Raw genomic sequence first — 59,800 nt, 5'->3', positions numbered from 1 at the left:
CAATATGAATTTCCCAGGCTTGCTCCAGACCTGTGTCAGAGTTTCCACCCAAACATAAGAGTATGAAGGTCCAAAAGGCACATTCATTTCGTAATCAGCACCATGATACCATATGGTATCATCGGGCCAGTACGACCTTACCCTGATGATACCATAATGGTTGGTATCATTGGAGGAGTAAAGGTTAAGCCTCTAAATATTATGTGGTGAAAAATGCATTGAATTATCATTTTTTCTTGTCCGTATGGGAGTAGTAAGGGAACTTGTCAACAGATGGAGGGGATGAGAGCCAGTGGCGCTGTCCGATGGTTGTCGGACGTCGTAGTAAGGCATTTTGTTGGGCAAACTGAAGGAACATGGAAAAAAATAGGCTCCATTGATGCATACGATTTTTGTCTAATATCACCACCCGACAAAGTATCTCACTACAACATGCGACAGAAATTGCATGGACTGCAACATCCAACAAAAATCGAATGCATAAACAAGAAGAGCTTTAGACTGCAAATATGCTGCTGGAATTTTATTACTCTTCTGGCTCACTTCACCTTATTTAATGTAGCAGTGCTTACGAAGGTTTTCTTTCATCATCCTGACACATAACTGGTTTCGCACAAGTTAACATACGTTTACAATGACATTGCACTATTCTTAGATATCAAGAAGAATCCAACCAAATGGGACATATATTGAATAATATCACGAAAAAGTCAAACATAAATCTGCATTGGTGAACGTTATAAAAATTGGCAAGTGCATGCTCCCAACCTCAAATTTACTGCAACAGTAGTATTGCAATGAAATTATTGCCACACTCCGTCCTGTCTGTTTAAACTCATGAGAGATGATCATTAATCTCTCACTGAGTAAGGTTATTGTCCAATATTATGAAATAATATACTAATAATAAATACGTAAATATTTTAATATCATATTTACTCGAATCATTCAATCATAAAAGCAAATTACTTTCTTCAAGAATTGACTTTTCTCTGCCAGCCATGCTAAATTCTCACTTTCCATCTACTGATTTATACGAAGGGTGGCCAGAAAGTAATTTCCAATTAGTAGGGACATTGATTTTTTGCAAACGCCAAATGGTAATTGCTGCGAAGTTATGTTTAGGAATGTGCAGTGATGTCTGGACACATTTTTCGCCCGTTCGAAATATCGAAATAATGCGAATTTGGCAACAAAAAAAAATGCGAATTGTAGGCATTTTTAGCGATTTTTTTTAAAAGAAATATCCTAAAACAATGAAAAATTCCATGAAATCCAACATCCTTGTCTTTTCTAGACCATGTTTGTGTACAAAGAACATTCAAGTTTTCCAACATTTTACTCAAGAGTAAACTATAGAGTTATACGTACGTGAAATGATTCCGACAGGCACATTAAATCATTTATTTCCCACGATTTTTTCAACTTCTATCAAAACCATTTGCATCACAGAGCAAAGTGGCAGGGTTCTAACACGAGATCGAGTGCTTATCTACCGTCACACGGGAGCCACATCTTCGTATTTGTCGCACGAGATATGTTTTGAATTACCAAGCTAAGTGCGTACTATCGGCATTTGTCGAGTGAGTAATAATGGAGCTGAGTCGTTAGGGCATCTGACTACTATGCTAGAGACTCGGGGTCGTTCCCCTGCGGGGGAGAACCGGGATGTTTTCCACCTATTCAAACTGCTCTGGCACCCACTCAGCATCATACAAAGCTGGTACCTTGAGGAAACTTTGAGGGATAAAGGCAGCCAGGAGTATGGTGCTGATCACGTCATCCCCACCTTCAGCCGTGATCAAGAAAGTGTGGGGCCCTAACTCCACACCAAAATTTCATTATTTAAAATCCTTACCTTAAAATTAATAAAGGGGTATGGAAAATAACTTTCCCAAAATAACTTTCAAGATATCAAACTCTCACGAAGAGGCATAAGCCATGTGACTTACAATTTGAAACAGTAGTTTAAAAACACCATGAAGGTATAATTTCAGATATTTGCCAGAAAATGCGCTAAAATGAAAATTTGAATTTTGGGAAAAATTTTCGGCATAATCACCACCGTTGTTCTGGCATGTGTCGCAGCATGGCACTAAATTTTGTATGCCCATGGTATATGTGTCTGACAGCAAAGACTGGAACTATCTCTACCGCAATGTAGCTGTCAAATCCTTGCCTTGCCAGAAACCTCTTCAGTTAAACAAAGAGATGAAAGTAGGTACATTCAAGGCCAGGGCTGTACAGGGAGTGGTCCAAGATCTCTCACCTGAAGTGATGCAAAGGGCCCGTGTGTACTCAGCTCTATGGGGTTGTGCACATTCGATTGGCCTTCCGTGAATTGTCTGCACCATCGTCTGACCATCCTATCACTCACGACGTCCGGTCTGCACAACTCACACGATTTCTCTGTGCCAAATTCTGAGCATGCAATGTAGGCTACATCGCAGTCGGTAGGAGACATTATGAGAGCTGCAATCTTTAACCTAGAACTGTCCTAAACCGGCTACATTGCAACTGTACCAGATTACAGCTACATGCCACTTCTTCCTGCCTGTATGTGTGTGTGTTGCTCTCCGACCACTAGTGCTGCGTATAGGCACCATTGGAGCTTTTTCAGGATGCCCCTCGTATATGAACTTTCAGAAGCTTTTATTATTAGAGTGTTCCTGTTTTAATGTGTTGGTTAGCTAAATCAGGTACCTATACAATGCAATTCTATAAATTCCTTGCATTAAATTTCTACATACCCTTTTCGTCAGCATTAATGGTATAACTGCATGTTGTCAGTTTCACAGCACTTCACTTGGATATACTGTACTGAAGCAGAAACCCCATCGATAATGTAAGGAAATATGACACTTTCTTTTGTTCGATTCAATTGTTTCACTTATATGAAAGAGTGAAGTTGTTTGCTGTACAGAGAAGAGAGAGATGTAGCTTTATGCATTGAAAAATGAGTCCGCACTCATGGTTCTTGCAAGCAGAGGGTTCCAAACCTCAGTGGAAATATCAACATATAATACCGAGAATGTATAAGGAGACTGATAAATTACAAATTGTATTTCTTAATCAATCACTCTTATCTCATTTAGTCGTAACTTTACAAATAAGCAAGTATTTTATTTTAAACTTACTGCATATGACAAAATTCCATAATCCTTCCTTAGCTTGTGAATTGTAATAATTTTCCAAATTCACTATTTTGCAGTTTGAATTCAAGTCATAGAGAATAGAGAAATTAAGTCAATTTAATAGAAGATAATATTCGTACTTAGCAAAACAATATGTGGATCTGTATGAGTTTATTATTTCCATTTGCAAAAAACATCGATTTAGTTTAGTTTGTAATTGTCAGGGAAAAATGTAAATTTTGTCCTGGAAAACCTGGAAAAGTCAGGGAATTTCATTTCTGCTTGTTTGTAGCCACCCTGTAATATGAGTGGCTCTGGTGATAGCATATCTGCTTCACGTGTTGAAGGTTCTGCCTTCGATTCTCAATTGTTCTTGCCTTTCCTCTTAAGTCGAGTTTCCGTAATTTCTAATCCAACAGAGTTCTGTGGAAACTATTCTTATTTACTTTCAATGTGTCATATCTCGCATATTTTAAACACAAAATGTTCTCATTATTGAGCCTTGGTTCCACAAATGGCCAGAGCCACCGTGCATGTACTTTCTGGACAAATAGCATAAGAGGTGGCACATTTTTTACTCATTTTAGTTAACAATCGTACATAAAGGTTGGTTCAAATCCGGGAACTTTTCTAACGGTGGAAGCGGCCCCGGTGCCTACCCAGCGTCGAATAACATGGGTACCTGGGGGAAACCCTGGGGGGTAAAGGCAGTCAGGGGCGTGATGCTGATCACATCACCCCCACTCACGACCGGATCAAGAAAGTGTGGGGCTTTACACACCTTCATGGCGTGGTGCTATGCACAGGGGAACAGTTTACTTTTTTTTTTTACCTTTTTTACGTAAAGGTTGGTGATTTTTACAATCGTTGTGTGTGTGATGGTATTAAGAGTCTTTGAGGATCACAGAACAGGTTGTGTGTGGATGAGTAGATTCTAGGCATGTTATCCTTATGGGGGGAAAAAATGCAGAGAGACATGACTGGAAAATGTTTGGATAGCAAACAAGTGGGGGGTGACTTGCTTTACTCTTTAAAAAAAACTCTTTTTTTCTCCAGATTTTGGACTAGGCTAATGTGACATTACCCCTTCATACTTGACACCATGTGATATTTGTTTACAAGGTACCAAATTTATCTTTGAAATTTGGGAAATATTTATTTTCACCTTCTCAGCAGTCACTGATGAATGTGAGCAATAATGCACAGGAATTGCTATTTTCTTCAGCTTTGTATGGTTATATTTTTGTACTTGCTAGCGTTAGTTCCAATATCTCTCACCAAGAGGTCATGTTAATGTTTTTTATATACCTTTGTATGTACAAAAATAAAATAAAATAGTAACAACACATTCGCTACAACTGATTTGCATAAATAGAGCTTTGAACTGATACCCATATCAATGCCAATACTCTTACAGATTTGAAAATTGTAACAATTAAAAGTTGTTCAAAACGTTAATGTTATTGTGTAAATATTCCACTCAAATTATATCGCCCGCTGAGAATGTAAATGTTCTTTCTCCATTATTTCAGGAGAGACTTTTAAAATTTGACATGATATATTTATCGGACCTTTGTCACAATTGCACTGAAAGTTTGAATTATTACAAAGGCTGGTATAGTGAAGCCTCCCTACAAAGAAAGAGTTCATTTATGCTGTAATTAATAATTGAAATTGCAGATAGAACAACTGCACACAACATTATTGAAAATTCAAGTTTGTTTTGGGTCAATCCATATGAAGTCATACAACATGGTTGCTTGACCATTTTTAAAAAGTTTATTTTTTGTGTGGTGTCAGCCTCATATGTTGACAGTTCAGAACCACTGTTATTTTATTGTTATTATCACCAATTTGAAGATGGCGGGCATTTTTTTATCATGCTGCACGTCATTTTCTCCATTCGTAAGCATCAGCGGCAACTTTTTTATCTCAGCTCTGGTAAGTCCTACGACAATGAGACAAAATCTGTGATGTTAAGCACATTATAGGCTACAATTATATTTCTGTGTAATTTTCTAAATATTATTCCTTCATAATAAATTTTAAGGTCAAAATTGTGTATTTTAATCGCTCAAAATGACATTTTCAAACATTTTTTTTTTGGGGGGGGGAAGGCAGTTTGTTTGACACTTGATTTTTTTTTGTGCAAGTACCTGTGTACCAATAGAATATGTCAAAATTATTTGAAGCTTGCGACTTTAATAATTTTTTTTCTACAGGGTCATAAACCTGCACCATTTGTTAAAAAATTCCAAGTTCAGGGTTAAATATCTCTGGTAGACAGTTGTTTAAAAATCTGAAATTTGTACACAATACAGTACTCCATGATATGTAACTTCAGTAAAAATTTTGAGTTTGAGATTCAATTGGTTTAAGAGATACAAAACTCGTGAAAAATTCAATATTTTGCATTAAATATGGTATGCCTAATTTCATTTCTTATTAACATTTTGTGTTAAAATTTTGTAAACTGTAATTTGGAATGTCAATGAACAACATTACAATCCTGAAATGTGTCTGCAATAAAGTATATATACGAGGGTATGCTGAAAAGTACAGCTTCCTACATTTTTATTTTCTTTGTTACCTTGTAAACGCATTTTGGATTTTGAGCAACCATACATTGCACTTATAAGACTTTCCCTCTTCTCAATTGAAGGTTTCAAACTTCTATCGCCAGGGGGTGCTGAACTATAGCGAGGAAAATGGCAGCATGTAACCATGCAATGTTGGTTGATCGCCTGAAGTAGCTTGCCGTGATCGAGTTTCTAACCGCAGAAAATGTGCTAGAAATTCACATTCATCTGAGACTGAAGGCATTTTATGGGGATGAATGCGTAGACATCAGTACTGTGCGATCTTGGGCTGTTCATGCTCGTAAAGAAAATCCAAGCTGAACACGATTCCGATGTCCTCCATCAGTTGCAGTTCACGGCCTTTCATTCCATTCTCTCACATAGCTGATAAACTCAAGATCGCACAGTACTGATGTCTACACATTCATCCCCATAAAATGCCTTCAGTCTCAGATGAATGTGAATTTGTAGCACATTTTCTGCGGTTAGAAACTCGATCACGGCAAGCTACTTCAGGCGATCAACCGACATTGCATGGTTACATGCTGCCATTTTCCTCACTATAGTTCAGCACCCCCTGGCGATAGAAGTTTGAAACCTTCAATTGAGAAGCGGGAAAGTCTTATAAGTGCAATGTATGGTTGCTCAAAATCCAAAATGCGTTTACAAGGTAACAAAGAAAATAAAAACGTAGGAAGCTTTACTTTTCAGTATACCCTCGTATATATTCTTTATTGCAGACACATTTCAGGATTGTAATGTTGTTCATTGACATTGCAAATTACAGTTTGCAAAATTTTAACACAAAATGTTAATAAGAAATGAAATTAGACATACCATATTTAATGCAAAATATTGAATTTTTCACGAGTTTTGTATCTCTTAAATCAATTGAATCTCAAACTCAAAATTTTTACTGAAGTTACATATCATGGAGTACTGTATTGTGTACAAATTTCAGATTTTTAAACAACTGTCTACCAGAGATATTTAACCCTGAACTTGGAATTTTTTAACAAATAGTACAGGTTTATGACCCTGTAGAAAAAAAAAATATTATAGTCTCAAGCTTCAAATAATTTTGACATATTCTATTGGTACACAGGTACTTGCACAAAAAAAATCAAGTGTCAAACAAACTGCCATTCCCCCCCAAAAAAAATGTTTGAAAATGTCATTATGAGCGATTAAAATACACAATTTTGACCTTAAAATTTATTATGAAGAATAATATCTACAAAATTACACAGAAATATAATTGTAGCCTATAATGTGCTTAACATCACAGATTTTGTCTCATTGTCGTAGGACTTACCAGAGCTGAGATAAAAATGTTGCCGCTGATGCTTACGAATGGAGAAAATGACATGCAGCATGATAAAAAAATGTCCGCCATCTTCAAATCGGTGATAATAAAAATAAAATAAGAGTGGTTCTGAACTGTCAACATATGAGGCTGACACCACACAAAATATAAACTTTTTAAAAATGGTCAAGCAACCATGTTGTATGACTTCATATGGATTGACCCTTTTGTGTTTTAAGTCCACTTTTATGCACAGATAGGCTAATTGGGACTGGACCTAAAGTTTAAAGTTCTATGTATCTACTAGTGATTACCACAAAATGCAGATAACAGATTTCAACTTATCTGATATCCATTTTGGATGCAACAGATGATCTGAATATCCAAACTGAACATATTTGTGGAAAATACATATAACGAAATACAAAAATTTGAAATATGTGGATAGCCAATAAAACAGATAAATGATAAAAACTGTCTGGCTAATGCACACATTTGAATATCTGAATAATCTCGATAAAAAATTATCTGATATTGGATAAAATTTTATCTGGAGTTGGCCATCCCTGGTATCGCAAGTGGTTTATGTCATACTGAGATGGTGCTTGTGGTTGGTTGAGGAAATGTAAGGTTGTTGGAGTTTGCAATCTCGTGGCTGCTTCCAAATTCTGTATATGAACCAAAAAGACTCAATATACCAATATTGATTGGTTGTATGTATGTATGGGGACAGCAGAGATGAAACAATTGCATCCTAAATAGACCACAGCCAAAATATCTCTCATTTGTTTAGAATTTGAGATAGAACATTTACATTCTCAATGGATGATATGCACCAATTTGCTTTAAAATATTCTTGAATTATTAAAATATTATATTACCTGGTATGTAAAGATGTCACATACTTGTGATGTGATGAAGCAGAAATTTACCAATTCACTTGCAAGTTCGGAAACTTCAAAAGACTCTCTCAGCCCCCTATAATTGACGCCAGGGCCCAGTACCGGGCCGTGGCCCATCAGTTGGGAAACACTGCTCTAGGGAGGGTCAGGAAGTTCTGGGAAAGTTACTTTTTCTGGAAAAACCAACCTTTTTTGTAATAGTGCCCAAAAAGCAGATTTTTGAGCAAAGAAAAAAGGACAAGCAACAAACTAAATTTTTCACGGACAAACTATACTTCAATTTGTTATATATTTTAAAAACTTACATTTTGCGAGTATCTAGGTAACTCCTGCGACGTTTCGGGATGCAACTGCTCCCTTCCTCATGCTGTTCACATTTAGGTTATGTATATATCATAACCTTGTCGACCTCTCCATAGGTACAGAATATAGGATTGGTAAAAGGTGTGTGGTTAAAAAACAATAAAAATCTAAAACCCATTACACGTGCACGTCATACTACCATGCTGTTTCCCCGATTAGAAACTGCTCCTTGGAATGTTAAAACTTTAAAACTGTGAATAGCCACGGCTCGCGTGTGCTGCAATTGCAATGTTCCAAAGTTTCCTCGTAGAGCGCGAGGTCGGGTGCCTCCCATTTCTTTCTCTTCTATCCCCCCCCACTCCTCCTCCATTCCAGTTCAAGTCAAGACCAGCGAGAATTCCTCTTCCATTTGAGCTTGGTGTGCTACTTCCGGGGTTACGTTAAATCCTATTTTTACGTATTCCTTCCCATTCCACTTCTTGAACATCTTCCCCCACATCTCATCGATATTCCCATCGTCCCTGTTTAATTTATTCTCTCTTCCCTTACATATATACGACCCTTCATATACATTCCTTCTTATAGGTTTTTCCTCTTCCCTAAGCACTTTCCGTTTGGTGATTACATGGCCTTCGTCAAGGATATGTTCGGAGAGCCCCGTCTTGGAAACCCCCTCCCTTATATCCCTGTCGTGCTCTTCCCACCAAACATTCATGCTTCTTCCTGTTTGGCCCACATATTCCTTGCTGCATTGGCAAACTATTCCCTACACACCCTTCATCCCTCCCTCGTTTATTTCTTCCTCTTTTCTATCTTTTTTATACCCCGTGAAATTCTTTTCTATAGTTTTTGGAGCTCGCATCCCACACCTTACACCATACCCTCTTACAAGTCTTTCGATTTTCTCCAATATTCTGGGAAAGTACAGGATGCCTATACATTTAAATTTCCCCTCTTCATCTCTAACTACTTCTTCTTTTCCTTTTCCACCTTTCTTCGGTTTATTCCTTTCCAATTCTTTTCCATATGTGACCTTAGCTTTACTTAAATTCCCCTTTAACTACTTTTCTCTGTATCCGTTCCTCTTACCTATTCTCATTATCAATTCGATTTCTTTACGCAAATCAGCTTGGTTGTTACATAATCTGTGAGCCCGCAGGAAGAAGTTTTGAAATACGTAATTCTTTGTCCTGTTGGCATAGGCCGATTCTTTGTTGATTATCGGGAGATCTATATATCAACAAAGAATCGGCCCATGCCAACAGGACAAAGAATAGTATTTCAAAACTTCTTCCTGCAGGCTCACAGATTATGTAACAACCAAGCTGATTTGCGTAAAGAAATCAAATGAGAATAGGAAAGAGGAACGGATACAGAGAAAAGTAGTTAAAGGGGAATTTAAGTAAAGCTAAGGTCACATATGGAAAAGAATTGGAAAGGAATAAACCGAAGAAAGGTGGAAAAGGAAAAGAAGAAGTAGTTAGAGATGAAGAGGGGAAATTTAAATGTATAGGCATCCTGTACTTTCCCAGAATATTGGAGAAAATCGAAAGACTTGTAAGAGGGTATGGTGTAAGGTGTGGGATGCGAGCTCCAAAAACTATAGAAAAGAATTTCACGGGGTATAAAAAAGATAGAAAAGAGGAAGAAATAAACGAGGGAGGGATGAAGGGTGTGTAGGGAATAGTTTGCCAATGCAGCAAGGAATATGTGGGCCAAACAGGAAGAAGCAAGAATGTTCGGTGGGAAGAGCACGACAGGGATATAAGGGAGGGGGTTTCCAAGACGGGGCTCTCCGAACATATCCTTGACGAAGGCCATGTAATCGCCACTCACTTGGAATTCCTCAAATTCCGGGAATTACACGTGAATTATTGGTTCCGGAAATTATGCGTGAATTATTGGCTCTGGAAATTATTCATGAATTTTGGCAAAACATGAAATAAGGTACAAGTGGATGTTTTCTCTATTCCAATTTTTTCTCCGTAGTCGTGAAAAATTGCAACTTTTATTAATCCAAATCCCATTAAATTTAGACATGTTTATAAATGCCCTGAGGCAAGTTTCTCTCAGTTTAGGTATTTTTTTAAGAAGAAAAAGGAAGCTACATGGAAAATAAAACTAAATTTTCTCAATCCGTTTACTTTGTTAGTGTCTTTTACAGAACAATCTATCTGATAGACGGAAGATTATTACAAACTCTTTAAATTGTCAATATTTTCGTGTGTGGAAGGGAGGGAAAGAGTCTGTAATACAGAGTGTCCGAAAAGTCACGCAACCCGGTGTTTACGACCGTATAACGGAATAGCGAAACGGAATGAGAAGAAACGCTTTCTGCCAAGAGAATACCCTGTATATTGGGAAAATTTAGAGAGAAACATATGTAAGAACATGCATGTTTTAATAACAAATAAGCAAAGTGTTGCCAAAGGCGGGAAAAAAATATTTGCAAATCGTGTATATTGATGCACAGAACTCATTGATGTAAATTATTGCAACATTTCACAATACCAACGAACAATTTGGATGGCCATCTAATGAATTTGACAGAAAAAGAACTTTGACGAAGTTTCAAAAACATTGCAGAAGGGAATAAATGGGCTGTTCCAAAAATCAATATTTTCACAATATTACGCAGGACACTGGCAACACTGTTGCTGTCACGTGTCACTAACAGATGTGTTTCACCTCAGGCTATCACACTAAGGCACTTTTAACGACAAAGGAGAAAGTTGGTTATTCTCGAACATATGCAATAAATTACATACACCTTGCAACCCTGAAATGTGGGTACAGAAGAAAGTGTATTATTTGTTATATTTTCTGTGCCTTAGGTGGTTGCTGTTTGCCGCGAACGGCATAAGCTGACGTCGTCGTGTGTGTGTTTTTAAAATGCCATATTCTACACAGGAAAGAGTGTTTATTGTTGAAGAATATATCCGAACATCATCATATTCTTGCGTAAGAGAAGCATTTAGGGATACCCACATTTCAGGGTTGCAAGGTGTATGTAATTTATTGCATATGTTCGAGAATAACCAACTTTCTCCTTTTGTCGTTAAAAGTGCCTTAGTGTGATAGCCTGAGGTGAAACACATCTGTTAGTGACACGTGACAGCAACAGTGTTGCCAGTGTCCTGCGTAATATTGTGAAAATATTGATTTTTGGAACAGCCCATTTATTCCCTTCTGCAATGTTTTTGAAACTTCGTCAAAGTTCTTTTTCTGTCAAATTCATTAGATGGCCATCCAAATTGTTCGTTGGTATTGTGAAATGTTGCAATAATTTACATCAATGAGTTCTGTGCATCAATATACACGATTTGCAAATATTTTTTTCCCGCCTTTGGCAACACTTTGCTTATTTGTTATTAAAACATGCATGTTCTTACATATGTTTCTCTCTAAATTTTCCCAATATACAGGGTATTCTCTTGGCAGAAAGCGTTTCTTCTCATTCCGTTTCGCTATTCCGTTATACGGTCGTAAACACCGGGTTGCGTGACTTTTCGGACACTCTGTACATAAGGTTGGAATAAAGAAAACATCTGCTTGTATCCTTGAAGTTTTGGAAAGTTCACCTTGGAAACCAGGAATTATCCTAGTGACCACCATGAATCTTTTTGCATTATCCACACTCAAACTGCACCTTGTGTCTGTGAGGATAATTTCATGTGCTGAAAATTATCTTTGAACAGAAATATAGTAGTGCAAATCTGAATGCTGAAACATTTCTTCGCAAGGTGTGAATGCCAAGAAGGACCAAACTGACACGAGAGTGGGAAAGGCCACACAGATCAGATGTTTTTGCACTTGAGACTGTGCAGGCAGTAGAGACAATTGGGTGCCAAAACAGAATGGGGAGGAAGGGGGGCAAGGACAGTTTACTTTGTTAGTAGGCAAAACTTAGAATTAAGAGTCTATAGTGCAGTGCTAAAAAGTATGGGGGAACTCTCCTCTTTCTGATGTCACTGTTACCTGCACATAAGTGACCTCAGAATTTTTTTGTTTTGTTTAATGCTTTGATAAAGATCGTATACTTGGAGGGAGGGAAATCAACAGAAAACATGTTTCAAACATGCCAGTCATTGAATTATTTCACCACCAAACCTAGTAAATACCTCTGAGATATATATATATATAAATCCTGTAAAACCTAAAAAATATATAAAAACCTAAAAAAAGGTTTAATTTAGGTGCATAAACCCAAAATAGGTTCTGACAAGCAAAATAGGTTATTTTAGGCACTATAAAAGTTCGTCAGTTTTTTAATGAAACGCTGATATACCTTATTTCTTATTTACCTGCAAAGGAAAAAATAGAAAAACCTAAAATCCGTCGTCTAGTTATAAAGAGTTGTTCAAAGTAGTGGCCAACTGCATTCACACATTCCCGGCATATTTGTTCTGTTTGCAAGTTGTTTTCTTGCCATTGTTAACCTGGCAGGATGCATGCTGGGTAAAAAAGTACCCAGAAGAAAATTGTTAAGTCCAAATTTTAATTGATTCAAAGCATGTAAATAATATCTTCAATGATTTACCTAATTTTATCAAGTTTCAACATTTTTTGATTTTGAAATTCCACATTTCCAGGTTTTCCAGTACAAAAATGTAATTTGGGGTTCACCAGCAGCGATAACAGAAAATGCTTTCGTGCCAGTGGTGGTAAGCAATCAAATGATCTAAGCAGAGGGACACATCGCTTCCAGCCTCCAAATTTGAAGGCTGACGGATGGGCACCATGGTCAAGTTAGTTTGCGCAGCAATCTTCATTAACAAATATACTGAAGTGGAAATATTCTGATTAATTGGAATTGTTCGGTGTCCAAAATGGAATATGCCAAAGAAAATCAGCACTTACCACATTAATTTAATCATATGGAACAGAGGAAACAAAGATTCCATTAGATTGTTTGTCAACTAATTGAACTAATACCCTCTACAATTATGCCATAATTTAGATACAGTAAAACCTCGTTAATCCGGACTAATTGAGGGGATAAGTTGACCAGTTTAACTGAAATAACCTAAAAGAACGGTAGAAAGTCCATTAATACTCCGTTTATAGCAACAAAACAAGTTTATTATGGTGTATTTAAAGGGTAGGAAACTTTATTTTTTTTTGCCTGTCCAGATTAAGCGAAGTCCGGCTTAACGAGGTTTTACTGTACTAATATTGAATTTCAAGGGTATATATTAATTAATGTACAAAGTTAAAGAAATGAGAAAGCTATTGACAAATAAAATTGTTGGGATGAGGGCATCGGCTTTTAAAAAATTGAATTTACCATGCTGCAGGCTCACAAAGATTGTGAACCACTGCCATAGAGGACCAGTAAGGTGGATGTAATGAATTACTCCCTCTGTCCCATAATTATAGTCCAGTATGCCAAAATGGTGACTTTTTATTTATGTTCTTTTGGATACTTGATCGGCAAATTTGTACCGATCCTTGAGTAATAACGTTTTATGACTCATTCCCATGATTAATTTTCTTCTTCTGTATATACCAATGTCACAGTTTGCCTATCGGACAATTATTATGGGACAACATACAAAATGTATCGAACAATAATTATGGGCCAGAGGGAGTATTTTCATGTAGTTTACGGTTATTACAAGCATAAGAAAACAGCTTTTCATTGTGACGTTTCAGAAAACATGCTCCCTTCATCAGACATTTATTTTTATTTTGACTAAAGACAGTTATAACTAGAGCCCGGAAGTTTGGCAAAATGCCTCTTTTTATCTACTGCATATATTGATAAAAAAATTTCCGGATATACGTTTCTTATGTTGTTTCAAATGTTTTGGAAGCCTTTTCATTTTGCCTATTTGGGACCCCACTGCCTATTTTTAATTATAATGCCTTTTTTTGCCTTTTTCAATGAAATTTGACAATTTTTTTTAAAAAAAATTATATATAAATTATTTTTCTCCCAAAAAACGTTGTTGGCATTTATTTTTCTTCAGTTTATTATGTGAATAATTTTCGCCTTATGTAAGTAATATTGAACTCACACATGTTGCAACATTGCTGAAGGAGAAAAGTGTGAGAAAAAAGTATTTCATGCTGAATCAGGATATTACCTTTCAGTTAACATTTCTTGTGCATGATTGACTGCTGAAGTGGACAGGTTGATTTCAAACACAAAGAAGATATTTTTGAAATCTCCCTCTCGAATCCGAAAATTTCAGGAAGTTGCGATTGAGCTTAGTTTACCTCCGCAACCAGTCTTGACCAGATGGGGAACCTGGATATCAGCAGCTAACAACCTTGAAAAAATCAGTGAGGTGATCGATGCTCTTCCAGAAAATGAAGCAGCTTCAATTCGTGAAGTGAAAAAACTCCTGTGCTATTCAAGTTTATTTTTGCACATTATGGTGCATTGCCAGAGACAATTACAATTATAGCATCCATGAAAATCTTCGAGGAATCTATGCAGCAAATGATGGAAGTGCCAGGAGAAAAGGGGTGAGCTGTTGCGGAAAAGTGCAAACGGGTAGTGAGTGCAAATGAGGACCTGAAACAATTCGAAAACAATTTGTGATATTCTAAAAGGTGAAAATGCTATTACCGAAATGATTTCAGCTACATTAGCTTATTTTATGTATGCTCCAATAACTTCTGTCGAAGTAGAAAGATCATTTTCTATTATGAAAAACATTCTCTCTGACAGACGACTATCAATGAATGTTGAGAACTTAAAAAGCACCTTGTAGTTATGTGCAATCAAGACTGAGAAAATTGAAATGCTCTTCCCAATTTAGATTTTAACATTTTGCCAGAAATTATAGATAAAAGTAAGCGACTTCCAAATGTGCCCTTTTTCAGTTTATTTTGCCTTTTTTTCATTTTTAGTGCCTATTTTCTTCATTATAAATGCCTTTCTGCCTGCCTATTTTAACGAAAATAAATGCCTGAACTTCCAGGCTCTAGTTATAACAATGGTTAGCAATTCTTTAAACAAAAAGAATCCATTATATAATGGATGTTGTCAATGTTACATTGTTGTAATATAGCAACCTAACTGTGAAAAGAAGCAGTCAGAGAAAATTTTTTGATCACATTATTTTTTATTTAAAATTATGAATCCCAAATATCATCAGGTAATTAAATGTCTGATTAAGGGAGCGTGTGTTCTCCTGAAACATCACAACGAAAAACTGTTTTCTTATGCTTGTAATAACCGTAAACTACAAGAAAATAATTCCACAATGCAAGCAATGCTTACATACAAGAAAAACTGCATGTAATGGTTCACTAAAAGAGAAAAGTAATCCAAGAATGTTCATTAATTTATTAAATTAATATGTACAAAAATTAATGAATCCCCTTTTAAAAATTGACACTTATCACTGAAAATGGAATCTTACAAATGGAATTACTATGAATTGTCTTGAAACAGTCTAACATTCTCAGCCTGAGAGTTGGTAAGGAAAACCTTTCCTGTCAGTCCATCAGGAAAGCTCTTGACACACACATCCACCACTCGAAGTTCAAAGTTCCTCTTTGAGATCGTCCAGTTCCACGTCGGACAAATCAATGTCCTCTTCTGGAGGGAGCTCCTTGTCCTTGCCGTCCCAGGGTTCAGTTTCGTGGACCTTCGGAAGAGAAGCCCCTTTCACGGGAGCAGTTGAGCCTCGGCCGAATGACAAGTCCCTGAAGTACAAAGTAAAAATCACTTTCAACATTCACAGATATGAAGTGTACGAATACAGCAATTACAAGTCAAAAAACAATACCAATTTTTTTTTCACATTTTTCTGCCAAATACAGGGAACCTCGATTTTACATTCTTCAGGGGACCAAGCCGGAAAAACTTAAAAGGCTGGAAAATTTAAAATCTGAGAATCAGGGTTGCACTGTATGCCTACAATCATACATCTATTGTGATTTTAACACGTTAACTGCCACATGAGTTGTATTTAACTCATGCTAGTTTTACACCCAGGACCTCGTGAAGTGTATTTCACTCGCATGCCTCTTTACCTTCGGAGACTCGTGGTTCGCAATCAACTCATGCAACCATTAAATAACATACATGTTACATGAAGAGTGGTCCCATGGACAAAATTTTACACATGGTTCATGAAAATCTTATGTAGTGATGCTGTTATTGTTACAATTAATTCAAACAATTTAAAAACTGTGGATCAAATGAATAGATGTACATTACCTTATTTTATATTAGTTTTGCCTTTAAATTTCACTTAAATCTGACAAGTAAACGAAAAAAAAATTCACTCAGGAACTGTTCTCAAGTTTTTCCGATTGTGTGTTTAGTCTTTAATTTGCTGGCCAGATATCGAACGATATCAATACCATAGTATATGGCAGTAATACTCAGAAAAAAAAATGCTGAGAGTCAAATATAACTGACGTGGCATGCAGCGTTGATTGATTCTAGAACCGTGAGAGTCTCATATGACTCGTGCACATAAAATAAATAAAAATAACAATTTTTCATGTAATCAAGAAACATATTGCTTTCAACGCTTTTATTATACAGGGTAATTCCAAATGAATGGTGCAACTTTACATAGTTATTACGACGTTAGTATTTAATTCATAATTGGGAAAAGAGACACACGGTAGTATATAAATACGGAGAAACTAGTACTCACTTTTATCTGCGAAGCTGTTTTTCCTTTTTCGGTTAATTTCAGTGGCCACTGCCACCATCCTCATTGGAATTTGCTGTACAGCGGATAAAAGTGAGTACTAGTTTCTCTGTATTTATTAGCATTTAAGATAGAAAATTAGACAAGGCATCAATATAAAGAAAAACTCTGGAAGTTTTATTCCCACTTAGCGGGCTTATTCTGCTTAGACGATGCTCCACCAGGATCGCCAGTGTCGCAAAATGGCTAATGACCAGTAGAAGGTGTATTGTGTGCTGAAGCTATCGATAACTGATTCAATCACAATGGTGCAAAGATATTTCCGCATGCTTTTTGGTAGCAATGCCTATGCTTCACCCTTTCGAAAGACTTGCCAAAGTTACAACTGCGAATTGTTAGGGCCTTTGAAACCATTGACAATGACTTGCTGTCTTGTGCAGAGCAAGTACTTTATTATCGTTTGGACCTTTTCCATGGTTCCCATGTTGATTCTTTATAATCTGAGTCATGTGAGTAAAACTTCCAGAGTTCTTCTTTATATTGATGCCTTGTCTGGTTTTCTATCATAAATAGTAACGCCCTAATAACTGTGTAAAGTTGCACCATTCATTTTAAATTACCCTGTATTCTCATAATAAAACATCATGGCCCCAGGGGAATTTTTTTTCCTTCCATTGTGACAGTCCAAATGTATTTTAAATTGTAGGTCAAATAACCAATGCCTGTTTATGAGACTTTGACATGTTCTTCATTGTTTCGCAAAGCAGTTGGGTGCAAGTTTTCAGTTTTTCTATCATACCACACAAACAGATAGGAAATTATTATTACTTCTCGTGATTTTTAGGAAGTTATTATCCATTATTTCTCATGTGACAAATATTGATGTTATGGCTCCCATGTGGTGGTAGGTGCCCACTCGATCTCCTGTCAGAACCCTGCAACTTTGTTGTGAGATGCAAAGTGTTCCGATAGAAGAGAAAAATCATGGCAAACATCCAATTGGTGAAAGTTTTTTTTTAAGCCTAAAACGCAAGAATGTTGGGTTTCATGGTATTTTTCATTGTTTATGCAGAAAATACATTGAAATGCAAGAAAAGGCCACAATTTGAGTTATTTCGAATTGGCAAAAATGTGTTCAGAACATGTCACTGCACATTCAGAAGCACTGTTTTGCAGAAATGAATATATTTTTCAATGTTATCATGTATGCAAAAAAAGATCCCTAATAAAAATTAATGAGTAGAGAGCAAAGTTTTAGGTAAAAATGTGCTAGGAGTGCCAACCATATGGCTGCAATGTAATGCCAAGAATTATTACTTCCCATAAAAATCAATAATTGTACTTTTAGTGCATAAACATTTATTTCTAGGGAAATATGTCACATTTTTAAAAAACAAGGATTGGGTTAAAAGGTACATTTGGAAAATTTTAATCCGACCATTGTTTCTTAAAAATGTGATGCAGCATGTAGGATAATCTAGTGCCATGAGAAGCCTAAAGGGGACTGTAGGAACCCCAAAATATTGCTCAAATAACAAAATACTTGCTAACACGTAAATAAGCAATTTTTAGATGTTTTTTAAAATAAATTTTTAAGGAAAACTTTTTAGAAAGCATTGTTCAGTTTACCACAAGTGAGTAATTCACACCTGTGCTATTATGATTTGTGCAATTGAAAGGAAACTGAACTCTCTATCAGGGACACGCATGCAAGTGCTTAGACGCAAATTCCGAAATCTGTTTGAAAAAACCCAGGGCACCACAAACTGTGAAGTTACTCAGCTCCTGGCCAAATTACTAGATGCACCTCGAAATTTTATGCAAAATTTTAATTATCATCTAATTTTTTGTTATTCTCTATTTCTTTTATTTATATTTTATTACATGAAATATTACATTGATTACATGTGAACCTTAACAAAAAGCAACAATTACTTGATACATTAATAGTTACAAATATAATTTCTTAGTGTGTCTTGAATATTAGCTATATAATGACTGGAAGTCAATTTTAATATTTGGTTGAGCCACCTTTGGTCTTTATCAGTGCTTGCATTCGTCTTGGCATACTATAAATGCATGCTTGTACTGTCTCTTTCATATGAGGATTCCACACTTGAATTATTTTTTCAATTAGGCCAATTCTCGTCGTAATTGTTTGCTTTGCCACTTCTTTTTTCATTAGGTACCAAACATTTTCAATTGGGTTCATATCTGGAGTGTTTCCCGGCCAGGGCAAAAGACATTTTCACTCTGTAGAAACTGTTTTATTGATTTTGCGGTATGGCATGAATATGAACTGTTCTCCATTTGGGAACCATTCTCTTACTTGAGGTAGCAACTTTCTTCTAAGCACTTCCCTATACTGTTCTTGCCTCATTGTTCCTTGAACCAAATACAGACGTCCTGTACCTTTGCCACTAATGATTGACCAAATCGTAACTTTTATCGGATGTTTGACAGTCTGCACAACACAATCAGGATTGTATTTTTCACCTGGACATCTTCTCACAAACTGAGATTTATTCCCCAAGATTTCAAACGTGCACTCGTCACTAAAGCAAACAGATCTCCAAAAGTTCAAATCTTTTTCTTTGAGAGCTTTTGCCCAACGAAAACGTTTACGAAATCATAGCAGGGGTTAATTTTGGCTTCTTAGCAGGTCTGAGTGCCTTCAGGTTCATATCAGAGAGCCTACGCCTTACTGTTCTTTCAGAGGCACGAACACCACTCTTTTCAAGTTTATCTTTAAGTTCCTTTGTACTCGCAAATCTATTCGTGAGGCAAATGTTCTTCAAACAACGTAAGGATCTTGGAGTAAAAATTGTTTTACGTCCACATCTGTCCTTCCTTTGTGGCTCACACTGTCCACCATATTCAATTTTGTTCTTTATTCGCCTCACCGATGCTTCAGACACATCAGATCGTCGAGAAATCTCACGATTAGAGAATATTTTTGTCTTTATTAGTGCCTTAATTTCAGCCATCTTTCTTGGTGTCCAGTCACTTTTTTTTTACCCATGACTCCCTAATGTTAATAATTAAATTTAAAAAAAAAGAATACTGACAGTGTACAAAAACAATATCACTGCAAAATTTAGCACAAATACGATTCACTATTCGCAAGACGTCCTCCTCTCAACTCAGCTTGAATTGAACTGTGGCATGTTCGTTCAACAACAAAGACATTTGGTGTTGGCAGTATTGTTTGTAACAACAATACCTCCTCTTTTCATATTGTTCATTACAATAATGAAAGTTCAGCCACAAAGAACCCTATTGCAACATTTTAAATGTGAATAGTAAGTGAACTGTTAAATTTGTCCACTGTGTCGAAATACATTAGTATGTATTATTATTACTATTACAATTATTGTTATCAATGTTGTGCAAGAAAGTGCATTTGTACGTATTACTCGTATTTGCCAGGGTTCAAATAACATACAGGAAATTTTTTCAGATAACTAATGGTGAATTTTGTATAATTTTCCCCTTCAAAACTATTATTTTCAAAAAAAATTGAGATGCGTCTAATAATATGGCCAGGGGCTGTAGATGGAAATATGCACGTTCGATTACGTGTGATGTGGAAAGGTTGCTTTTGCAATACAAGTCATTGTTCAGAGATAATTAGTGTGCATTTTTAAATGACAATTTGGAAATGTGACTTTTAGCCACAAATTTCCACTGTTTAGTTTTTAGCACCTTAGAATCCGCTGCCAAGTAAGGACATGCTTTGTCCAAATGGGAAAATCAAACCTTTTCAATCATATTTTTTACATTACCTTAGAAATTCGTGAATGCCATCCTCGCTAAACGATCCTTTGAAGATGGAGTACTTCATCTTCTTCGTGTTCATCACAGCCATCGCAGGGTACCCGAAACCACCGATGTCCAACACTTCCTCCAATTCTGGCTGGGAGCCTGCTTCGGCCCAACCCCAGCTGAAATAAAGAAAATTGCCATCATGGAAATCAAGGCTTTGATCATGTAAACTGCTATTTGTGAGACATCAGTGTTATAGAGATTAATCGAAATATCATGCACATTGGCAGATGTTCATGTAAATCATACCAAGGTTCTGGTTCGGAAAACTGCCAATCATAGGCATCCACAGACCCTCTGATTAGGGGAGGAGGGACAAAAAAGCCTGATCTCACTGTTTTTTTTGTATTGATGTGTATATAGTGTGTCCTGACCTGCCAAAAATCACTCCATCAGAAAAATTCCAACTTTCCTGGAACCAATTATCTCTGCCCCTTCCCCTCCTTTATTTCCCCTCTCTGTGGTTAAGAGATTAATTTACATATAAACATAGATTTGCACAGCAGATACATAATTTATTCATTTCCAACAATGATGGTGATCATATCCTCTTAATGCCCTGTCTACCAAGAAAACTAAACTGTACTTGCCCACTAGTTTTGGCACCCAATCACAGCTGCCGATTTTCAATGTAAGGGGAATTTATTCTGAAAATATATACAGGTAACAGGTAACAGGAATAAAGTGTGTGGTAAGAAATTTGGTAGAGAACGATGTTGGATAGTTCAATTACATAGTGTAATAATAATGTGCCCTCTCCCCCTCGATAGTTGCTTTGGACTTGAAAATACTTATTTTTTCCTTAAAAGCATAATATTGTTTAATAATGGTGATAAGATTCTCTACACTAAATTTCTAAATAAGAATATTAGGGGGGGGGGAGGCAACTTATTAAGATGTACTTTAATCACACGTGTGTAAACTTTTACCAAATGTTATTTGAAAAGAAGAAGATCATCAGCAAATGATTTCCAATTCTAAAGGACTGCTTTGGTTGGAGTGCAGTCCATATCACCATATTATTTGAGTTATTTACACAGCATTGAATTAGTTTTCAAACGTAAGTATTTATGACGAAACAGTTTTTACATTAAAATGTGTACATTTCCAGGTACACTGATTCCTAATCGATATAGTGTAAGAATGCTAATTGAGAAATTTTGGGAGACGGGATCGGTAAAGGACTGTGAGCAAAGTGGTAGACCGTGAGTACTCGAAGAAAAAATGCAAGACATATCAGCTGCTATGTTGGCCCAACAGAAAAACATCGGTGTTGCAACTGAAGAAGTTCAGTCTCATCCCACATAAAGTGAGAGCGGTTCAAAAGTTATTGGCCACAGACTGGAAAGTGAATTCAATACTGTGAATGGTTTCAACAGTTTCTAGCGGACAATTATGATGATATTTTGGACTGATTTCTATACTGATGAGGCATGGTTTTATTTATCAGGGTACGTGCACGCTTATGGTCTGCCAACAACCAGCATGCCGTACATGAAATTCCTCTACATGACCAGAACATTGGGGTGTGGACTGTAATATCCAGAAGAATAGTCGGCTCAATATTCAGAAGCAATAAATTCAGCTCGTTATTGTGAAATCACTCACCAATTCATGGGAGAGCTAACAGAAGACTAAATTAATAACGAGATGATGCGACCACATATACAGCTAGGCAGTCCATGAAGTTACTGAAAGAGGTTTTCGGGCATTGATTCATTTCTAAGGGCTTGTGGCAACTTTGTTCTTCAGACTTAAGCCTGCCCGATTTTTACTTCTGCGCTTATGCAAAAAGTAATGTTTATCAAGGAAACCCCCACAGCCTCCAGGAACTTCAAATTGCTATTCGTGATTTCACCAAGAACATTCTCCATGAATAACTTGCGAGACTCTTCAAGAATAAGAAAAAAACGTGTGCAGACATGTCTGGATGTTCATGGGAACCATTTGCAAGAACTACTGTAAGGTAAGTCGATGTTATGTATTGTTGTACTAGTGCAGGACAGGTGTATAGTTACTTTTCGAACGCACTGTATAAGGAATTGTAAGCATGAGTGCATTTATGTCAGTATCATCAGAATAGGCACTGCTTCTAAAAAACTACTACAGAAGAGAATTGATTTCCTCCCTATGTTGCAAGTGGAAGCAGTTTTTCAAGTTGATTATTAAGCTACATGCAATGTTCGAAATATATGATAAAAATTTTCAGATTCCCATGCATTACTTACGGAGGTAAAAACCATAACTAAAAACAAATGGCTAATCAAATTAGAGTGTCAACTTTTCTGATGACAAATAAAATCTTCAACCTCTTCCCTTTCCATTCACGTGTTTTTCTACACCATTGGAAGTTTGATATTTCAAAAAGAACAAGTAAAATAATATATTAGTGTAATGCTACGTCCAGTTTCCCCCACCCCTACACACACAATGCAGTGGACAGGCCTCTTAATTCTCCAGCTTGCCACGGGGAAACAGGGAAAGATCGGTTTGGGAGAAGCCACTTAGAACCTTGTGTTTGGCCTTCATGCCTCATGCTGTAAATTCTCAAATACTCACCCCCACATTTTCTTCTTGAACTCTTCACCCTCCTTCTTCAGTATGCCCAAATATTGGTTGCGACACTGAGACTGGCAATCCAAGATATGGGGAAGAACGGAAATTACACACAGGGGATGTTCTTCGCATGCGTCCTTCAGGACAGTTGGCGATGTTAACTGAAATGAAAGAGCTACTTAGTTATACCTTGGCACATTTATTGATACATAAAGTCATTTTCATGGAACATCAGTTGCGTACAATATAGGGAATGGGTAGACAAAACAAAATACAATTTAGGCACCAGCCGCTTTTTCTCAGGAGTCAGCATTTTTGCCCTCAAATACCGAGTAAGAAAGACACGAATCAAACTAAGATAAGGTAAGAAGTGTGATCTTAAAAGCAAATAATTTTTATCCACCCACCCCGCAAGGCTGTTCTTCCAAAATGTTACAACAAAAATTGTACTTTTATGCCTTGTAACAACCGTAAGGTACAAGAGAAATAATTCTATAATGCAAGCAATATGTACATACACAAGAAATATAAAAACATATTGTTTTTAAAAAATGTCGACTCGACCAGGCCTTGTGTCCGGGCCTCTGGCATACCGTGCCATTGCTCTACCAACTGAGCTACCAAGCTAACCATGTTTTTTCCTGATTTTTCACTCTTGCTGATTTACCTGCATGGAACTATCCATCAGGCAAAACCAGGGCTGGCTCAGTAGCTCAGGTGGTAGAGCAATGGCACAGAATGCCAAAGACCTGAGTTCGAGAATTAGTTGAACTTCACAGTTTATTTGGAATCTGTGAAAATGGATCATTCATCCATTGCCACATTTTGAGTAATGTTGTGCCATCAAATTTTGTGTAAAACTCAGCAAATCTGCTACTGTGATTTATGGGCTTGTGGGGAACATCCCTATCCAGGGCACAAGTGTTCACATGGCACAAGGCCTTGTTCGAGGGCCGAGAAGAAGTGCAAGACAAACCTCAAGAACTGACAACAACGTGGAAAGAGTAAGGACTCTTGTGAGGTCAGATCGTTAACTGACATTGAGAATGACTAGTAGTGAACTAAATTTGAATCTGTTTATACCATCCATCAGCGGCGGCTCTAAGGGGAGAGCCACCCTGCCACGGCTCTATCCTCAGAAGAAAAAGCACTTTGATTCACCAAAATATAATTAAATTGATACATTTACAAACGAGGAGATTCTAATCTCTTAAGCGTTCGAGCTTACAGCCGCAATTCCTGTGCAGCATCCCCAGCTGTTCTCTTACTTGCTCTGGGCCAGCATAGTCTAGCCGTTGCGCTGAGGCATGTGCATGAAAAAGTCTCCGCAGGGAAACCGTGAAGGAGGTGGTAGCCGTAACACAACCAGCTGTGCCCATTTTCAGCTGGCATGACGAGAGAGCTTTTGCATTGTGTTGACATAGTTGTAAACTTCAGAACAAAAAGAAGCGACTAATCCTGACAGATTTGTAATACTCGTTGGAGAAGTAATTCGCGAGAAAGATACTTTACTGCCCACTTGGCAAGAAGGAACGTAATATCTTCCCCAAATTTATATAACCATTTAGATAGATGCATCTAAAGAACCATCCAGACTTTTTTGTTATAGATTTCTTCCTTAAGAAAAAATATATCCCTTGCTCTCAAGCACACAGACACTCACGTGTTGCAACTGATGTTCACAATATTGAAGACATTTTCTGTAAAAAAGAATTGTCTAAATATCAAAGGGAATTCGCATCATAAGGGAATATTTTTACTTTAATATTTGTAAAAAATCACACGGAAAATCTATCAGTATAAGAATTTTACTTGGAGATATAATTCAACTTCTTGCATTGAATTTTAATAATTGTAGATCCACAGTTCATTTAGCAGATAATCATATTTCAGTTGTTAGTAACACCAATTATTGATGTACCGTCTGCTGTGCTGGGGTTGCAAATTATAGACAAAGCAAGGCAAGAATACTGTGTTCGACTCTGTGTCTCTAATTGTTCAGTGTTTTTAATTTTAGTGAAGGGAAAGTGTCCGATGGTGTGCGAAAGGAAGGGTAGTGAGTGAAGATAAGTCAGATTAGAGCATACACAGTTTTCCAAGGTACTATATGATATTAAATTAAAAATGAAACAACTTGGCCATTCCACGCCAGATTTAAATATCTTTTTTTTTATTATTTTTTTTTTACACCAGCCTGGGCATTGGTGTTCTGTGTGACTGTTCACTCATCCTTATCTTTGCGATTAGCCAAAGTAGTACAAATGCGAAGTAAAATGAACGAATCTTAGGAACTCTGAATTTCTGTCTCAAATTTTAGAAAACAAAATTCCATAAAAATTACCTATTTCATTAGATTTCTATGACATATGCTAGCGAAAATTTGTTGATTTCTTGATCACGTTGGCACTACCCATCATACTAGCTGTCAGTCGCCACTGCCATCACATCAAAGCCATGTGTCACCCAGCAATTTCCATCAATGAATTTTTGGCATAAACAAAGCATTCCCGTGGTTACCCGGCCATCTTATTCAACGGACCTCAGTCTCTGTGATTTCTTTCTATTCCCCAGGCTTAAAAACCACTTGAACGTCAACCATTTTGGTACTTTGGATAACATACAAAAGAAGCCTTCCAGCACTGCTACGAACAATGGAAACAACAGCTCCATCAGTGTATAGCAGCTCAAGCTGCTACACGTTCAAAGTCTCAGTTGCATGACTTTTTGGACACCCTGTGGTATAATAGCAAAAGTATTGCAATTCAAGCTAATTTCTTGCATTGGCTAAAACTTAACTTTGAGATACACAATATAAATATAAAAACTCACCTCCACTAATTCTGGTGCAGGAACATTTTCAGCTAACTTATCCATTGCCCATGTCACAATGTCACCAGACGTTCGTCCTCCATTGTAATCCTCATAGGAGCCATCCTTCTTGCCTGATCCAAAGAATTTAATGGTTGGGTAGGAATTAATATTGTATTCCCTTGCCTTAATTGTGTTGACTGTGGCATCAAGCGCTCCAAGCTTCACCTATAAAAGCAAAATACATTCAAATATCACAGCCAACATACGACTATGGACCCTTTTCTGAATTTCTGAAAAAATCTTACTATGTACTTTAGAGACCTCAAATTTTGTATACATGTAAAAAATACTAGTTTACAATATAACTTATAAAAACCTTATTTTTTTCTTTCAAGTATCAATGTTGCGAAACGAGAAAACAAGTTCTGTAGCCTAACAGGGAGTAAACAAACAATACAAAAAATGGTAGAAAGAAAATAGAATTCAAGTGGAAATGGTCATATCGAATTTTGTCTCAGCTTACATGTCAAAAATTTGCAAATCTACGAGGGGGTGCTGAAAAGTTCGTAGCCCAACCCAGAAGGAGTGCACGTAGAATTATGAAATTTTACAGTTATTCTACATACTCCCCCCGAAGTTCAATACACTTCCTTGCACGGTGCTCCAATTTTTGCAGACCTGTGAAAAAAAAATTCTGAAAGCTGTTCCACACACCACTGTTCCATAGCACTAATCACCTCCTTATGAGATCCAAAATGGCATCCTTTCAAGTGTTGTTTGAGTTTGGGGAATAGGAAATAGTCTGACGGAGCTAGATCTGGGGAATAAAGGGGTGATCTAGACATTGAAACCCTAGATCATGCAATGTCAGTTGTGTTTGCAGTGCTCGATGGACAGGGGCATTGTCCTGCAGGAACAGAATTCCTTTTTTCATTTTTCTGCGGCGTTGCACTTTCAATTTATCTTTCAATTTTGTGAGTAATGCAGAGTAATATTCTGCATTAAATGTCTGACACTTGGGCAGGTAGTCTATGAGTACGACTCCATCCTTATCCCAAAAGAATGTTGCAAACACTTTCCCAGCCGACTTCTGCCTCTTGAACTTCTTGGGGCGAGGGGAACCTGAGTGCTGCCACTCCATTGACTGTTGTTTCGTTTCAGGATCGTAGTGGTACAACCACGTTTCATCCATGGTTAATATTCGTGACAGAAATTGGTCGGCATTTCGTTCAAAATGGGCAATGACTTCCCTTGATGTCCTCACTCCTTCACGCTTTTGATCTGCTGACAGATTTTTGGGAACCCATTTTGCCGAGAGCTTGCGCATGTCTAAGTCATTACGAATTATGGTACCAACGCGTTCCCGAGAAATGCCCATAACCTCTGCCGCACGTTTTGCTGAGATTCTGCGATTTTCAAGAATAAGGTCATGAATTTCATCCACGATTTTGGTGACAGTCACTGTTTTTGGTATTCCTGCACGTGGAGCATCATCTGTTGAAAAATCGCCACGTTTAAACTGTGCCACCCACTTCTTCACCACTGCATATGATGGAGGAGAGTCCCGTACTGTTCCACTGATTTCCTCATGAATTTGCTTCGGCGACTTTCCTTGGTGGAACAAAAATTTGATGACAGCTCTGATCTCGATGTTTGTAAAATTCGCTGGCGGGGCACACATGATCACGTCAGGGGACCGAAAATCACAATAACAATTCAGTTATTAATATTAAAATTTGCATGTGTACATACCAAGATATGTTCTTTAAAACTGTAAAGTTTCATCATTCCACGTGCACTCCTTCTGGGTTGGGCTACGAACTTTTCAGCACCCCCTCGTAGTTACCAAGTTGATATCTACAATTTAGTCTATCCACTTCGTCCTTCTGATACTAATTGTCTGTGACACACTGCACAGATGACAAAATAGAAAAAGAACTCAAAATTCCAAAGGTAAGCAACACATAATAAATATAATGTATATTCATGGCATTATGAGGCAAGTGACAAAAATGGTTGAAAATACAGGGATATAAATAGTAATAAAACCAACTCTCCGACAACTGTGTTTATCTACTCACCAGATACACATGTAATAGTTTGCAACTCTGAACAGGGCAGTATATTCGCTACTGATTCATCATTAGATTGTTACTGTGGTTGTACGTGTTTTAGCCGTAATGTAACAACGTGAACCTCAGATACTTCAGTTATCAGCACAAAAGTACCACAAGGCATCTGGACACAAACCTGTAGATATCAACCTTGCAACGAGATTTGCAAATATAATTGACATGTAGCTGGGTGTAAACAGCCACACATAAGTTGTACGTAGAATAAAATTTATTGTTGTTGATATTTGACATGTAGGCTGAGACAAAATCCGATAATGACACTTTGTTTTGAATACGTTTTTTACCATTTCTCATATCGTTGGTTCACTTCCCCCTTCCCCTGACATGACTGCTGATTTTCTGGCTGGTAGGCTATGATGTTCGGTTTACTGGATGCGTTTCTCGCTTCGTTTTACAGCTAATAATGTGGTTGGTAGTTTGTCATTTTTCACAAAATTTGTGTGTTCCTTGCAACACTGCTGTTTCGCCGCAGGAAATGACGTCTCAGATACGATCAAATGTTGTGGTGTTGGGTTGCCAGCATTCAGGCGGCAAAATGGTCTTTTTTGAACGGCTGTAGCGTCGAATTGATGCACCAACGAGAAAAATGTTACTGAGAAAAGTTGTTTGTTTTGATGTACACTACACCAATCTGTGGTCCGTGGGTGCCATTAAACTGACACCCTGTATAATCAAAAAAATTCAAAAGCATTCAAAAAGAATCAACCGTTTAGCTACCTAATTTGTTTCTACAAGTACCTCAGTAATAGTTTTTCATTCTTAGCTACTTAGTTTTCACACATTTGCTAAGGAACTACATGAACAATAACGTACTTATTTATGTTTGTAAGGAAGCTATAAACAATAAACACAAAATGTATAAGAAAACTATTAAGTATTACAAAGCTTCAGAATCAAATATGTTATATTGCAATATTGTAGTAGAAATCCTTACTTTGTAAACATTGTTCCTGAAAAAATAATAAAAAATTAAAAACAATATACAAAAAATAATTATATAAAAAAAAACAATGAAATGTTTAAGCTACATACCACCAAATACGTGGGTGAGTGCCGCACTCACCACCTGACCAATCGCACGTTAAACAATTATGGGAAATAAAATATTTCTCGACAATTTGCACAGCAAATAAAATATGATTTTTAGCAAGGAAAAAAAATACAACAAACTGTTGCTAGTTAAAAAAAAAAAGTAGGGCTATTGTATAGGAATAAAACCCAGAAGTTTCTGCACATGAAACAAACACTATGGCCGCAGTGGCACCAGGATTAATTATCTAGGGGTGCTCAAAGAAATTTAGGGGGTGTGATGTGCATCCCCTCCTTTCTGGATGTCCTTGATGACATAGATGTTAAGTTTTACATTCCAAGGAAGAAGTCATGGTCATAGAATGCAAACATTCATACTACACACGCTACAGTCTTATTGGACTATGTAGTGTAATACAAAATAAATTAGAAATTTTCCGTAATTAAGCAAAATTTTCGGACCCCGCAATTTCAGTTTTCTTTCAAAGTTGCAGCACTTGTATGACATATGCTCATAGTGTAGTCCTTTTTCGTACTTCCCTCCAAATCTGGTCCAACAAGTGTCCATTGGCCCAAATCTAGAAGCGAAATTCTGGACATTGTTCCCAAGCTGGCAACACTGTCGCTTTCTATAAGGTTATTATTTTTTTTTACTCAAGAAGTATCAGTCTGATTTCAATGAGACTTTACATGGTTGTAGGAATGTACCGCCGCTACATACATTTTTTCATTCACTTCGATCTATTTAACACTAATTATTGGGAGGCAATGTATAAATTTTACCTTTGCTAAAAGCCCTGTCTTTAAGATAGAAAACAACCACAAAAAAAAAAAAAATCTGCCTATGGCAATTCGTTATTGAGATAAGATTTTTTTTCGAGGCAAGTTTGAAAAGCACATGCTTAAAAATGTGCTGGCATGAATGAGAATACAGGCATGCAAATAAACGTTAAGATGTAAATGAGAATGTAATTTCCGGAAATGACAGACGTAATAGATTTTGTGTTTCTATAATAAAAATAATCAGTGCTTTTCTCTGGCAGCACACATAGTATGTCACATTGGCATCTTCTCAAAGGTGAGAAGAAAACCAACAACATTCTATTTTAACGAAAGAAATGTGTGTTTGTCTATTTGGCTGTACGATCATTTATGAACATAGCACAATTTAGAGTAGTGCTTATGACCAACACAATAACAAACCAACTTGAAGAGTATCAAAACCTTCCTTCCCAGAAGAAAAGCAGGGCCTCCCCCTCTGGTGAAGTAGCAGCATCATTGCCTTGTAATCAAGGGGTCCCGGGTTCGATACCCGATGGAGGCACAAGTGGTTTGGATCCCACTTTCAACTGTAGGTCCAGTCCCGATTAGCCTTACTGTGCATAAAGTGGACTTAAAACACCAACTCAAACCAAACCAAACCAGAAGAAAAGCACTGAAGATGATGATAATAAATACCATTGTTATTTTAATGAGCTATTGACATTATTATTAATAGTAGAAGTAGTAGTGCAGTAAAAATCATGTTTATTCATTTGTGGTTGGCATTCTGGCTGTTGACTGAAACCTCTTTAAGCAGTGTCAACACTGAACATCCTTTTATAAAGGAAAACAAAACACTCACCTTTCCTTTCAACTCCGTAGCAGCCTTTGCCCAGTGAGGAGCCAAGTTCTTGCAGTGTCCGCACCATGGTGCGAAGAACTCAACCAGCCACATGTCTTTAGAACGGAGAACCAGTTCGTCAAAGTTTGAATCTGTCAACTCAACAACATCCTTTGGATCACCTGCTTTCTGGAAGCAAAAGGAAAATGCGAAACACAGAGATTAGTATTATCTTGCAAAATGCAAAGAAACTATGGTCAGATATATGAATGTAACGCTGTTCTGCTAGACCACATGGGGAACATGGGTTTAGTTGCCTTGCAGATGGCTTTGTCTATGAATAATTTCAGCATACTCGTTCGAAAAATTAAATTCATTTTCATACATCATGTTTTTCAGAAAACAATATACTAACTGCCTTAATTTGACAAAATGTGTAGTTCCATTACTTCCCCAATATATGTTTAGATGGTAGTAAAATATTGATTCTCTACATTACAAATCCTCCAATTTTGATCTATAAATCAATATAGAATAGTAAATATTTAATCCACCTTCCACGTGACACAGCAGATAGTGGAGAGTGTTAGGGGAAGAGGACAAGATTGGAACACCATGGTAAGAGAGGAGTGGAAGACCAGGAAAAAATGCAGAGACTTGACTTCAACGTCAAGCCAGCCAGAGGCAGCAAACTGCGAAGGATGATGAAGTTTTAATTAAAAAATTTTCTTCACAAAATGATCACTAGGGTGCAGATTTATAGGCACTAAAAACCTCTCAAATAGGCAGGGAAATAGGCACCAAAAATGACTGAAATAGGCACTTAAAAAGGTGCTATAAAATAAGAAGAGGCACCCTAAAATAAAGAGAGACATTAATAGGCATTAAACATCGTGAACTTATTTCAATTTTCTTCTTGCAGTTCTGTATTAGCATTACAGTTTATACATAAAGATACACTAACTATTCACAAACTATTAAAATGAATACTATTTTGATAGAAATTCACATTTCCGAGGAATTGTCACTTACAGTAATTCTCACAAACAAGAATTTGTGCTAATAACTGTTGCATGCATAATTGTTCAAGTGATGAAAGAACAATTTGCACCATTAAAAAAAATGATTCTCTGAAGAAATGAAATTGTGTTACCATTGTACTAACTGCTCACAAATGTTTCACAAACAATAGTTTAAATCTAATCCTCATTTGCAGGAAAGCTAAGATAACACAAATTGATTAATTTAATGCACTTGTGCCTTTTAATCAAGGGGTCCCAGGCTCCATACCCACTCGACACATATGGCACAGTGGTTCGAATCCCACTTTAAACTGTAGTAACGATTAGTCTTTCTGTGTACAAAGTGGATCTAAAACAACAAATGAAACAGTTTAAAACACTTGCATATTTTTGAGCGAGTGTATGAGCTGTTTATCTATGCATGCACATGAAATTTTAGAATAAATAATGTTGTTTGACTTAGTGTCAGTGCTCAAAGTGAGGGGGGGATGCATCCTCCCAGCTAACCCCCATGGCTTGACCAAGCATCTTCCCAGCTAACATATTTCACTTGAAGAGCTGCTTAGTGTAATTCTTTATATGCAACACAAGGCCACTAAAGTAAGTTTTCCACATAACTTAGCATTATTGTATTCAGAACTGAGGTATTGTAAGATGACAGCTCGTCAGTGTGCATTGTTCACCATTTCTTCTTCATTGGAATAACGCAAGAGGTACAAAAACATTTTCACAGGAGTCCAAAATTACGTCAGCAGCTGAATTTTGAACATGGCCATTATGTAAAACTAATTTACATGTAGTATTTTTCATGTGGGAAGAAATATTTATTTCTAAAGCAATTTAACAGTTAAACCTATTTACTTCATACAAGCTTGACAGAAAATTACTGTTCCATCAGTGGGGCCAACCTCCGTGGTGGAATGGTTAGTACAGTATGGCAACAATGACGGGCAGTAGCGGTGATTGAGTGCAAGGGCAGTTTCATTTTCTTGGTAGACAAAACGTAGCATTAAGAGGCCATAGTGAGGGGACAAAAGTGGGGGGCCCACGCCCACCCCCTAATCGCCCAGGATGGGTGTCCTTTCATCAACTTTATCATCACTCATCCTCATCATTGTGATTAGCCAAACGTGGAGAAAAGAGACGCTAAATAACAAAAATGAAATTTCCCATCAGTTTTAAAAGAAGCTTATCCAGCAATTAATTTTTTTAATTGACCCACTTCTGGCTATCTTGTGCTCTTGCATTTTGAAACACCATCTCCACAGGTAACTACCTACTTCCGTTCACATACACAATAAAGCAAATGAGTATTGACTCCTACAAGCTTTCAGGTGGGGAAAAAAAGAAGTGGTTTTGTAGTAGTCTTGTCCAAGTATGAGGTTGTCCAGTTTGCTTACCATAATTAAATGACATTTGGAATTTCCAGAGATCTGACTTCGCTTGAGACCCTCAACTCTGGCGAATACCACATTTCGGTAAGTTTAACTTCTTCTATGTAGGAAAAGTCAAAGTCACGTAATAATAATAATAAAAAAACTGAAGTAAGCAGAAATGGCACGATAGGCATTTTTAGGCATGATTAAGCAAAACCGGTGCTAACCATCAAAATAGGCATTAATAGGCACTATAAAAATGCATCTATGGACTAGAAACACCATGAAACAAACATTACACATTAAAGCCTATGTTTTACTACAATGGAATAAAAAAGGCAAATAGGCAAAAATGTGCACCGTAATGATCACCCTACCAGTTTGATTCAAGGTCAAGGAAACACCCTGTATGCAGTAAATGAGAAGGAAACAGCAGATACTGAGAAGTTTAAATTTTTGCAGCAGCAGATGGCATCTTATTATCACACAAGTTATAATTATTGAAAACTTAAGCTGCAAACAAATACTTCATGTGAAAATGAAATAAATACATTGTGAAGAAACAAAATTTGTGGCACTCTTCATAATTTGAACAATTAACCAATTATTTCCACTACATTTCCAAGTTGTAACGTAAAAATATTTCTCTTGGGTGTAGATGATTTTCATGTACTGTCAGCATACATGGGATGGAACTTTAAAAGTGGCAACACCCTTGCAGATAAGTCATGTAACAAAACAAGAAAAGTCACTTATACCTCATGTTGCGTATACACCTACCTTACCTCAAAGTAAATAGACTCTCCCTTCCAATGACACTACATGTGCAGTGACAAGAACTTGACTGATTGACTTTGTTTATTTCACTTCCCTTTCCTGCCACTTTTGAATCATGAAGATGAGGATGAGTGATGATATGGTAAAATTGATGAAGGACCCCTGGTATCACCGTGCTAACCACTCCATCATGGAGGTGGGCACAAGCTACTATGGCATTGTTGTGTTTGCCACCGTGTTTTCATAACAAGAACAGTCGAGTTGGATAAAGAATGTCTGTAAAAGGCTTGCGGAGAACCAAAGTGACATCACTGCTTCGACTGCTAACTGCTGTCAGTGTAACAAAACCTATTCCTTTCCGATACATTTTCAATGCAAAAGAACAGGAGCAAGTGGATTGATTTGTTGTTTTAAGTCCACTTTATGCACAGTAAGGCTAATCAGGACTTGACCTACAGTTTAATCGAACCCGGGACCCCTAAGTGAGTTGAGGAATGAGTCAAATATCCTGGTATTCTTCAGAATCTAGTCTTTACATTGATGTACGATACATATTATCTCTGCTTCCTAACGCTGTCACTGTAAGAAAAGTCACACCCATGTGCAATGCCGAAGCATAGGGGCTTTACTGAGTTAAAGCTTGTTAGGAAACATACATTCGGGACACTGGCTCTGGTGAAGTCACGCTTAGCCAGTCCATAGCCACTACCGGCAACCATTAAAGTTCCATCCGGTATGCATAATTTCACAGAAAATACTTCCTGCCAAAAAAAAAAACTACCCTATTTACCTCATCCCCAGATGACTTCTTCCCTCCGAGTTGTGCGTAGACTTTCGACTTGGCGGCCTTCAACCCAGCCTCCACAATGTCCTTGGCTGTCCTGCCTCCATTGTATTCTTCCGGTTTGCCTTTGGGAAACTCAAACACCTTAATAGTTGGGAAGCCTCGAACGTTGAAGCGTTGTGCCAGTTGAGCATTCTCATCGCAGTCTACGGCTCCCACTTTGACTACACCCTGGAATAGAGAGGAATCACTGATTGATTGACTCTAAGTGTGCTGTTTTTAGCTTTAATGTAGTTAAGTGCGCTAATGACCATCTCTGGGAAACCTGGATAAGAAAATGATTCTTTACTTCAACATTCAGTGGTCATTAGTGCACTTAACTACATTAAAGCTAAAAACAGCCCACTCAGAATCCCACTTAAGCAACTTATTAGAACATTCACTTCACATGTTACAAGTAAAACTTAAAAGAAAAACTGATTGTTGGAAAAGGGCATCAGATAACACTGGTCTACAAAAAAAATATTTGTGAATGTTACAAGAACAAAACAAGCTGTTTCTAGAAGTTGCTGAGCCCCTGAATGCAGATCTAATTTCAGAATTTCTCCATCGGGCTCAGATTTCCTGTAAAAATGTTTTTTTGTATTTTCCTACCTCAGCCTATGTTCTATATGTATTGGTCGAAAGGACTCGCTTTCACAAAAGTGCTACAAACGTAAAAGGAAATAAATCTGTGTCAGTATACAAAGGAATGAAGTAAATGAGTAACATGAAAGTGTACAAACATACCTAAAAATGTTTCCTTCCTGATTTCCTACGAAACTTTGCCTCAGGAACATCTCTTCGTAAGGTCCAGCATAGTCGGACAGAATTGCGGCACTCCATTTGACTTGATACCGCTTTTCCATTAGAGCAATGTCTTGGTGTAACCGTTCACCGTGTTCGTCACTAACGGCACCAAGGTTAGTTGGGAATTTAAGAGACATGTTGCATCCCATACTTTGGTATGATCTAATTAGTCCATGTACAATATCGCGATAGGGGAGACCGGGGTAATTAGAACATGGGGTTATTGGAACATGTTAATGTAGAATAATTTAAAACGAAAAGACTGGTGTAATAACATTTCATACCTATGTACCTACACTAAACCTACATGCAGAAAATTTGTTATTGGAATAACTACACAAAAGTAAGTTTTATTTGACTTTTATTATACACCTGCAAAAAATGATGTGACGCATGTTTGGTGTTTCTCTGCTTCTGCATATACTGGATGTGAATGAAAGAACCCTTGCAAAATTTTCTTCACCCCTATAATAAAACATAAGGGAACACATCTTTTCATGTGAGTTTGGTTGTCTATGGGCATTTTGCCTGGTTTTTATAAGCAAAGTTCTTATTACCCCAAAAATTTCTCCAAAGGGGTTATTAGAACATTGCGTAATTTGCTTGATTTTGCTTGGGGTAATTAGAACAGTCATGGGGTAATAAGAACATCATCTTGAAATACCATGAATATGACAATAAAAATAATACATTGTCATAACAACATTTGAAAATGGTTAGGCTAAGTTCAAAGTTCCACATTTGTGCAATATTTATAATAATTTAGTCATAACAGTTATTTTTGACTGGCAATATGAAAAACAAATATCTTCAATCATATGTGTTCTTTCAGACAAGAAAGATATGATACATTCAAATTTATAATTAAATTTATTGAAATTGTGTACATTTGCATTGGCATCAAGGTTTATATACAAAGGTCAACTCTTTAAAATTGTACAATGTATAATATAATGTCATACTTGGTATTTTGTATCAACATTCAAAAAACGGTAATTGTAATCATTAGATAAGTATATTGTGATATACATAGTAAAATAGAATCAGAGGATGACGATGTAGTCCTATTCAAACTGGAAAAGTACTACGCTGTATATTACGAGCGAAAGTGGTATGTTGGTAGAATTATTAAAATCTCTAATGGCCAGTCTAAAGCAACAATCAAGTTTCTGGAGGAAAAAGAAACTGGCAAGTTCGATTGGCCACGAAGACCTGATGTTGAGGAAATTGATAGGAAGTTTATATTTTACGGACCTTTGGAGTTAAATGGAATCGGTCCATTTACCCTTCCATTGTATGACATCATTAAGAGCAAGTATGAAGCTTTCAAAAAAGAAATCAAACATTCAAATCAGTAGATCTACTGGTGCCAAACTGACAAATGTTAATATGGGTCAAGTGTTCTTTGGTGTAGCTTTTGTCATGTAGCCTATATTTTATGGTTTCATATATAATTGTTTTTTGAGACTGATAAGCTTAATTTCTGTATATATTAGTTTTTCACGACAGTTAAACCTGTTAGTGTAAGTTATCTTAAGTGTTTTTAGAAGTATTAGCACTACTTGTTACAAATTGGAGTAAGTTTTCCTCCAAAAAAGATGCTTTTTTGTACTTTTTCTAATTGATATACTAGATTGTACATGTAACTATTAGAAGTTTTTTCTTTACTACATTGTAGAATGGCCTGTAACCTTTCAAATAAATCATAGAACACTGATTTTCATTCACACATGTTTGCTTCACAGCTGGGAAATTGAACTTTATGAAAAAAGACGTTAACTTGGGATTTTATTTAAACAAGCATTGATAACTCCAGAAGAAGTAGAGCTATTGTGTTCAAATTTGCAGGATAAATGAGACATTTATATATGATGTTCTTATTACCCCAACAGCAATCTAAAGCTATTCAGTTGAAATTTCTAACTTATGTTCCATTAACCCCAAATGGGGTAATTGGAACAATTTTATGGTGTCATGACAATTTTTTTTTTTTGGACGAGTATTTGCAATGCAGGTATGGTCATTATTTTTTTCAAAAATATACAAAAGATGTTCTTTGAAATGGTAGAAATTTTTAAAAAATCCATCAGTAACTTTCTGAGTAATTTACAGTGGAACTTCTACAGGCTGTTTCCTGTTCTAATTACCCCGGTCTCCCCTACTTCTCTGCTTTATGGTTGCCTAAAAAGTTTTTACATACACTTGAAGAGACAACCATGCCATTTTTTCAACATCTGTTAATTGTTGAATGACTTTCGTCATTCATCAATTCCCTTATTTGAGGCCCTACAAACATTCCTTCTTTAATTTTGGCATCGCTGATTCTTGGGAATTTCTGTTGCAAGTACATGAATCCACGTGAAGTTCTGTCCACGGCTTTCACAAAGTTTTTAATTAGTCCCAATTTTATGTGCAGAGGAGGGAGATACACATTTTTGGGGTCAACAAGTGGAGTGTTCCCCACATTCTTCTGTCCAGGCACTAATTCACTGCAAAGATACTATTTGTTCCCACAATAGTGAATTTTTCTGTCTCTGCTGTCCCACTCGCATAAGAAGCAGCAATGCTTTGTGTACCCAAGCTGCAATCTACGCAGAATTGCAATTACCTTCAGATCTCCGCATATATTCCATTTGTATTTCTCATATTGGATATTTGTCAGAAGCTGTTTCAAGTTCACATACGTCTCCTTCATGTTAACAGCATGAGCAATTGGTACTGAAGGGAATTTGTTTCCATTATGGAGTAGTACAGCATTCACACTAACTTTGCTGGAATCTATGAAAATACGCCAATCGTGTGAACTGTATTCATGGCCAAGACAATCCATAACGGATGAGATGTCATTACAAAAAACCATGTCTCCTTCGTGGGAGAAATATTCTGAGAAGATAGTATGGCGGTCACGATAGAAACACGCTTTCGTATCGCAAGCAAGGAGATTCCGACCATCAGTCGCGAAGCTAAAAGTTCAGGCTGTTGCTTAGACAAATTTAAATCCTGCGTAAGATCATTCAGATCCCCTTGTGACAATAATGTGTGGCTCCATTGTTGAACCGGACACTTTAAATGTTGGGTCGGCAGTTTCTTCACCTCTTGTACTTTCTTCCCCGTGTTGGTCACGACAATCATCTTCACTTACAGTCACATTCTGAGGAGGCTTTGGTACCGGCAATTCTTCATTGTGACATACAGTTCTCATGGCTGATAGTAAATTTGTGCACTGCACAGTATTCCTTGTTTTCGACGTGATTTTAGCTATTTTGGTCAGGCAGAAATAACAGTCTGTTGTGTGATCTGATGGTTCCCTCCAAACCATGGTTACAGCAAACGACATGTGACGTGATCCTTTTAACCAGCTTGTCAGAAGTGTAACACAGGTCAAACAGCATATGTGGGGGGCCCATGTTTTGTCTTGGTCCCCAACTTTACACCCAAAATAAAGTTCGTAGCACTTCTTTATAAGAGGGGTAATTCGTCGCTTTTGTGACTTAAATGTCAACTCTCCACATATATAACAAAACGAATTGGGGCTATTTACGCAGGTACGAGGCATTTTCTTATGCACTAACACTACACACGACTTTCACAACCTAATCAAAGGCAGTCACTTCCCACTCCGTCAGAACTCACAATGCTGAGACGCACGTGATAACAAACAACACTGCGATTCTACGTGTTCGGACGTGACTCACCTACAGTGTTGCCATGCCTCTCTCTTATTCGCGATTTGGTTTGTTGCAATTGGAGGAAGGTCCCTGGTCTTAGGAACGTGCTGGTCATTCTATGGTCATATAATGACTGTTACTCAACAATATCTGTAGAGTAAATATAGGTTAAACCACAGCCCAATAGGCTGAATTTTCATGAATTGCATTAGGTACAGGTTAGTGTGTAACAAGAAAACTGAGCCCGATAGGAAAAACCTGATTTCATTTTCAAATTCAGCACCATCGACTTACCTTAGAACACCATTCACATTCCTTGTAACAAATTTCATGTTGACCAGTGTAATTTACTCTGATAAGCTTACTTCTCATCTTTCCAAGTAAATTGTTCTCGCGATTTGTGCTTGTGGTGGCGCTACAGTCGGGACACACTAGTAACCGGCGTGGAACCACCCGCTCTGATAGTGGCGTGCCGTTGCCGGATTGACCTACTTCAGGATTTTCGCGAGCCCACAGAGACACGTGTAGTATTAAACATCTGGTTAAACAGTCAACTTAAACAGTCAACAACGGGACACATCCATTGTTCTCATTCTCAGGAAAAACAACTGATTCTTTTACTACTTCTGTTCTTTCATTCATTTTTTATGTTTTTATATACAGGTAGATCGAAGCATTAATTACACATGTACCAAATGTATCATTAATGTTTGGAAATCGAGCAATTGCCAAGCGTTTCGTTGTAATTTATTGAACTCTGTATTGCCAGAGCCTGTATTGTCATGAAGCTTCCAAAATTAACTCACTTCACACACCCACATGTGCCTCCCCGATGATACAGTGGTAGGGTAAGCGTCGTTGCCTTGTAATCAAGGAGTCCTGGGTTCGATGCCCTGTCGAGGCACATAGTGGTTCGGATCCCACTTCCAACTGTAGGTCCATTCCAGATTAGCCTTAGTGTGCATAAAGTGGACTTTAAAACACCAACTCAATCAATCAATTCACACACAATTTATTTGTTCGTGATAAATTCTTCTCCGTAATACAGTAACTCAGTTCTGTGAAATTCTGTTTTAGAGGTGAATTTTTGTACGTTCTGCAAAATATATTTTAAAAGCGTGTTAACGAAATGAAGTTGTACGTAATTTGTTTATACGTAATTCGCCCTAATTTTCAAGAAATACATTTCATTTGTACATTCTGAAGCTTCAACAATTGCAGCGTGACAAAGAAGGCAAAGAAAGGCGGCATGAAATCAAAGGAGAACGATTTGCCACAGTCTTGTTCATAACACAAGACGCATTTTCTTTTGTTGGTAATTGTGATACGATACAACTTAAGTAAAAAGATGCCGGTAGCTGATGCTTGCAATGTACCATAATAAAAACACAACAAAGGTTCTTTCAGTGAAGGTTTTCGGTTGCTGTGTAGAGCAGGAAGAGAAAATGTTTCATGCTTGCCAGAAAGTAAAATTCACACGGGAAGTTAACGTTAACCTACAAGAAATTTCAGATTCAAACTTCTAGATTCGTTAATTTTTCACTTTACGACGGAAATAACATATATTAGCATACTGACACGTACGTGCTTAATTTTGCGTGATGTTCTATTTTTTCCCGAGCTTGCCAACAGCTGATTAGTCTGTCCGCCTGTTTGTGCAAACGTGGCAACGCAGAAAACCCCCAGCCACATGGCAGCCAACGAGGAGACAGAATTTGGTCACGTTCTGCCGTTCTTCGTTCTGATTGCACACCGCTTCTTATCGTGGACTGACTGTAGTTGATGCGGTCCTTTCACTTTCTGCCCTTCTCGTGTGAGTGTAGTGCTTCCTTCTATCTGGGTTTTGGCGCTATACGCAACAGTATTCGGTCTTGTTGTCTGCTTTCGTGGAATGGTGCTTGTTCGCATGCATAGGCAGGCTTTTTTGTGAACGCTTGAGGCCCGTGCTTGGTATCTTGTCATGGAGGAGGAGCAGGTTGGGTGGGTGTGCATATTCCTGATAGCAGGAAGCCAGGTTTTATTGAGGGCCCCGGGATTATTGTTAAGGTCGCCGAGCATGGTTACTATTGCATAGGTGTCTTTTGAACCAAGCATGGGCCTCAAGCATTCACAAAAATGCCCGCCTGCGCATGTGAACAAGCGCAGCTCCACGAAAGACGACGACGAGACCGAAAACCGTCGCGTATAGTGCCAAACCCCCGATGCATGGTAAAATAAGGAAGCACTACACCCACACGAGAACGTCAGACACCCACACGAGAACGTCAGAAAGTGAAAGGACCACGTCAACTAACGCCACCACGAGCTCAAATGGAAGACGAAACCATGCCTCCCGCAGCAAGACAGTACATGCCTTACGAAGTCACCAGACGGGTGACAAAATCGATCGCGAGAAAAATGAAAAGTAAGCTTATGAGAGTAAATTACATATCTCCGCTTAACCACCAAACAGATATCTTTAGATACAAGGGCATCAGAGGTGAGATTTTACGTAATACATGTACTTGCCACCTATTGACTAATGTCAAACAAAAAATTATTTTTATGTAAAAAACACAATTATTACAGCATAAATAATACACAGTTATAGTAAAATTTAATGACATATGTATTAATCCAATCAAATAAAACTCAAAAATTGAAAAATTCCAATAGCTAGTTACTGCAGTAGATTTCTACATGAAAATAGTGCAAAACAGACATTATTTATTATGCAATTTCTACTGTAACTACCAGTAATAGTAGGTGTATCAAATTAAAGTATAATGACAACAAATTTAAAATTTCTTGTTAGTCATGTCTTTTCCAGGATTTCCAAACTGGTAAACCCCCTGAATATTCAACTAGGCTAGATCGGGATTCCGAAGTACAGAGGTGACAAATGCATATTTGTAAATGAATAATAATTATTAAATTAATCAGATCTCTTGGAAGCAAAGCTCCAGTTACAGAACTCACCTTCAAAGCCGTTCCCGCTTTCTTATACTCGGGGGCAAGAGATTTGCAATGACCACACCACGGTGCAAAGAATTCCACGATCCACACACTGTCATCTCCAGTCACCAGGCTGTCAAAGTTAGCTTCTGTCAACAGCACAATGTCATCTCTGGGAGTGTAAAGTGCAAGGCCATATGAAAAGAGAGCTGCCAAGAAACCTGGAAGTCAAAGAAAGAAAAAAACACCAATGGATAACAGTTCCAAATGTTTGCAATTGTAAATTCGAATGACATCAGTTTTTTTTTGTTTTTTTTTTATATATTTTTTTTACATTGGCGCATTGATAGTTTTCCTCCATCACCTTTATACCTCGGTGGAACTCTTCCCTTGTTCTTCTCTACAATCACCAAGATTATCTAATGGTAACACTGTTAAGCCTTGTTTCCATGTTAAAAACATTATAATACAGACCAAGGCAAACTTTTATAGTATAAAAATATACATAAAAACTTAACGTTTCTACCCTCTAACAGGGTCTTCTTCAATATTCACAATAAATTGAAGAAAGATACAACCATCATCTTATATATACACTGCCAGTACAGGGTCCATACACAAAAGAATACGAAGGCACCAGTCCTCATCTTGGGACATTTCCTGTCAGGAATTCCTGAGTGTGGAATTGTAGACCTGTGATTTCGCAAGTCTGTGCTGGAGAATGCTGGTAACGATTGTAGAAGTAAGTTTACATGGAAAAAATTATGATTTGAAAAGTGCTGTATCTCACTGCACAATCATTGCATCGGTATGTCAGATAACGAAACCGATGAGAGCAGTGCAGTGTTTTTGGACACGGAACATTACATTCTGTAACTCCATACTTTGCAACACTCCACTGGTATGGAGGCTATGGGGAAGTGAATGCTGACAAAATAAATTAGTTACAATTTTCACCACTAGGTGCAAAAGTGGTGCTGAAATCTGGTGCACAGTGAACATGCCGGGATATGTTTCGTGCAACCATTGATCATGCAGTGTTATGCTTCCAAAGGGTTATTCACATCGAACACTGTTGTACTGACAAATACAGTTTTGCATGTCTGACTTCTGGAGGTTATTTCAGTGGCACATTTTCCACCTGGTGTAATGTAATTACAATGGCAAGAGTCCCAAATGTGACCTGCCTAACACTCACAAAAAGCATATAGTATTGGAATTGAAAAACAAAAATAGAGTATGAACAAGTTTATTTCTCGGGTTACCAGCCAGGTTAAATCAGTGTTAGCTTCCAACGTTTCGAGTGCATACATTGCTCTCATCTTCAGGGAATGTAAAAAATTCAGACCAACATATGGTCAAATACACTACTGTGATGGGGTGGAGCTTAGATGCTGTCATCCTATTAGCTTGCTCTGGATCGTGGAGTTCTTATTGACTGCTGTTGTGTTTTTAGGGAGGAATGGGTTCCAGGCGTGACTGAGCTGGAGTCCCACATCCCTGTTCAGATTGGTGCTTTCCCATGAATGGCTATGGCTTAATTTACTCATAGTCCCCCATAACCGGCACATTTGGCTATTATTTTGGTGTTCGCGAATAAAATTCTGTGTCCCTCGGTGATGCTGTGTTCTGAAAGTCCTAGCTTTTCTGGTTGGAATAATCTGATGTTGCACCGATGTTCACTACGTCGCCGTTCAATGGCACATCCTGTTTGGCCTACATATGGTGTTCCACAATCGCACTGTACACTCCTGGATTGTGGAGTTCCAGGTCATCTTTGACTGAACGGAGTAGGGCCTTTGTTTTCAGTGGCAGCCTGTGAATGGTCTTCACTCAGTGTCTAGCTAGAATTCTGTTCAACATCCTGGATGTGTGTCCAACAAATGGTAAAACTGTTGTAGTGGGGCTTTCATGTCCTTGTTGCTACTATAGCCTGACAAGTTAAGTCCCGATATGCGCAGATCGCTGCGGAGCACTTCCTATTACGTTATCCTTCCCACCACTCTTCTACGTACTAGTCTGGTCTTGAGAGTACGAGTGGTGCCAACTCAGCAAAATTAAGCTAAAACAAATATGACAATAGATTTTTACTGTGTAGACGATGCTAGTTCATATCAGTTTATCAGTGGTTCATTTGATTTAATCCGGTCTTTGAAAATGCGTGCGTTAAGGTTTATAACGAAGAGAAACTACTGGGTGAATGACTTCATTTTCTGAATGCGACATCGAGCAGTGTTGGGGTTGGGGTTCTTTTGTTTATCGTACAACAATCGCTACGAGAAGGAAATCTGATAACATGCTTGCCTGTGTTCTTTTTTAAAGCACTGAAATGTTCTTGCTCTTTACTCTTGGCTGCATATTTTTGAAATGCAAAAATCAAATCATGCTGGTACAATGAAATCCACAATCTGCTCTGAAAAGCCCCTTAGAGGACAGGCGAGATAAATTGTTCACAATGTTGCAACATATTTGGAAATCAGAAGGAGTTACATAAACATAAGTATAATGTTGTCGAGTCCACAAGCGCCGCCACGGGAGTATCTAAATGGATGGTTTCTCAAGTTTTAAAAGAATTGGATTGGATTGATTTGTTGTTTGAAGTCCACTATATGCACAGTAAGACTAATCGGGACTGGACCTACAGTTTAAAGTGTGATCCGAACCAGTGGCGGCTCATGGTGAACCAAAGTGGAGGGGCGATAACTCATAAATTTGCTCTATTGATTTGCTTTATTTTACTTTGCCTTTTGTGCTACATTTGGCTAATTTGCGAAGATGGGGATGTGTGATATGATGAAATTGATGAATGGGTACTCACAAACATCCATACCCAGGCAGGATTCGAACCCGAGACCCCCGGCGTCGTAGCGCGATGTGCTAACCACTTTTTTTTTTTAAAAAAAAAAAGGAAATACCCCTTACACGGAGGTATCCCCCACCATTTACACTTTTTCTCTCCTTTACACTTTTCAATTGTTACAGTTTCTCAGTTTCTTATCATCTAGACAAACACAAATACCCATGCCTTACCCGGGACTCTAACCTGGAACCCCTGGCGTTGTAGCGTGCTCTGCTAACCACTCCGCCACGGAGGTCGACTCCACTCAGCCACGGGGGCCGACACAAATTTGCTCTACTAGTAATGTGAGTTTAAATGGTGAATTTCGTATAACAGCCAACATGATAAGAAACTGATACGTTCGTGTTTACCGAATATCATGTTTTACACGTTTGCACATATTATAATAAATTAATAATTATTTTACAGTAATTATTTTACATCTTACAGAAGATGGAAGAAGAAATAGAATTCTAACAGAATTAGTCGTTTAACAGAGGGGAAAATTCAGAAGAAAGGATATTAATTTTTACACAACTTGATAAGCACAATGACGAATATTTACGTGCATTGATCGTGAAAAGTTCTAGTAAAAAAGTTACACAGAAAAAGTTTCCTGTCCAACATTACTAATTGATATATGAAATAAGGCACCAAAATAAATATCTCACTGGAAAGGTGATATCTGCGTTACCAGAAGCTCTAAAGTAAAAACTTCAAACTTACCAGAAATCTTCAGTCATGCTTGTAACTGAAATTCATCCTTCTGTCCTTCAACGCGAAATTTGAGAATGAACTCACGACCTCCCTTCTTTGACACTTGTTCTAGATTCAAATTCGGCCTAGGTTTTTTTATGTTTATTTTTTCATCAAGATTTCAGACTTCTGGTAGAAAAACTTCACACCAACAATTTCTCCACACTGTTCATCGCGACAAATACACAACTACAGAACACAACTACCGAAAAAGCTTCACTTTTCCATGGAAAACGAAAAACAACAAGTGTCAATACTATAGTCTTCCCAACCATCCCGTCGTTTTATTGCTTCGGGGTTGCCAGGCAATTTTGCCAAATTTTCAGAAATTTGTAGTTCACAGGTTCCTGTAGCGGCTCTTGGTGAGTTTAGATGACGAGTTTCTAATTTATTTAACATCCGCCTTGAAAATAAATTGGAGAACTTTGTCACATTATCGGGATTTTTTTCAAACGTGCTAATCAAAACATGTAATTAAATCTACATGATGTACTCCACATCATTGTAATCCAAATGTACTTTTCACTAAACTCAGAAAAAATACAACACATTTATACGATAATTTTGCGTGTAACAAGAATCTATAGCCGACTTCCGTGGCTAGCATACCGCATTACAAAGCCAGGGCTCCTGGGTTCGAATCCCGGCATGGGTATTTGTGTTCTTTGTGAGTGCTCTTCCATCAATTTCATTATATCATCGTTCATCCTCATCGTCGTGATTACCGAAAAGTAGCAGAAAGCGACGGTAAATAACAAAAATCAAGCAAGAGTCTGTACATTTTCAGTTACCGATATTTTCTTTCCTCCTTGGAAATTGCGTTATTTATTTCTCTACTCTTATGTCATAAGAGAATAAGATTATGGAATACAGAATGATTTTTTTCAACTGTTGGTAATTTTCTATCTTCTGTTAACTTCGTTGCTTCTGGCAACTCTTCATTGTTTACCGTTCTCCAGAGAGAAGGCCAGTTTCGCCTAAGGGGTGAGTTTCGGACGACAAACCCTCCGTCCTCCCAGGCACAGATCCAGCGCGTGTTATTCAGCCAGTTTCCTCGCCTTATACCCCTCGCAGCCGCGCCTGAGAATGCTCTACGTCTCGTAAAGTGGGAGGACGGCGCCCCGCCAGATTTCTCTCGAAGTTCCGTATTCCCCCGCACGGTGGCGTGCAAACTTCGCAATTGTCGCGGAAGAAGGAATACAGAACCGACTAACCAACGATCTATAAGCAATGGAATATTTTCAATTCAGACAATGTAAAAGCTAATATATAAATGTTAATGTAATGTTTGTTCACTTGTGGTTACACACGGCAGTGCGGCGTCCGTATCGTCCTTATGAGCGGCCGCCCCTGATCCGAACCACTATGTGCCTCCACCGGTAATCAAACCTGGGACTCCTTGATTACAAGGTGACGATGCTACCACTGCGCCATCGGGGAAGCCAAGTTTTAAAAGAAGGAAAAGAGTCGTTGGCGAAAGGTGAGCTGAATTTCTGTACTCCGACAGGTAGAAAACAGCCTAGGAAAAGCGATTTTGGTGAAAATCCTCAGACCATTCTGCTCTCTCCAGGTTGCAACACTGCGAACCAACGTCGCTGCAGAGAATGGAGTGGGGAAATGTGGTGTGAGATGTGCAACAGCTATTTGGAGCATCTTGTTTTTAAACTTGCCAAGTTATAGTACAGGGGCTGAATCGGTCCTTTGTAGTTGGTCAAGCTGAGATGAAAATGCCTTGTTGATTGCCCTGCTGATCTCTCTCATGTGGTACCCATTCTGCTGTAGCATGGTTCGGAGATGAATGAATTCTGACTGCATATTCTCCTGGTACAAAAATGGAGCAGCCTGTTCAGTACATGCATACAGACATGTAGCTGTGAATATGTAACAGGATTACACAATAGAAACCTATAGTCCAAGACCCTTAACCCGCGATCGGTCGCAGGTGAGCACCGCGCTCACATTAAATTTTAATGAAGTGCCATTTTAACAGTAGGCCTATTTAAAATATAGGACTGTGGTGCTCTCTAGCTGACTCGAGTTTCACGAGCGACCTGATCACATTTTTATGTGATGACTTAAACAGCATTATTAGAGAGACCATTGTTGTGGAAATAGTGTTGTCAGAGTGAGTGCAGAGCTCACACGCAACCGATTAAGTTATATATATATTTTTATTTACATTTGTGCATTATTTACTCAATAGGTCTATCCTGTTTCTAGTGAGTTTTCGTACCTATATGTTCACAAAAGTGTTGCAGTGATTTTATATCATATCAGTTTTCTGGAGATCAGATGGAACTCCCTCAGAGGAACATATGCATTTTGTTAAGGCTGAGACTTGTTGGCTTCGGCGATGTATACTAACTACGCTGTTTGAAAACAAACATTTTGAAACAAAAATTTAATGAATAAGAAAGTATACAAATATATAAGATATAAAAATGAAAGAGTTGAGTGATGATATACATATCAGTAGCCTGAAGAATAAGCAAATTTCGTTAGGATCCAAAAATTCCGCTACTATGTGCATACTCTGTTTCATAGTAAGTACAAGTAGCTAATTACAGAGAGACATATAGAACAGGATTGCTAGGGAGTATACCTGTGAACAGTTTCAATGTATTACCTGGTGAAAGATAAGCAAATTAAAGTAGCATATGACTCAGTGCATCAAGCAATACATTTACAGTAGTAATAGAAGTAGAAGTTCCACACCAGTAGTGCTAAAATGGCACAGTGAACTAACAACAGAACAGGGAAACTAGATGGCTAACCCGAATCCATAATAAGACATTATTTACAAACATGGAATCTGGCAACTTTTGAAAATTAAGATGCAAAAGATAGTAACTATTGCTACGCCCCTTGTGGGTACGTACTTACATGTTATTTACCACGGCTACAGATATCTTAATCTCAGGGGATAGGTTCTTTGTTTGAGAATTCCAAATAAGAAAGCGTTTTATAGCCAAGAGGATATAGTTAAATGCGGATCTATATTCTGAGAACTATACAAAATACAGAGAAAAATATATAGCGACATTGAAATATATCGAAAATTTGCATCGGTTACATTCTTCTTGAAAGGAAATCTTCTTCTTTCTCTTTGTAATTATGGAAAAGGCTTCTTCTTCTTTTCTTCTTTTGATTATGGAAATAAGCTTCTTCTTCTTTAATTATGGAAAAGGCTTCTTCTTCTTTTCTTCTTTTGATTATGGAAATAAGCTTCTTCTTCTTTAATTATGGAAAAGGCTTCTTCTTCTTTTCTTCTTTGATTATGGAAAAGGCTTCTTCTTCTTCTCTCTCTTGATTATAGAATAGGCTTCTTCTTCTTTGATTATGGAAAGGACTTCTTTTATTATTTCTTCTATATACAAGAAATCTAGTTGCGTCGTCTCGCTTCCTTTTCTTTATGCCCTTTATATGTTTTCTTTCCCTTTCCCGGTTTCTTTGGCAAACGATACAAGCTATACTTATATAACGGAGTAGGGTCGACTAAACTGACACTAGCGCCACCTCCTATGTAACGACCAAAGGGGATAACCAGGATCGCTAATAAAAAGCGCTGCCAATGGCCCAGTGCGACTAAAAAGAAGCGCAACCGTAAAGTGCTTCGGGGCGTCTAATTAACCACAGCGCCACCGGGGAACGGACAAATGCAAAAGCTGACGATGTTCTCCTCGTCAGAGAATCAAAAAGAAATTGAGATACATTTCTGAATTCATTTGCTCGCTTAATAAATTTCCTAAACGTTTCATATGCGGCTATATTCTTAATTCTTTTAAATTACTATATACATCATTCTATTTACTTCTATTATAGTATTTGAACTCTTCTTTTACCAGGTGTATAAGCTTAAATCTGCTGTTTTGTAGTCAGAAAAACACATGGTTTGTTCATAGAAAGCAACAAGAAATTTATTCAAAGTACTTGCCCTCGCGAGCTACACATTTTGCCCATCTCTCGGGCAATTTGTTGATACCACGCCAAAAAAAGTCCTTCTCTTTCGAGGCAAACCACTCATCAAGCCATTTTCGGACGTCTGCATACGAATCGAAGTGCTGCTCAGCGAGGGCGTGGCCCATCGACGAAAACAGATGGTAGTCGGAAAGGGCCAGGTCTGGTGAATAGGCGGGATGGGGTAGCACCTCCCAGTTGCGTGTCTCCAAGTAGTTTTGGACCAGTCTTGACGTGTGTGATGGGGCGTTGTCGTGGAGGAAAATCAGCTTGTCATGTCTTTCTTGATAATCCGGTCTTTTGTCACACAGAGCACGGTGCAATTTGATCAGTTGTTGGTGGTAGCGGTGGGCAGTGACAGTTTCACCAGGTTTCAACAGCTCAAAGTAGACGATGCCCTGTTGATCCCACCAAACACACAGCATCGTCTTCCGGCCGAAGCGATTTGGTCTCGAGGAAGATGTTGATGGTTGGCCGGGATCAACCCACGATTTCTTGCGTTTAGGATTCTCGAAATATATCCACTTTTCATCACCAGTCACAATCCGATGCAGGAAAGACTTTCTTTTTTGTCTGGCAAGCAAGATTTCGCATGTGTTTTGCCGTCTCTCCAGCTGCCGATCGGTCAATTCATGCGGCACCCATTTTCCGATCTTTTGAACCTTTCCCATGGCACGTAGACACATGGAAATGGCTGCTTGAGTAACACCCAATTGCTCGGCAAGCATCTTTTGCGTTTGGGTATCGTCCTCGTCCAAAAGAGCCTGCAATTGATGGTCCTCAACCTTCCTGGGCCGATTTTCACGCTTCTTGTCGCTCAGGTCAAAATTGCCGTCTTTGAACCGACGAAACCAATCCCTGCACGTTGTTTCCGATACAGCACTGTCACCATAGGCCTCCACAAGCATTCGATGCGATTCGACAGCCGATTTCTTCAAATGGAAGCAGAAAAGCAGAGCTTCCCGCATATGCTCTTTTTCTGGCACAAAACTAGACATGCTTACCACAGGAACACTGTCTGTTGTTGTCTGCACCTGCTAACGATGTGCACTGATTTGTGTTGGCAGATGTCCAACTCATAAAAACACCAGGTATGGCGTGCTCATGGTAGCTTCATATGCTCACTAACGCCATCTATGAGCAAACAGCAGATTTAAGCTTATACACCTGGTATATATTTCTCAATTTACTATAATATATATAATCCCTCTTCTCCGCTCCTAGTTTGTACAATGAGCTCTGCTCTTCTTTATATGGCATGCTGCCATCTATCGTCGATTCCGAGAAACCATTCCTTCTTGCAACCTTCATTGTGTCATCAAAACTGGCACGTGACACTATACAGAATTTTTATAGATTTTTCACATAAATATGCAATCCATTAATAAGCTTGGCGAATTAGAAATTTTTTTGAACTCTAATCCATTTCATGTTATTTGTGTGAACGAGCACAGGTTAGAAACAGAAGAAGCTAGACTATACATTCCTGATGAATATGACCTGCTTAACACTTATTTCACAAAAAAGATTAGGCATGGTGGGGTAGAAATATTTGATAGACATAATTAAAATATTAACTATGTTGTGTTGGATCTTGAAAAACTCTTTACAGAGCAAATATCTGAGGTGTTAAAAGAAAAGTAAAGTGCTCCCCTGTGCATAGCACCATGCCATGAAGGCGTATAGGGGGTGTGGGGGTAACGCCCCACACTTTCTTGATCCGGTCGTGAGTGGGGGTGTTGTGATTAGCATCACGCCCCTGACTGCCTTTACCCCCCAGGGTTTCCCCCAGGTAGCCATGTTATTCGACACTGGGTGGGCGCCAGGGCCGCTTCCATCCTTAGAAAAGTTCCCGGATTTGAACCGGTCGGGGATCGAAACCGGGACCTTTAGCATGGTAGTCAGACGCGTTACCGACTGAGCCACCGCGGCCACTGAGGTGTTAGGAGTGATAATCAACAATATTAAATGGATAGTTTTATCAATGTATCGTACCCCAGATTCTGATATTTCTGTATTCATCAAACAAATGGAAAAGGTAATAATACATCTCAGTAGGTATAAAAACTTTATAATTATGGGCATGGGCGTTGCCAGAAATTTTCCTAAGGGGAGTCGAATCGAAGATGTCAAGGACACCCCCTCCCCACAAAAATATTTAACAAGAATTTGTTAAAGATGGATTCATTTTTAAAATTATTGCATTATCGGTATTTTAAATTATGTTATATATCATCATTATTACTACTAGTAGTAGTAGCAGCAGTAGTAGGAGTAGCATTTTTAGTTTAGTTTATTTTAGCATCCCATAAGTTTATTACATGAATAATATAGTACTTGTAAACAACCAAGGTTACATAATAGTTACTTCTAACATTAGCAGCAACAGCAAACACAGTAGTGTAAGAAGCTCAAAACGTGTGAAAGTTACAAATTAACAGTGTTTCAGTGTTGCAAATTATGAAAGTTTCGTACAAAATTTGATATCTCAAGACCATTTTTAAACAATGATGCAAAATGAGGTGAAATAAAATGCTTAGTTTATAAATTGCCATAAATTGAAATTTCCAGGGGGGGGGGTCGACCGACTGGTTCACTTCGACCCTTCCTGCCGACGCCCATGATTATGGGGGATATAAACATAGATATTAGGGATCAGACAAAGAGTGTGCAACAACTCTGTGATACACTCAGATGTTATAATCTGTATTGCATCAATGATAAACCTACAAGAGGGCAATCCCGTCTAGATAATATAATTACAGATATACATAAAGAAAACTTAAAACATGAGGTAATTGAACCTAGTTTGTCAGACCATTGTGGTCTCAGGTTGAGTGTACCATTTAATACAAAACTAATAACTAACTAACTAACTCTCTAGCCTTCTTAAACCCGAAGGTTCATGGCTGCAGCAACACAGGCCTTCCATCTGTCCCTATCTTGAGCAAGATCTATATACTCTTTTCCATATCTACCGATTTCCCTTAGGTCCATCTCAACGTTGTCCCTCCATCTTCGTCTTGGCCGTCCTACAGGTCTCTTACCATCAGGTTTCCCAACAAGAATCCTGTAAACTCCTCTTTCCTCTCCCATTCGTGCCACATGGCATGCCCACCTACGTCTTCTTGATTTATTTATTCTAATAATATCTGGACATGAATACAAATAATGTAGTTCTAAATTATGTAACCTTCTCCACTCACCTGTCTCCTCATCCCTTTTAGGTCCAAAGATTTTCCTAAGGATCTTATTTTTAAATCCTCTCAATTTATGTTCCTCTTTCAATGTAAGGGACCAAGTTTCACATCCATATAACACTACAGGCAAAATTACTGTTTTGTATATTTTAACTTTTAGTTTCTTAGATATTAAACGAGAAGACAAAAGTTTATGAAGAGAGAAGTAACATGCATTTCCTGAATTAAGCCTACTTTTTATTTCCTCTTTAATATAATTTTCATTTGTTAATATTACTCCTAAGTATTTGAATTTGGAAACACTGCACCTAATGGGCACCAAAAAAGAAGAAAAAAAATGTTATGCCCTAACTCTATCTTACTTTTGAAATCCAGTTTAAGAGAGATTAACTGGGAAACTTTTATATCTATACTAACCGACATATTTAACAACACATGTCCAAGAATAACAAAAAATAAAAGTGATAAACAACCTAAAAATAAGGAAAAGAGACTAATCTGGTTTACCCCCCATCTGAGTCACTCAGAAACCTAGTCATCTTCTGGTACAATAAAAGTAAAGAAGGGAATTCTACAGATAAGGATTCATACAAGAAAAATGTACAAAAAAGAAATAAAACTGGCTAAAATAAATGCAAACTACACAAATAACTCTGGAAATAAATTGTAAAGCTGCGTGGAATATTATAAACTCACAACTTGGCAGGGAATCACACAAGACAACAATACCCATAACAGCACAACAACTTAACAATTATTTTATAAAACAAAAAAGGTAAAGTGTTCCCCTGTGCATAGCACCACACCATGAAGGCGTATAGGGGGTGTGGGCCACATTATTATTATTTTATAAACAGCGTGAATAATATTAAGGAAAATCAGCCTGCACAAGCTAAAATTAACACAGATTACATGCAACCTGTTGCAAACAAAAATTTGCTACTTTGTAAGCTGCCTAGTTTTAAATGGACCGAGGTCAGTCCCAACACTGTACTAAGGATAACGGCTAAATTAAATAATTCACATAGTGAGGATTATTATGGATTTTCTAATTACGTACTTAAAAATATTATTGATGAAATATTATTACCACTGACCTACCTTACCAATTTTACAATAACAGAGGGTACCTATACAAATAATCTAAAAAATTCAGTTACAATACCTTTATATAAAAGTGGTGAACTAACATCTCTAGATAATTATCGACCTATATCACTAGTAACTATATTTTCCAAGATAACAGAGCATTGCATAAAAGAGCAATTATGTAACTACCTTGAAGGTAATAAGCTAATATCTGACAGTCCTATTGGCTTCAGGGCAGGTCAATCAACAATACATGCAGTTGAAAGTATGGTTAATCAAATAATAACTAGCTTTAATGATCGCGAAATGCTACTCTGATTGACTTGAGTAAAGCATTTGACTAAGTATCCCACGAAATACTGGTAACCAACCTACAGTACTATGGTATTAAGGGTGTTAATTGGCTCTCATCAAATCATATCTCACAAATAGACACCAACTGGTAAAGGTCGAAGAACAACAATCTGACTTGCTTCAAGTCATAAGGGGTGTTCCCCAGGGATCAGTTCTGGGACGTTTACTCTTTCTTATGTATACGAATGACCTCCCAGCTGCTTGCCATGTAAAACCATCCTCTACACAGACGATACAACATACATTACTGCTGGAGATCTCAATATAGTACACAATAAGAATAATGAAATTAAAAGGATATCGGCAAAAATTTACTATTCGTCGGACAAAACTTTTAGTTTTGTCAATTTTTGACATTCGTACTTACCTATCTGCTTCGCGGAACATCCTTAAGGTGTATTGACTTTTTTTGATCAAAGTAATTGCAATTTTTCACATTAGGAGTACTTCTTTCTCGTAGTCTTTTTGCTTGCCTGAGACATAATATGGCGCTTACACCTTCCTACATAATCACGCGTCGTGCTGTGCCAGCGATATTGTGTTTTAGAGAAGCGAAAAAAGGACGAACAATAATTACTGTTATAGACATTATTTTCGTGAGAAAAGCAAAATGGCACACCACACAATGTTCCGTAATGCACAATCGGTAAGTACGAATGTAAAACGTGACGAAATAAACGAGTGAGATGTGTTGTTCGGAGATGCAATTGGTACCTTCTATACTGACAAGCTTTCACTGGGTGTCATTTTGCAATGTCAATACAAGTGACTGAATACACGGATTATGTATTATCTGAATGTTACACGTGCAATGAAACACATACTTTGTGTCTGGAAGACTAAAATCAAGGAGAGTTCCAAGTTGACTCCGAAATCTACATTAATAAAAACAGTGGTAAGACTGCAGAATATGGGCTGCTTAGAAGGAATGCGGTTCCTAATTTTTTGGTAAGGTATTGAAGTAAGTATTCGAGTAAAGTAAGTTGGAAAGTGCGGAAAAAAATTTTTATTTGAAAAAAAATAAAAAATACATGTCCAGGCTAGATGCTTTCCGAAGCGGTGAAACGATCGAGAAAGCGACATTGTTTCGCACGTTCCTGCATGGAAATAAAGAAAATGGTAAGGAAATCAATAATGTAATTTAACAGAACATAGGAGAAAGTAATAAAAGTAGAAAAAGTAAAGAAAGTAAGGCTATCTGTGCAGTTTCACGCGATGCCGTTGAACTTTATCCTTACTGCGGATAAACGTATCTCACTGCATTTAAAAGTTTTATTTATTTATTTATTTGAAAAGTCCTGAATACAGAAAAATCCATTTTACATCAGGATATCAACCGGAAAAGAAATAAACAAAATAATAAGATGGACACATACACACACATATATAACAAGAATAATAACAACTAGATCAAGAATAATATTATTTATACTTCAGCTGCTTTATGCACGCCGTTCTGTAAGTCTGCTTTGATAAATGGAAGCCCGGACCGTCTTTTAATGAGTTGTAAATGGTTTGTAGCCTGTAGAGAAGTGATCTTTGTTCTAAGGATAGCCTTGAAGATTTAATGTAAAAGAAGTTGTTGCATTTACTGTTGGGACGTGGGATTCTGATATTAAGAAGTGGCAAGAGTTCGCTGGTGAAAAGTTGTCCATTGATGATTCTGAAGAGTAGTGTTAAATCTGAGAGTTAACGGCGAAGAGAAAGGTCATGAATTTGTAGAGTGGATAGAATTTCTTGTTTGGAGAAGTTTGCAAGGGCTGGGCATCTGTGTTTGACTATTCTGACGAAGAAACTTACTACTTTGTTTGTTTTCTTTAAATTGCTTTCACATGCCATTGACCAAATACAGGAGCCATATTCAAGAATAGGAACAACACACATTGTAAAGTAGGTTTTGAGAGCAGAGACGTGAGTTATGTCTGTAAATCTGTAAATTAGTCCAAGTGTTTTCATCGCTTTCGAAGTTATGTAGTCTATGTGATGGTTGAAAGTCAGTTTGCTATCAAAAATGACACCAAGATCCTTGTGCTGTCGTACGAACGGAATAACCTGGTTGCATAACTTGTAGGGTGGCACTGTGTTATTGGATTTTAGGGTAAACCTCATGACAACAGATTTATCCGGATTTAATTTGAGATTCCAGTCTTAGACACCAGCGTTCAATGTGTTTGAGATTGTCTTGGATGTAGCATGTGTCCTGAGGTGAGGTAATGTTTCGGAATAATTTGCAGTCATCAGCATACAATAATACTGAACATTCGGAAGAAATATATTCGTGAATGTCATCCATGAAGAGAGAGAAACACAGGGGCCCCAGCGAACTTCCTTGGGGCACACCGGAAACTACAGGGAGCCACGACGAAGAGCAACCAGATACGATAGATAACCTTTTGCTTTCTATTGTGCAAGTAAGATGAAAGTAGTTTAAGAAGAGCTCCGTGAATATTGAATCTATTCGATAATTTGTGGATCGAAAACCTGTCCTCTCCTAGTAACTCTGCCAATCTCTTCCACTGGAACTCTACAAGGTGAAGGTGGTCAGCGAAAGAATCGGAAGGGACGTTTTTGTTGTGGAAAAAATGTTTAGCGACCCTCCACACAGATTCGATCCTCTGTGTGTGGGAGGAATCCGGAGCGAAAAAGACAGACGATAGTCTGTCTATGCGAAAGGTCTCTCTTATCGCACAACACTTGAGCACACGGGGAAAAAGCTCGTTAATTTAATGCCGGATGGCTACTTTGTCACGTTAGACTATCTTGGTTTTGTATTTATGCTAATGAAACCTAACCTAACAGACCTAACCTTATAGGCATTCCTCGTGAAAATAAATGAAAGCAACTGTTTTTAAAGAATATGACGTCGGAACACAAGACAAATGCTTATCGCACAACAATTGAGCACATGGGAAAAAGGTTGTTAATTTAATGCGTTTTGTATTTATGCTAATGAAACCTAACCTAACAGACCTAACCTTATAGGCATTCCTCGTGAAAATAAATGAAAGCAACTGTTTTTAAAGAATATGACGTCGGAACACAAGACAAATGCTTATCGCACAACAATTGAGAACATGGGAAAAAGGTTGTTAATTTAATGCCCGATGCCTACGTTGTCACGTTAGACTATCTTTGTTTTGTATTTATGCTAATGAAACCTAACCTAACCTTGTAGGCATTCCTCGTGAAAAGAAATGAAAGGAACTGTTTGTAAAGAATATGACATCGGAACACAAGGTGGCCAAACTGTTGTGCGGAGAGGAAAACCCCGGTCTCACTGCAGAACATGGGCTGCTGTTTTCCTCTAAATAGACGAACAAAATTTATATCCCCTGAAAGTACGTACCTTCTACATCCATTTTCCGGTGTTCCTTTTACGATTACTATTATATTATTACGCGTAAAAATGTTTTTCCTGGTACTAAAAGCAATGCATTTGTCAATTCGTTCGCGTCCATATTCTTTACGAACAGTTGCTTTCATTTGTTTCGGGGTTTTGGTAAGACTGCAGAATATGGGCTGCTTAGAAGGAATGCGGTTCCTAATTTTTTGGTAAGGTATTGAAGTAAGTATTCGAGTAAAGTACGTCTATTTAGAGGAAAACAGCAGCCCATGTTCTGCAGTGAGACCAAAACGGTAAACCTCTGCAATTTCAGTTATCTGCAAATGTGTGGGAGTTACAAATTAGACCACGCACTATAGTCAGTATACGTAATTCAACCTTGCACTTTTTTTATAGTTTATCAATCCTATGCAAGAGGCAATCACTTAGTAAAATCACAAATGAATGGATAAATTGGCAATTTTCGAATTCTGTTATCATTTAAGCATGTCTTATGGTTTACTCACCCAATCTTATCATCATCCTGTATCCGAAACACCAACTTCAATACAATGAAGAGAACACCGGCCTTCTAGTTTGGCACTTTACACGCACCCAATATCTTCGAATACACTTGATGAATTGAAGTTCGTAGAACTTAACACAGTCTATTTCATTACACACTCTTACACAGAATACTGCTAAAAAAGGAACCACAACCTTTTAAATTCTATTACTTCTACAACTTCTCACATTTATTGCCACGTTGCTTTTGCATTTGAATAATATTGTATCACGGAGAGGAGCGCATGAGAACTCGAACAGTTAATTCAAGCACGTATAACGTATAAGCATTGCGTGCACTTATGCATACGTTGACTTATAATCTGTGGATTTTGTACGTCACAGCATATCGTGGAAAAATGTGATTGGCTGGAGCATAGGGCTGGAGTACGCCTACGAAAATCTACAAAAATAACTTCTTATATTTATTTGTAGCAACAGATCCTTATTAGCCAAAACATGCATGAACATAATTACAATATGTAATAACATTATAATTAACGCATCTGATAATTCGTATTTTTAGTATTCTGTTATTCTGTAGGTAGTATTATTCTGTGGTATTATTTTAAAGGATCACTTTTAAGGCGAATCAATTTTTTCATGCAAAATGATGAAGCAGAAACATAATGAATATTATTTTTATTATAAATAATAGCAACAAGCTATTATTTAGTACTCGAAATAAAGGGGATGAGGATGAGTAACGAAATGGAATGGATGAAGGGACACTCACAAAGAACATCCATACCCGGTCGGAATTCGAACCTGGGACCTTTGGCACAGCGGCGTATACTCTGGGTCATCTAGGTAATCGCAGATGACCCGGCTGTATTTCTTTTTTTTAAAAAAAAAAATATATATACATTTCTTCGCAATATTCTTCCAAACCAATTTCGATGCATACATTTCTTTGCTTCCAGCGCACGAATGCTTCCAACCGTTTGCCGCTGAATGTCCGGGAACCTTTCTCAAGCCGGTGGAATGACTTCAGGGAATCTCACACTGACGTCATTCCTCCCTCTTCCCTTACAACCCTTGGCGAGGAGAGGGAGAGGAAACACTGCTTCTCAGGCGCGGGGATTCCGTGCCCAGGGTAAGCTCCTTCTTGTGAGAGTCCACCGGTCGCACTCTCAACCTTCAGAGCCTTTTTTTCCGTTCCCTCCGCTGAACTAGGGAAAACAGACCCGGTAGAGTGCGAAGAACAGGGAAATTGAATAACATGGGCAAACCATTTCTACGCTAATTTTCACTTTACATTTGCTTCTGTCTTGCTGATTTCTGTTACTTAAACATAAATTTATCAAAAGGAAAAAGCATAAATATTGAAGATGAAGCAAACTAAATTAAAATTCAAAGCTTAAGCAATTAAAGCACCTATATACTGACTCCCCCATCCTTGTATTTACAAAAATAGTGATTGTTTCTCCTCTCTAATCTTCAAAACCAGCGAGAATACTTCTTTCACGGAACTGAATATTTTTTAAAGGGAAACATATAAA

The 59,800-nt window shown here is 37.7% G+C and overlaps 1 protein-coding gene across 1 annotated transcript; it reads right to left on the bottom strand.

The window, feature by feature from the left end:
• Positions 1-15,509: 15,509 nt before the first annotated feature.
• On the bottom strand, positions 15,510-58,607 carry CaBP1 (Protein disulfide-isomerase A6 homolog CaBP1). The gene is made up of 8 exons (XM_083115784.1): positions 58,262-58,607; positions 42,242-42,438; positions 34,773-34,997; positions 30,829-30,996; positions 26,059-26,265; positions 23,233-23,390; positions 20,634-20,792; positions 15,510-15,886 (listed from the first exon to the last, which is right to left on the bottom strand). The coding sequence occupies exons 1-8, from the start codon at positions 58,275-58,277 to the stop codon at positions 15,724-15,726; spliced, it is 1,293 nt and encodes a 430-aa protein (XP_082971910.1). The 5' UTR covers positions 58,278-58,607; the 3' UTR covers positions 15,510-15,723.
• Between the last annotated feature and the right edge of the window lie 1,193 nt (positions 58,608-59,800).

The sequence above is a fragment of the Lepisma saccharinum genome (assembly GCF_977018435.1).
Source record: "Lepisma saccharinum chromosome 12 unlocalized genomic scaffold, izLepSacc3.1 SUPER_12_unloc_1, whole genome shotgun sequence".
Taxonomy (NCBI): Eukaryota; Metazoa; Arthropoda; class Insecta; order Zygentoma; family Lepismatidae; genus Lepisma; species Lepisma saccharinum.
Note: the sequence above shows the minus strand (reverse complement) of the source record. Positions and strands in the feature narration are given on the sequence as shown.

Excerpts from the sequence above, each read along its gene's own strand:
- CaBP1 (XM_083115784.1), bottom strand. Across the intron at positions 34,998-42,241 it reads AAGCGGGAACGGCTTTGAAG|GGTGTAGTCAAAGTGGGAGC; the intron begins GTGAGTTCTGTA and ends TCTCTATTCCAG. Across the intron at positions 20,793-23,232 it reads TTCAAGAAGAAAATGTGGGG|CTGGGGTTGGGCCGAAGCAG; the intron begins GTGAGTATTTGA and ends TCTTTATTTCAG.